Raw genomic sequence first — 72,089 nt, 5'->3', positions numbered from 1 at the left:
CTGGCGGCTGCAGACACCAGGCCCCGAGCAGCAGTTGGCTCCTAATATTGCATTCTTACAGATACAATTCTTAATTTTCAACTTTTCATGTTTTACCATTTTGTTAAAGATTTCATTGCACTTTAAAATATATTGGTGAAAATTTTAACCAAAAGAGAAAAGAAAAAAATGCCTAAAATGCATGCTCTGGTATCATGTAGAATTGAAAGCATCTCTTTATACACGGAAGGAGAAATAGGCAAGTAAGTAACATGAGATTATACATTTCACAGTGATTGCTTTGTGGGTAAAGACATTCACTTACTGTGTAGTTCAAATGTAATTGGACCCCACAATTTCATAGAGAATGCCACTCCTAGGAGGTGTGTCTTTTTTGGAGTGGGTCTGGCCTTGAAGGAGGAAGAATGTCACTGTAGAGGCAGGCTTTGAGGTTTCCTATGCTCAGGATACCACCTAGAGTCTCAGTCAACTTCCTGCTGCCTGCAAGATGTAGGACTCTCAGCTAATACTCCAGCACTACATCTGCCTGCACGCCACTATGCTCCCCATCATGATGATAATGGACTGAACTTCTGAAGCTGTAAGCAAGCCAATGCCAATTAACTTTTCTTTATAACAGTTGCCATAGTCATGGTGTCTCTTCAGAGTAATAGAAATCCTAAGACACTATGCAAGCCCAGAGACCTCATTTTGATCCCCAGAACCTATGTGAAAGTGTAAAAAGAGAACAGATTCCATAAAGCTGTCCTCTGCCTTCCATATTTGTGCCGTAGCAAACCCATCTGAACAACCACACATCATCTACACATGTACACATCAGCAACATCAATGCATAATAAAAATTCTGAAAGAAAATGTCTTCCAACAAAAAGCCCAAAGCAAGCAACTGTCACATGAGCATCAGCTTCATGAGGTGTCTTTTTTCTCTCTTATGCTTCCTTCTTTGAACTTGCCTTTGCCTAGGGATCATCTCATTTCCTCAGGGAGTCCTCGTTTTAGAGAGTGTCCACACTCAGGACACATGCATCCTTTTTATCACCAACACACAAAGGCCGTGTCTCATTAAAACCTGAGCACATGGTGACAGTACATAAAAGCCAATTATGGAAAGCCACAAATGAGGCACATCTTTTTATTCCCTACAAATGCTTTTCAAGTATTTCCAGATTAGCAGAAGTGACTTTCTCTCCAGGCACAAACATGGCACACTGAGCAGTTCCTTTTCCTTGTGAGGGGAGGTTCCTAGACTCTCCTGATGTCAGCTATTTCCACCTCGGTTGAGAAGGTCAGTGATGTCATGAACTCTTTGCGATTTCCTCTAAAGACTCTTACTGACTAAGTCAACCATCCAACCTTGGGTTCTCCACAAAGTTCTTCCAAGTCTGGTGACCAGAGGTGGGTGAATTTGTCATTTACATAACAACCTTTACAAGGGTTGGAAAGTCCTCTTGGGCAGCACACTTACCTCAAATTACATAGTATACACATACTTGAAACAAATCTTTGTAGTCACATAAATCTTTGAAAAGTGAACTCATCAAACTTCCCATCACGTCCTGAGGTGGGTGATAAAGAGCACTGTTTCTGGGTTGGTGACAAAGAAGCTGAGATCTGGTGACATTACTAAATCTATAACAGGGTGGTTCTAAGGCTATGAGACATGAAGAAGACTTTTCCAAATTCTTTTGGTTTTTCCTTCAAGACTTACTTACCCTCACAATCTAATCTGCATTCTAAACAAGGGGCGCCTTCCATGTGTCTGTCCTTTTGAGATGTTAAAGTGTATCTTTAAAGGGCATTTTTGTGTCTGCATTGTCTCTGTTTTAGAGCAAAAGAATCCCTCTGTGTGCCTCCCTTGCCCTGCTTTCCTGACAAATAAGCTTCTGTTTTATTTGGATTCTATAAATAATACAATAGCGCCTTCTGAAATAAAGAGGATGACTTGATTTTTCCATACAAGGAAAAATCCCCAGCAAGGTCAACATCCACGTCATATTGAAATGCTCCCTTCAACCAGTCTTGAGAGAGCCCAGGAAGGGCAGACTGTATCAGGAACTCCTAGGACACATTCCCTCCTTCACAGGTAGGACAGCAGACTCCTAGAGGTTGGGACGCCTGCACTCACACAGCCAAACTGAGGAACACTAGGTTGAAAGAGGCTTGCCCTACTTTTCATGGCCACCCTATTTCCCCTTTTCACCAAGAAAGAACACTTTTTTTCTAAAATGCTTATGATGTCTGTATCCTAACCCTTTATCTTCTCCTCTGCTTCAACCCTGGAGAGCCTCAGGAAGCCACCCATTCCTTAGTCTGAAAGACTAAGGCCTGCTTGAGATTACGCCAGCACAGGAGTGAACTGTGGGATTCTGTCACCCTAGGTATTTCTACATCAAAAGTTAGTCGGTGTCAGATTAAATCCTGGTCTTAGACGAGGCGAAACTCCAGGGCAGGGCTGCACGAAAAAACTGCTTCAGAAAATGAGACATGAGGGACACAGAAGACCCCGACACAGAGCCAGGGGTGCTCATGAGTTTCAATGACCAACAATAGGACATGGTGTTGCCTCACTTCTCTGAGCCATGGCTTCCAAATCTGGAAAATGGAGATACTACAAACTTCTGAACAGCATGACAATCATGATGGAAAGAACAGTAGAAGAACCTGTGTCTCTAAACAGGACTCAGAATAACAAAGTGTGAGGTATCACACAGTAGGACATTATTCAGATATCAACAGGGATGAGTGACCGATTCGTGCAGTCAGGGAGACAAATCTAACTATCTTACGCTAAGAAAACAGAACAGATGCAGAAGACTATAAGGTTCCGTTTATATGACTCTCTACAGCATAAAACACAAACTATTAGTAATGGGAATCAGGAATGCAGAGAAGGGGGTAAGAAATTAATGAAGGGCCATGGGGACAACTTTTTGGAGTGCCAAAATTAATTTACATCCTGGAGCTGGGGAGAGCGCTCGAGCGACAAAGTGGAGGAACTGAGTTCAATCCCCAGAGCTCCTGCAATGTGTGCTGGCTTGTAATTCCAGTGCTGGGAGTCAGTATGAGGCAGATCCCTGGGGCTTGCTGGCCCGCCAGCCTAGCCTGCTCAGGCAACTGCAGGACAATGGCAGACTCTGTTGTTCGTTGTTGTTGCTGCTGTCTTAAGAAGTGTACCACCCTTGTGCAATGACACCTAGAGTTGACCTTTAGCCTTCACAAACATATGCACCCCCATGAATGTAAACTCCCCTCCCCAAAGAAACACTATAACTTAATCAAAGTATGTGCTTGTCAGCCCTGTAGAAAACACATTGAAATCTGCACAGTTTACTGTATGTAGAATGTACCTCAGTAAAAATTGACGACATTTGAAACATTTTGTAAATACTAAATTTTACGCAAGCATAAAATGCCGCTGTTAAGCCCAGGGTGGTAGTGACGCCTTCAATCCCAGCACCCAGAAGGCAGGAGCAGGCAGATCTCAGTGAGTTTGACCGATGTGGTCTACATAGTGAGTTCCAGGATAGCCAGAGCTACATAGTAAGACCCCGTCTCAAAACAAACAGAAAAAAAAAACACAGTTGCTCACTGAAATATTAGATGTCTGTGCATCGTGGCTTGCTCGGATTACCTCACACGAGTGACTTGTAGCAGCTCAAAAAAAATGTACGTTAGGGGGCTAGAGAGGTGACTCCATGGTCAAGAGCATTTGTTACTCTTGCAGAAGACCCAGGTCTAGTTACCAGCACCCACATGCTAGCCCTCAACCATCTGTAACTCCAGTTCCCGGGGATCCAGCACCCTCCTCTGAATCAGGCACACATGTGGGGCACGCACAGAAGGGGGCAGGCAGAACACTCAAATACAAATTTAAGTGTATTTTATCAAAGCGGTTTCCTTTCATTATCTAGTTTGCGGTGGGATGTGAATACAGGGACTTCTGAGAAAAACTAAAGAGCACACCAAGAAAGCAACACTAAGTTTAGAAATAATGAGTCATTCTAATACCAAAGTGGCATATGGGCTGTTCCACAGCATATATACACATCCTCTAAATCAGACTCCCTAGATTTCCATAGGAAAAGGAAGTTACTATTTAAAATTTAGCCCAAGAAAAACAAGCAGTGATAAAAAGAAAAATAGCTGTTTTAGTTAAGTATGCCAGCACCTTCCAAAGGGTCTTTTCCTCGTCACAACAACACTGTAAAGCAGCATTGTTTTCATTCCAAGGACAAGAAAATCAAGACTCAAGGACAGCCAAGGCACTTGCATTAAATACCAGAAACTCAATCATGTGTGTGACTGACTCAATAGTGTCCAGATATAATTGCCCATGTATTGTTCTAATTCGTTGTCTTTACACTATTAGGTGATTTAATCCCGTTGTACAAGATTCAGTAACAGTGCTTCCTAACATTTATGGAGCCTTTAACCAGGGTCACTTTTTCCCTCAAATACCGTGGATCAACCCAAGGACTTCCCACATACTGGACAAATGTTCCAGCACTGAGCTCCAGGCCATATCAAGGCTTAGACACTTAACACACCAACGCACAGAACAAGCCCAAATCGTTAGTATGATGGCTATTCTTGGTTGTCAAGTTGACTAAAACTTAACTAAGTGGAACTAAAACCCCAATATGGAGGGCACACCTGTGAGGGATTTTTTTTTTCTTCTTAATTTGAAGTAGGATCTTTGAATTGGGATGACACACCTTTAATCCAGATCTTGAGGTGGGAAGACACACCTCTAATCTTGGCCACACCTTCTCCTGGCAGCCTAATATAAAGACACGGAAGAAGGAAGCTTTCGGTCTCTGCCTACTTGCCCTCACCTTACTAGAGCATCCATTCCTTCACTGGCAGTAGAGTATATATTTTCGGCCAGCAAGTTCACATGTGTAGTAAGCAAAGCCAGGGTTTGTGCCTCTACAGCCTGGGTTCGTGGACCATGTGATCATGACACCTGTCTTAGGTAGGGTTTCTATTGATGCAATGAAACACCATGGCCATAAAGCAAGGCAAGTTGGGAAGGAAAGGGTTTATTCAGTTTACACTTCCACATTGCTGTTCACCACTGAAGGAAGTCAGGACAGGAACCCAAACAAGGCAGGATCCTGGAGGCAGGAGCTGATGCAGAGGCCATGGAGGGGTGCTGCTTACTGGCTTGACATGCCTTTAATCCTAGCATTCCAGAGGCAGAAATCCATGTGTTCAAGGATACAGCCAAGCATGGTGACTCAAGTCTTTAATCCCAGAAAGTGAGCCTTTAATCCTAGGGAGTGATGGTAGAAAGCAGAAAGGTATATAAGGCATGAGGACCAGAAACTAGAGGCATTTGCCTGGTTAAGCTTTCAGGCTTTCAAGCAGCAGTTCAGCTGAGATCCATTTGGATGAGGACTCAGAGGCTTCCAGTCTGAGGAAACAGGATCAGCTGAGGAATTGGAGAGGTGGTGAGGAAGCTGTGGCTTGTTCTGCTTCTCTGATCTTCCAGTGTTCACTCCAATAACTGACCTCAGGTTTGATTTTATTAATAAGAACTTTTGAGATTCCTGATACAGCTTATTTTCCCTGGCTTGCTCAATTTGCTTTCGTATAGAACTCAGGACCAGCAGCCAAGGGATGGCACCACCCACCACGGGCTGGGCCCTCTCTCATTGATCGCTGATTGAGAAAATGTCCGACAGCTGGATCTCATGGAGGCAGTTCCTCAACTGAGGCTCCTCCCTCTCTAATGACTCTAACTGTGTCAAGTTGACACACAAAGCCAGCCAGTACATCACCTTGACATCGAGGCCAAGGAAAGGATGGGATGCTACTGAGAAACCTAAAATATAAAATACGTAGTGTATGCAACAGGATGAGAAATATTTTCTTTTTCCCGAACAGAATCAAAACATTTCCAAATGTCCTGGGTAAGTTCTGCAAGTGACCCTGGATTCTGGCATAGTTAGGTCTTCCCTTCCTTCTCCTGACTCAAAAGAGCGGTTAGGATGAGTAGGATAAACAGAAAGACATCAGACAGATGCAATTTCGGATTAGGAAGTTTAGTTAAAAGGTCACAGGGTCGGGACATGACACCATGATGGATCTGACTTTCTTCATTTATTCTAGTGGTCTAGCTGGAGGCTTCCAGAGGCCAGGTCAGGCCCCCAGGCCCCTGCCTCGAAGCACAAAAAAAATGAGAGCAGAGGAGTGGGGCATCAGCAAGGAAGGAAAGACTGGGAGCTGCTCAAAGCAGCCCTGGCATTTCCCACGGTCCGCCTGCTTCCTCCTCCTACAGAATTACTGCTCCAAAGCTCACATTTCCATCACAGGTTCTCACACTTCAGCAGGAGTCAGAGTTACCTGGAGCAGGGGCATTTCCATCCAGTTCCCAGCTGAAAATAACACTGCTGGCCTAGAGCCCAGATGTTGAGAAGCACGACTCTGTGTCTCTAACCCCTTCTCGATCTGCTAAAAATCCCTCCAACCACAAGGAGTACGTCCAGTTGTTTAGACCGCCCACTGCACAAGGCAGGAAGTCACTATTTCATTTATCAAGGATGAACGTTTAAGTAAGAATGCTTTCTATTAATAGGGTAGAAAGACAGTTACTCATGAAATAAAACCAACAAAAGTAGGCATACTGCACTAAAAAGTTGAAAGGCAGACTCTTAGTCATTTTTATTAATGGATTCCAGAGAAGCTCGTTCCAAACTGTCCGTGGACAGTGTTTACATGTTTTTCTCAGAAGAAACCCTCGCAGACCCAGAAGCAAGGTACAGTCTCTGCATGATGCCGACAGCCTCAATCTCTCCTGAGCTCATTTACCTTCACATAGCTTAACCCAGATCAGTGAGAGCGCTGTAATACTTTGTTAGTCTCTAGCCTTTCTCTGAAGAGATGATTAAGGCCGGGGAAGGTGGTCCTAAGCTAGACTTGTCTGCTCACTGCCACTCACTGTAGTCCCAGCTCCAGGTAGCACCTCTCAGGTGGTTCCTCTGCTTTATACTCCCTGCTCACCCTGCTTTGCTAAAGACTACCAAATCCTTGATGTGAAAGAGGCCTTAAAAATTCCGTAGTTGAACTTGCGGTCAGCCTATGTGGCTAGCATCCTCATTCTTACAGTGTTCTTGGGGAGAGCAAGTAGGACCATCAGCAAGCTGAGATGAAGACAGGGATGCTCAGGGCTTTGCAGGAGATCCCTGGTCCCCTGGACTGTTCCTCATGGGGCCTGACTGTGGTCCCAGATAAACCCTTTAAAACCTTGGTATTGAGATCATGAAATGGCTCCGTGGATAGAGGCACTTACTGTCAGGTCTGACATCCAGAGTTAATCCCAAGACCTGCGTGGTGGGAACAGAGAACCAGCTCCTTGAAGTGGTCCTCTGACTCTACACGTGCACCATGACGCTAGTGTACCGCCCACCTCCCACACACACATACACACACACACACACACACACACACACACACACACACACACTAAATACATGTAACAACTAATGAAAACTATGATGCCGAGGGGCTGGGGAGATGACTCAATCAGTACATGCTTGCCTTGCAAGCAGGAGGACCTGAGTTCGATCCCAAGAACCTTAAGAATATAAAATGTACAGTGAGGAGAAAAGACAACACCAAGATGTGTAATATAGCTAAGTCCAGTGCTCAAAAGGATAAAAAGTTTAAAGAAAAGCCTGATGTTAAGTGGAGTAAAGGGACTGGTAACCTCAGGGCAAGACTTCACCCAGCGAAGCTTCCAACTTGTGGAAAGGAACTAAAGAAACACTTAAGTAGTGAAGAAAACCGTCAACAACACAAAGCTAGTGCAAATATAATTGAAGGAGAGGGCCAAGATCCAGCCCCAGCAAGCAGCAGAACTTGGCAGCTTCAGCCACATGGTTCTGGCTTTAGAGTCAAGGATACAAGAAAGGGCATGGCTAAGGAAAGCTGCTGACGACAGGCATGTGTCAGAGATGTCCCTGCATGGAGGCCCAGTGAGGCCATTTCATGACGCTGTGAAAACAAAACTTGGATTAAGACTTGGAGATGCCAGAGCCATGGGATACCTGCCAAGGAGAGCTGCTAACAGGGAGTGGAACCAGCCCAAGAGAAAGAGGTGTGTTGCAGTCAACAAAGTTGAGAGGATTTGGAGATCTGAAGAGGATTTCGACATCAGACATGGAGATGCAGAATGTGAAGTTTACCCAGCTGGTTTTCAGTCTTTCTTTGGTCCAGTATTTCCTCACTGTGCTCCCTTCCCTGCCTTTTGGAATGGTAATGTCTCTTCTGTGCCATGGTATGTTGGAAGTATCTGATCTGCCTTTTGATTTTGATTTTACCAGGGATTATAGTTAAGAGATTGCTGTGAGTCTCAGAAGAGACTTTGAACTTTGGACTTTTAAACTAGGTTGAGACTGAAAGACTATGGCAACTTTTGAAGTTGGACTAAATGCATTTTGCATTATGATATGGCTACTAGTCTATGGATGCCAGGGAGGGGAATGTGGTGGTTTGAATGAGAATGGCTCTCTTTGGTTCACAGATTTGAATGCTTGGTCACCAGAGAGTGCGCTATTTCAAAGGATTAGAAGATATGGCCTTGTTGGAGGAAGTGTGTCACTGGGGGTGGACTTTGAGGTTTCAAAAGCCCATGCCAAGGCCAGAGTCTCTCTCTTCCCACTGCCTGTGGATCTGGGTGTAGAACCCTCAGTTATTTATCCAGCACCATGTCTGCCTGCATGCTGCCATGCTTCCCAACAGGACAATAATGGAGTAAACCTCTGAAGCTGTAAGCAAGCCCCAATTAAATGATTTCTTTTATAAGACTTGCCATGGTCATGGTGTCTCCTTATAGCAATAGAACACTGTCTAAGACACCAACCAAGTAACTTTTCTGTTAAATTGAAATTAGATGAAACAATAGTTAGAAAGCTGAGAAGTAAGTGCCAGAGTCCTAAGACAAGCTTTCATCCTGTGTTGAGTGACAAGAACTGGAGGAAACAGACATTGACTGTAGCAGGTAAGAGTAAGAAACACAGGACAGGACAGTCAGGACTGCTGCATACAGACCGTTGGGAGTCGACAGATGTCGATCACTTCCTCACAGACAAGTGTCAACAACAAAGACGGCAAATGACTTTTACAAGGCTACAAAGAAGATAAGAGTGACCACCCCATTCTTCACAGAGATCTGAAAATCCCCCAAACTGCAGGAAAATTCAACTAAAAAGGCCACATTTGCCGCAGTGTGTAAGTAGCCAAGCTACCCCAGCATGCCTGCCCTAACTTCTCCCTTCAGTCTCTCACTTTCTACCCAGTCTGTCTCCCACAAACCCCAGCTTCCCTGGTGACTACAACCGAGGAGAAAAAGAAGTCCTCAACTTTACAGTCCTTGACCAAAAACTCACGTAAGTCTTTTAAACCTGTTGCCTTTTTATGTGTTTAAGTCTGGTTTAAAAGTTCAAGGTGAGGTAGGGATTTAGCTCAAGCTTAGAATGTTCACATGCAAAGCACAAAGCCCTGGTGTCTACTGCCAGAACTGCACAATCCAGGTGTGCTGTGGGAGGTGCTGGCAGGAGAAACAGAAGTTCAAGGTCATGCTCAGCTGCCTAGCGTGTTCAAGGCCACCTAAGGATATATGAGACCCAGTCTCGTGAGTCAATTATTTAATTAACTAATTTAATTAAAACTTCAAGGTTTTACAATTAAATAGTCTTGAAATGTGTTTGTTTCAACACATTAAAAAGCTAACCCCATAAAAGCTAATTTGGGATGGACTTGTGGAAAGTGCAATTTCTGCAACCTGAGAGAAAAAGAGGGTATGTAAGGATGCTCCATCACCTACCAAGCCAACTGCTGAATCGGGAGTAAGAAATAATAATAAATCAGAAATCTCAGACCGGGAAGTGTAGAGAGTAAACAGAAAAGTGCTGCCATGGAGAAACAACAGCTTGTTCCCAAGACCATCCCATTGTTTCAATACAGGAAGAAACCTGAAGCTTGTCGGGGGACATTTTTAAAGGCAAAACTTCTATTAATATAGGATATTTTTCAAAGGCAAACAAAAATTCCATCCTAGGTGTTCAGTTATTGATCTTTCTCTTAACTAACCCTTCCTTTGCTGTTACTGATTTCAGAATCAGAAGGAGGGCTTACCATTTCTCTACTTTATTTGGTCCTCAAATGCCTACAGGGACTTGAAGCTGACATGGAGTAGGTCTTCCTGCCTCTGAAGCTTCTAAATTTAGATCTAGCCTCTGAATTAATGCCTCAAAAGGGGAGGCTGAGAACACGGACAGGCTGCTGACCAAACGGACAGGTTGCTGACCAAACAGACTTGCCCTGCTTACATAGCCAAGAACAGCACTCGGGCCCCAGCATATCCTTCACAGCTTCAGAACCATCCTGAGGTTCTTTCGTGGGTCTGAATTCACAACTTTGTATTTGGTCCCCCAAATTACTTTCTTTATCACAAGCCCTAAGGAGGCTCACTCTCTCTGGCTCTGCTCACCTGAACCCTAACACACTGTCAATCCTCAGAAGGACTTGAATTTGAGTTTTCATTTTCAGGCTCCAAAGTCCTCTCGAAGAGAGTCCTAAGGGTGCTCTCCACAAAATGAGTTGCACCCAAATAGAAACAGCAGAAAAATAGCTTTAACTCTTGAAAACTGAAAACCATAACCATGAATAGAACCCATATTATTCACCAACCCCTTGTGGCAAATGTCTTGGTAACCTACTACTCAAAAGCATATCTCAGCTTTCCTTAGGAAATCAATAATCTGATTAATTTTCCATTCTGAAAGTCCACGAGTCCACTTGAAACTACATTTTAAAAAATCAGCTCTTCTCATTCTTGCCTCCTTTTGTCCTGAATTATATCTGACTATCTATTGTGGAAATGCAGCCTCACCACAAGCCTTCCTCCACCCCTCTCCCCACACCACTTCTAAAAACTTCTAAGTATAAACTGAGACTGGTTCTTCTTCACGTTAATGGGAAACATGATAAAGTTGGGATAAAACACAGTGAACCCCAGTATTTCCTGTAGATACTCTGGTACCTCATAGTTTTTATCAGAGCTGTTGGGAACTGAAGACAAAAGCAATCAGTAACAATACAGGGGGAAAGGGGTTCTCACGGCGAGGTGACACCCTCACTGAACAACTTGCTTATTCTGACCTCCAACTCAAGCTCCTAGCTCAGCAACGTTACAAACTTTATGGACCTCCTTGAATGTAGTAGATAGGTGGCCATTATATCCATTTCACAGCCTTCATAATTTAATGATGGAGTCCATCGTTTCAACTCTCAAGCAATAAACGTATAGCGCTCACACCTTCATCTGTACATTCTCTTGCTTTAGTACTGTTTCAGAAGTTCTCTGGCCCTCTCTCTATGTTTCCTACAGAGGAAAACTGTCTAAAGTTTTAACACGGCATCCTTGGTCAATAGTTCCTGGAGTATAGGGTTTTTTTTTAGTCATTTATAATTGAAAGTTTCCACCTCGTAGGCCCAGGAAACCATAACTTTTCACTCGGTTTAAACCTGAAAAGTCTAAGTCAGCCACAACAGTTCTTTCTAGACCACAGTGTGTGATACCCTTGACAACCAGCATTTCTCTTACTACACTTCCTGTTATGGCTGCTGAGAAATTGCCAGTAGGTTTCTGTGTTTCTTGTTAATGAGAGTAGTGTGATGGTCTACCCAGATGCCACACCTTAGCAATGACTGCCTGCCTAGCAAACGTTCTCAGGACAATTGGACACTCACACCTTCCTCTGTGTTAGTCATAGAAATCTACACCTGTTTCATTCCACTCTGAGATTCCCATCAAATGTTCAACCAGAGTCAACCAGGGCAGTGAGCTCTTACCTAGAACAGAGATGCCATTCTTGGAGGGTGATGAGCTACATCAGGGGTTCTCAGCCTTCCTTATGCTGCAACACTTCAATACAGTCATGTTGTGTGGTGACCCCCAATGATAAAATTATTTCATTGCTGCTTCGTAACCCTAATTTTGCTACTGTTATGAATCATAATGAAATATCTGTTATTCGACCCCCCACAAGGGGGTCTCACCCCATAACTTGAGAACCACTGAGTTATGCTGAAGACATTCCCTGCCCTGAACATGTGAGCAGAAAATAAAGTCCAGAAGTACCTTCTCTAACTTCCTCTCTGGGAATCAGACTTCAGCTTTCATGGTGAGCTTCCAATGTGTTCACTTCAATGTCAGTGGTGAGTGGCATGAAAATCGCTCTTGCGTTTCCTTTCTAAATGCTTTACTAATTTAGAAATTCTAGAAAGATGGACATCTCTTGAGTGAAACCCTTCTTTTAGCCATAAAGGACCTGGATGATATGACAATATGCATTTTTATTGTAATTCAATAAAAATCACTTAGTGTTACCCCATCTTTCCCCTCGACCTTCTCCATGTCCTTTCAGCTGAAAAGAAATTGAAATTGACGCAATACCAGGGGGAAATGTTGAATTGCACTGTTGTTGTTTTTTAGTTTGACATTGATTCAATGCCTTTTGACCATAAAAATTAACCTTTTTGGCTTCATCAGTAACATTTCTTATCAAATGGGGTTAACGCTCTTTCTGTTTTCTTAATGGTGTGCAAGAGTCAAAAAGAAATGTCTTTTTTTTCCTATGAAGATGATTTTTTTTTTCAACTCACTTCATCAAGCATACAGATTTCCAACCACAATTTAAGACCAAAGCCTGATGCTAAACTAGGGAGAAAAATGCAGGGTTAACCACAACATTGGTTCCTGGGATTAGCTACAGTTCGTTCAGATTTGGAGTTTCAAATAGTAGTTTACCAGAAGTGCAAGCACTTGAAACTAAAAGCTGCAAAAGCTCTGCTTATAACAGAAAGGTCTAGAGCTGCGGAGATGGCTCCCTTGGTAAAAGTGCTCGCTGCACAAGCCTCTGATAAGGCGAGTTGGAGGCCTGGAACCTGTGTGAGCGAGCTGGACTCAGTGGGCACGGTCCCAGGACTCCTCGGGAGACACGGAGGACAGGAGAACTGCCCAGGAGCCTGCCGGCCTGCCCGCCTAGAAAGCGAACCAGAAAAAAGAAAGATCTCGTCTTACCAAGACAGAAAGACAGGCTGACTCCTCCTGCCAGTTGCTCTCTGATCTCCACAAGCATGCTGCTCCACACTCGTGCACCCACTCATCCACACCCACCCACACCCACATCCAAACACAAACACACACACATACGTGCATGCACACACCCCACAATAATAATAAATTATTTTAAATAATTTTTAAAATTTATTTTAGGAACTCTTAAAGAAAAAAAATATATATATATAAAGACTGCCCATGTTAATGGATTAGAATGCTTAATATTGTTAAGATGGTATGTTCTCCCAAATTAATCTACTGATGCAGTCTATAAGTTGTCTATAGACATCTGTTGCATTTTTTTAATTTAAAAAATGGACAAGTTAATTATTATAAAACTACATGAAAACACAAGGGATCAAGAATAACAAAAGTTAATCTTAACTGGAACACCCACTGTTTCCAAATTTCAGTTTCAGTTATGGCTCTAAGTCTAGGTTTATAGCTCAGTGAAATAGAACTGAGTGTCCAGAAATATTATCTTACTCTAATGCTCAGTTACTTATATAACGACTAGATAACTGAATGGAGAATGGTTTTGTTTTTCAAATTTTTTCAAAAAAACTTTACTGGGAAATTTTTCAAAAACATGAACTTGGAATCTACCCTATACCATTTATAAAAATTAACTCAAATGGAATATGTGTGTGTGTGTGTGTGTGTGTGTGTGTGTGTGTGTGTGTGCTAAAACTAAAAGAAAATTAGAATTTTTGCAACCTTGTGTTTGGCAGTGGTTCATTAGATATAACATCAAATAAATAAGATACCTAAGTGGGGGTATACATTGGGCTTCATCAAAATTAACAACTCATAGCAGGGTGGTGGTGGTGCAAGCCTTTAATCCCAGCACTTGGGAGGCAGAGGCAAGTGGATCTCTGTGAGTTTGAAGCCAGCCTGGTCTACAGAGCAAGTTCCAGGATAGCCAGGGCTGTTACACAGAGAAACCCTGTCTTGAAAAAAAAATTAACAACTTGTGTGTTTCAAAGACTGTGAAGAGTACAAGTAACAGATAGCTCAGAAGATGGGAGTGTGTCTTTGCAAGTCAGATATCTAAGGAGTGATTTGTATTCAGACTATTTAAAGAATTCTTGCAGACCATCAATAGAAAAGATTAAGAGGCCACATTTTCAAACATTTAAATAAATGTTTCTCTAACAGAGTAAAAAATAAAACAAATAAACATATAGAAAGATGTTCAGTATCCCTATTCAGAGAGGAAATACAAATTTAAACCACACTAGCTACCACTTCCTACTCCCCAGAATGACTAAGACATAAAGACGGACAACATCCATGTCAGTGTCTTTGTCTGTGTTATATTTCTGTGAAGAGACACCATGACCGCAATAACTCTTTTTTTTTAATTAATTTTTTTCATTTTACATACCAACCACTGTCCCCCTTCTTCTGCTTTCCCCTCCTCCCCTCCATTCCACCCCCATCGCCTCCTCATAGGGGGTAAGGTCACCCTTGGATATTCAACACAGGTTGGCATATCAAATTGGGGCAGAACCAAGCCTATCTCCCCTGCATCAAGGCTGAGTAAGGCATCCACCATAGTGAATGGGCTCTAAAAAGCCAGTTCATGTACCTGGGATGTGTTCTGGTCACAGTGCTAGGGGACCCACAAACAGATCAAGCCACACAACTGTCACCCTCATTCAGAGGGCCTAGTGGATGGCAACAACTCTTGTAAGAGAAAGATTTAATTGGGACTGACTTATAGTTTCAGAAGCTTAGTCCATTGTCATCATAGTGGGAGTATGGTGGCTGACATGGCAGACATGGTACTGGAATGTAGTTGAGAGCTACATCCTGATCCAAAGGCAGAGAGAGTCTCTGGGCTCCACATGGGCTTTTGAAATTTCAAAGCCCACCCCTAGTGACACACTTCCTCCAACAAGGCCACACGGGCTAATCCTTCTAATCCTTTCAAATAATACCAGTTCCTGTGACTAAACATTCAAATCTATGAGCCTATGGGTGCTGAAGCACCACAGTTAACCATGAGGTGGAATAACCAAAACTTCACAGCATGTAGCAATACAGATATAGTATCATCATCTTAGAAAAGTCACTTGGCAAGATGTCAAAAAGTTAAACAACTTTATCATATGACTTAGAACATCGAAGACAAGTCAAAACACATGTCCACACGAAAGCATATATGTAAATGTTCAGGTCATGTTATTCTTAAGCCTGAAAGTGGCAACTGCAAACACCTGTCAACAATGAAATTGATAAGAAAAATATAGTTCTGGTGCATGAATGAACTATTATGCAACCTGGGAAGGGATGAAGTACCAATGCACAATACCACATTAATGAACCTTGAAAATATGACACTAAGCTGAAGAATTCATCCACCAAAGACCATTTATGCAAAATTTCTAGAATATGCAAATCCATACAGACAAAAAGTAGATTGATGGTTGGGGGTCTGGGTGGGGGAATGAGATATGACAGCTAATGAGCATGGAGTTCCTTTTGGGCATCACAAGAATATTCCAAAGTGATGGCGGCCAACTCGGCGCTGGATCCTAAGGCTAAATTCTCTTGATGCCTTGTGTTTTAGTTCTTACTTTTGTTCTGTGTTTTGCTCTTTTCATCCCAAATAGTAACACTGACCTGAAAGTTTAATTTGACAGGAATTAAAATAATAACTTTCCACCAAGTGCCAAATTCTTCGCAGAGGCATGTCAGGACAACAAAGTGGCTGTGAATTTTTATGGTGCCGAAGAGTTAGAGAAGCTGATTCATAGAACACAAGCCATAGCTCACTAGGTAGAACTGTCACATCACAGGACTGCATTCTTCCCTGTCTCACACAGACACTAATTACAACAGGAGCTTCACTCCACCCCATCGAAGCCAGGACACCGATCAGAGGTGCTGCCCCTAAATCCAAGTCTTCATAGAGGCAGTTGCCCTGTTCTCAAAGCACAGGCCAAATGTGTTTGTTTGGGAAGGGACCTGTTCACACACCTAAAGCAGAGCGGTTGAATTTTTTTGCCCAATTTCAGAATTTGAGAGTTTTGTTTTCCCCTGCCAGCCCCACAACCCCACTTTTCTCTCTCATATTAGGAATCCTGAGCCAGGGAATGGCTAAGTGGGTAACGGTACCCGCTGCCAAACCTGACAATCTCCTGGTCCCACACAGTGGAAGAGGAGAAATCAGTCCCACTGTGCATCACACACACACACACGCACGCACGCACGCACGCACGCACACGCACATGCACACACACACACACAAGTCAATAAAATGCAATGAAGCTTTTAAACAGGAATTCTACTTTATTTATACTAATTTCAAAGTCTGAAGATTTTTTTTTTTTTTTATCAACTGCTGTCTTAAAAAGTCTTTGGGCCGAGTGGTAGTGGCACTCTCCTTTAATCCCAGCACACGGGAGGCAGAGCCAGGCAGATCTCTGTGAGTTCGAGGCCAGCCTGGGCTACAGAGTGAGTTCCAGGAAAGGAGCAAAGCTACACAGAGAAACCCTGTCTCAAAAACACAAAACAAAAAAACAAACAAAAAGTCTTTGGGAGAGGTGAGAATGTTGTGTTTCCTCTGATGCATAGCACGGAGGATAGATGCTTCCCTAACTGCCTTATACATGTCACCGCTAGCTCTCAAAAGAGTCATGGGCACTTACCAGAGGGGTGCCAATGCCAGGCTCTTTTAGGAGCTTCATGTGTGTCCATGCTAAGAAGTTAGTGAATTTCGTATATATCTCTATGGGCAGCCAGGCTTAGTGACGCCTTAGGGAGATTTACATTTTCTTTGTTTTCAGAGTTTGTTTTCAGGGATGTTTGGCTGCAACACCTATTGTCTTAGTAACCACAACACAGCCACTCTTTCCGAGAGAGAAATATCAAGAAACTGATGAATGAAATGGAAGCACCGTTAGAAGGATTCAACAGAACACCAAAAAGAAGGGCTTCGGAGTCCAGCTCTCTGGTTCTTTGGCTATTGCCCGTGAAAATGAGATTAAAACCAACTTCCCTGAAAACCCATGAGGTTTGTAAAACTCTTGGTGGTTAAATCACTGTTAGTTGTTATCATCATCATCCAATCGACATCATCACCATCATCATCTGCATCATTCTTTCCGTTGAGGCTGCCCAAAAGGTCGAAGGCATAAACCACTACAAGTTTCCTCTTTGGGTTTTCTTAATCCAACAGAATTTTGTAATACGTGACATCAAAATTCCATGCTGATAGTAACTAGAACAAAATAATTAGCACTAATAGAGTTATCCGATGCATCTTTGTAACAAGATGGCTATGAAAGGAAAGGTTTACATCTCACAGAGAAACAAAATTACCCACTTACACTGAGAAAGCAAAACAGATACGGGATCCCAGTAAGACTTTTCTCATAGGAGCCAAAAGGAAATTAAGATAAAGTCATTTATTCCAGTAACTTGCTCAAGATCTTGGATCAGCCATGATATGATTCAGTTTTAAACTACCTGGAACCTCCTCTAACTGTGGTAACGGATCCACTGACCGGTACATCAATGGGCATAAATGTGCATCTTGGTGTCTACTAGGAGACGAGTGAATAAGCACCATGGAGTGTGCACAGACAGCAGAATATTATACAACTTTTCATCCTTGCAGATATTTTAATGTGTCTGAAAGTTGGGGGCATTTTGTGTGGTGAAATAATCCAGCCCCTTCAAAACACAATGTTGCCGGGTGGTGGCGCACACCTTTAATCCCAGCACTCGGGAGGCAGAGCCAGGCGGATCGCTGTGAGTTCGAGGCCAACCTGGGCTACCAAGTGAGTTCCAGGAAAGGCGCAAAGCTACACAGAGAAACCCTGTCTCGAAAAAAACCAAAAAAAAAAAAAAAAAAAAAAAATGTTGTGTGATTACACTTCCATGAAGCAGTTGGAGTCTCAAAGTCATACCAACAGAAAATAGAATGGGAGTTGCACAGTGCTAGAGGAAAGAACAGGAAGCTGTCATTTAATGGGTATGAAATTTCACTTTTATTAGATAAAAAGAGATAGATTGTGACAACAGTCGCACAACATGAAAAACAGATAAAATACGACTGAATTACATTTTTTAAATAGATGGTGTGGTGGTTTGAATAGGAATGACCCCCATAGACTCATGTGTTTGAATGCTTGGTCCATAGGGAGTGGCACTATTAGGAGGTGTGGCCTTGTTTGAGGAAGCATGTCACTGCGGAGGCAGCTTTGAGATCTTATATGCTCAAGATGCACTTAGTGTGGCAGTCTCCTTCCTGTGGCCTGCAGATCAAGATGTAGTATGGCGATATTTTATTTGTACTGAAATGTAATTTTATTTGTATGTTAATAAATAAAAGTGCCTGGGGGTCAGAGCTAATAGCAAGCCCTAGCAGAAGTCTGGCAGTGGTAGCACACGCCCTTAATCCCGATCACATGACAGGCAGATCTCTGTGTGTTCAAGGGCATAGTCAGCATGGAGATAAATGCCTTTAATCTCAATAGCAACCATAGAAGACCTGGAGGTCTGTATAGACAGGCAGTGACAAGGAGGTTTTGTGGTTGGGTTTACAACCAATGAGAAGGCAGAACAGAGCATGAGATTGCTGTTTTCCTATCCAGATGAAAGTATTTGGTTAAATTAATGAAAATGTCCAGGGTAGGGTAACATGATTGTAGAGTGGAAAAATATGTATTTTTGTGTTTTAGCATGGACTTTTAATTTGTATTCAGAATATATTTTTCTTTGTGTCTGGATTTAAGCTATAGCTTTAATTTTTATTTTATGCCATACATTCCTTAATGCTTGGGCAACTTGATTTGTGGTTGAAGTTTTGAAGCTTGGAAATACAACGGGAACATTTTGTCACTAATTTGAAATTTCTTTTCAAGAATTGATACATTGAACAAAAGACCTTCAGCCAGGGCAGTAGTGGCACATGCCTTTAATCCCAGCCCTGGGATTAAAAAAAAAAAAAAAAAAAAAAAAGTAGGTCTCTTTCGGAGGGGAAGGACAGCAGCAGCAGAAAGGGGTAAGAAAGGGTTTTAGTCTCAGCTCTCAGCTACTGCTCTGATGTCTTGGGCTTTTAACTCTGCATTTGGCTCTGTGTTTCTTATTTAATAAGACCGTTACATCTACAATGTAGGATTCTCAGCTACCCCTCCAGCACCATGTCTGCCTGCATGCCACCTGCCATGATGATAATGAACTAAACCTCTGAACTGTAAGCCAACCCCAATTAAATGTTTACCTTTATAAGAGTTGCAGTGGTCATGGTGTCTCTTTACAGCAGTAGAAACCTAAGGCAGATGTGATGATAAATTTTGAGGCATGTGCTTGTACAGCAATAAAAGGTACGATATCACACAAAAAGGGCAATATGAGTGCCGATAATCTGGCATAAGAGCTAGAGAGGTGGCTCAGCGGTTAAGAACACTGGCTGCCCTTCCAAAGGATCCAGGCTTGATTCCCAGCACCCAACTGGTGATTCACGACCTCAGTAACTCCAGTCCCAGGGGCTGTGACACCCTCTTCTGGCCTCCATAAACACCAGGCGTACAAGTGGCACACAGACATACATGAAGGCGACACATCCACACATATAAAATGATAAATAAATAAGAATGTTATATTTGCATTATTCACAATAGAGACAAACAGCTTTAAGGTAAATTTCTTTTCAAGAATTGATACATTGGAATAGATAATGCCATCATTTTATTGCTAATGGGAGTGAAAGGAATAACATCTTTGATTAGGAAAGTAGCACACACATATGAAAACAATAGAAATGTTTTTAAAATGTAAATAACAATCACTTAACACTCTACCATCCAGAGAAACAGCCAGTTAATGATCAAATACATGGCCATTGTATATACAGAGTTCAATTTCTCTGAATGGTATTATCTATTCCAACAAAGAAAAAAATGTCATGAAGGACAAAAATATGGTTCTAACACTTTTTTGTTGTCAAGATCAGTATTTTAAGGTCTTTTTTTTGGGGGGGGGGTGAGACAGGGTGCTGAGATTAAAGGCATGTGCCACCACTGCCCTGGCTGAAGGTCTTTTGTTCAATGTATCAATTCTTGAAAAGAAATTTCAAATTAGTGGCAAATGTTCCAGTTGTATTTCCACAAGCTTCAAAACTTCAACCATAAATCCTCTCAAGTTGCCCAAGCATTAAGGAATGTGTGGCATAAAATAAAAATTAAAGCTATAGCTTAAATCCAGACACAAAGAATAATATATTCTGAATACAAATTAAAAGTCCATGCTAAAACACAAAAATGCATGTTTTTCCACTCTACAATCATGTTACCCTACCCTGGACATTTTTATTGATTTAACCAAATACTTTCATCTGGATAGGGAAGCAGCAATCTCATGCTCATGCATGTTTTCATATTCTAATTTTTGTCATGAAAATTATGGTAGTTATACTCTATCAAAGAATTTAGAACTACACCTGTACATAAAAGGTGTACAGATAAACTGTCTACAATAAATGAATAGTGATGGGCCTGGAGGTATAGCCCTGTAATCCCAGCATTCATTCAGTAAATGCAGGAAAATCAAAAGTTCAAGAGCAGCCTTGGCTACTTAAAGCAATGTCTTAAGAGAGAGTGAAAGGGAAAAAGAGGTGAGAAAGACTAATAATAGAATAAATGAGGGACTATTCCATAGACTGACATGGAGTGGAACTATTGGGAGGTGTAGTCTTGTCGGAGTAGGTGTGGCCTTGTTGAAGGAAGTGCATCCCTGGGGTGGGCTTTGGAGTTTCAAAAGCCAGGCCCAGTGTCTCTCTCTTCCTGCTGCCTGCTGATCCAGATGTAGACCTCTCAGCTACCTCTCCAGCACCGTGTCTGCCTGCATGCCACCCATGCTTCCTGTCATGGTGACAATGGACTAAACCTCTGAACTCTAAACCAGCCCCAGTTAAATTCTTTCCTTTATAGGAGTTGTTGTGGTCATGGTGTGTCTTCACAGTAATAGTAATAGAAACCCTAAGTGAGACAGAAGCTGATAGCAGGGTTTTGCTATGATAGGCCGGAGCATGCTTTTGTTTAGAGGAATATATAACACTTTGGGACTTTGGACTGAAAAAGTGATTGGACATTTTAAACGGGACTTAATGGACCATCCTAGTAGGAACACGGATGACAGTGGTGCTGAGGGGGATTTGAACTATGGCGAACTGGCTCAAAAGGCTTCAGGGTAATATTAGTATATGGCCTAGAGACAAACCTTGTGATACTTTGGTCAATAATGTGTCTGCTTTCTGCTCTTATCCAAAAAAAATCTCTGCCTGAGGTTAAATTGAAGTTTGGATTAATTGTGTTTGCAGAGGAGATTTCAAAACAGTCGAGTGTTGGTTGACTGTGTTGTGGAGTTATTAGTGGCCAGTCTTACTCAGATCTATAATGAAAAGGAGAAAGCTGAGCAAGGAAAAACACAAAATGTACAGGTAGAAGAGAAAAGGAGCACCAGGAAGTGTGAACAGATTAAAGGAAACCCTGACACTACGTGGAATAAAGGGAGTGGTGACCTCAGAGCAAGACTCCACCCAGCTAAGCTTCCAACTTGTGAAAAGGAATTAAAGAAAAACACAGGGACAGGTATGGTAGTGCACACCTTTAATCTCAACACTCAGAAGGTAGAGGCTGGTGGATCAAGTTCCAGGACAGCCAAGCTTAGGCAGTTGAAGGAAACCATCCAAAGCAGAAAGCTGATGAAAATGTATTTAAATGAGGGGGCCTTGTTACAGCCCCAGCAGACAGCAGAACTTGGCAGCTTCGGCCATAGGGCTCTGACTTTAAAGTCAAGAAAGGCGTTATAGAATCTCCCTCTGTAACTAGGGAAGCAAGCGAGGCTTGTGTCAGGGCTGTCCCTGCATGGAGGTCCACAGAGGCCACTGTGGGAAGCTGTGAAAGTGAAGCCTGGATTGCCTTGGAGACCCCAAGACGTTGGAAATGCCAGAGTCATGGGATAATTGCGGAGGAAAGATGCTCACAGGGAGTGGAACCAGCCTAAAAGAAAGAAGTGTATCTCAGTCAACAAAGTTGAAAGGAGTTGGAGATCTGCAGAGCACTTTGACATCAGACATGCATATGCAGAGTTTGGAGTTTGCCCAGCTGGTTTTCGGTCTTGTTTCAGTCCAGTATTTTCTCACTATTCCTCCTTTTTTGAAACAGTAATGCATGTCCTGTGCCAATATATATTGGAAGTATGTGACCTGCTTTTTTTATTTTGATTTTATAGGGGTTACAGTTAAGAGATTGCCATGAGTCTCAGAAGAGATTTTGGACTTTGGACTTCTAAACAGAGTTGAAACTGATACACTATGGGGACTTTTGAAGTTGGACTGAATTCTTTTTTGCATTATGATATGGCTACAAGCCCAGAGGGGGCAGGGAGTAGAATGTGGTGGTTTGAATAAAAATGGCCCCTATAGGCTCACAGAGAGTGGCACTATTGGGAGTTTTGGCTTTGTTGGAGGGAGTGTGGCCTTGTTAGAGGAGGTGTGTTACTGAGGGTGGGCTTTGGAGTTTTGGAAGTCCAAGGTCGGCCCAGTGTCACTGTCTTTCTGATGCCTACTAATCCAGACCTAGAACTCTCAGCTACCTCTCCAGCACCGAGTCTGCCTGTGTATCACCATCCTTCCTTCTACGATAACAGTAGACTAAACCTCTGAACTGAAAGCCAGCCCCAGTTAAATTCTTTCCTTTATAAGAATTGCTGTGATCATGGTGTCTCTTCACAGCAATAGAAACCATCACTAAGACAGATGATGAATCTCTTAGATTTGCTAATGGTTGATAAGGATACCCTCATTGGCCTATTGATGGAATTCTTCTTTTCCAATTTTTGGAACAAACTTCTGCCTCTTATTATCAGTGTGATCCTTATTCTAAAAGTTTTGAGGGTCAAGATTTGTCCATGATAAAAGGCCTCTCAGCCTAAGCATATGAATATCTGAGGAACTGGAATCAATGTGGGGACGTAATATCAGTTATGTACAGCCTTTGTAAACAGCATTTTATTTTATATTCAAATGAACCCTATGAACTCAGCATCACTCTTATTTCATAATTGAGAAGACAAGGACAGAGATATTGAGATGACTTGTTTTAGATCGCAGCTCTAGTTATTATGAAAGATGGGGATTTGAACCAATATCTGGCTTGCTCCAAGTCCGTGACTGTTTCACCATGCCACCATTGTCAGGTCTGGAAGCTTCAGAAAACACACATTTTGTGCCTGAACTTTGCTGCCTAGAAGCATGACCATGTATAGAAAGAAGCCTGTAGAGTTGGTGCCTATGATGGTTAGTTTTAAATATCAACTTGCCACAGCTTAGAATAATCTGCGAAGAGAGCCTAACTGAGGAACTGAATAGATCATGTTAACCTGTAGGCATGTTCATGGAGAATGGTCTTGATAATTAATGCAGGGAATCTAGCCCATTCATTATGAGCAACACCATCCCCTAAGCAGGGCCTATTTAACAATGTAGGATATGAGGAATCAAGAGAAGCAGCTTCTGAGTGCTCATTTCTCTCTATTCTTGACTGTAGATGTTGATGGCTGCTGAAGTTCCTGCCTCTACTTCCCCTCAACAATGAATTGTCACCTGGAATTGTAAGACAAATAAATCTCACCCATCCACCCACCCAGTCACTTTGGGTTGAGTATTTTAGCACAGAAACATACATGAAAACAGGGCAGAAATCAACACCGGGAATGGAGTCGTTTCAAATGACCTCTCACATAGCCCGCCTCCTTCCTTCCTGGAACCTTAACTCCAATGGCATTCCAAACAACATAAACCAGAGCTTTAAAAAGTGATCGACATCTGGCTTCCAATCTTACGGCTTGCCTGAGGAGTATCATCCCAGTGATTTTTTTTAAAATAATTTTTAAGGTTCTCCATTCCAGTGGTGCATATTCTCTAGTTATTATGTGACAGCTACTTTATAAGATGATGAAAAGGCTGTCACAAAATGGTCAGTTATAGTCCAGCAAGAGATGGCCAAGTGTGTAAAGTCCTTGATGCCAAGCCTGATAACCATCTCCATATACATGTACAGTGTGCCCATATGTACAGTCCCAACTCCCTCCCATGTAAGTAAATAAACATAATTTAAAAAAAAACCAAAGCCCGGGTGTAGTGGTACACACCTTTAACCCCAGCACTCAGGATGCAGAGGCAGACAGGCAGATCTCTGTGAGTTCAAGGCCAGCCTAGTCTACACAGAGAGCTTCAGGCCAGCCAGAGCTACAGAGGGAGAGTCTGTCAAAAAAAAAAAATTAAGGTTCAGTTGATATAACTAATTTCTTTATATTCTTATTAGTAAATATTTTATTTTTATAATTTTAATTTATAATTATATTTTATAATACCAGTTCCATGGGGGGCGAGGAGCAGAATAGCATGAGAAGGTGTATAGTTTTAAACTGTTGTGTTCTAGACAGTTTTTTCTGGTTCCTCACATTTCCCGTTCTGATGCATAAGCTATGGTGTGAGCCATTGGTGAACTCACAAGTTCCAGGAACTAGCACCAGGATCAAAGCTTTTCACCAGGATCAAAGCTTTTCACCAGGATCAAAGCTTTTCACCAGGATCAAAGTTTTTCATGGGCAGTAAAATACCAGCTGAAGGTGGGTTGTTTAATGGCCTCCACTGAGGTTATGTGTTGTCTTTACTTACTAATGTCACACACACACACACACACACACACACACACACACACACACGTGTGTGTGTTTAGTGTGTATGTGTGTGGGTACATGTGTACACATACATGCATGGGGAGTCAGAGTCTGAGTTCTAGTGTTTTCTTCTACTGATTTCCACATCCTTTTTTGAGACAGAGTCCCTCACAGGACCTGGAACTCATCAATTCGACTTAACTAGCTGGCTAGCAAGTGCCCTGTCCCCCACCCTCCAGCATCTGTCTCCCAGGGTTACAGGTGTACTGCAAGGTCCAACTTCTTTTTTTACGTGGGCGATGGAGATATGAACTCAGGTCCTCCTGTCTCCATAGCAAGTACTTTACAGACTGAATCATCTCTCCAGTCCTAAGACTTACTATTTCTGATCACACTGTGCCCCATAAATATTTATGGTTATTGCATATTAATAAAAGATTTTTATTTTAAGTTCCAGAGGTGGAAATGTTAACTGTCCTGATTTGATCTTTACAAACTGCACGTATGTATCAAATATTCCCACATTGTGCCTTTTCAATTTGAATGGCTAAAACAATAAACTTAGAGCTTGTAATTTCTCCATTTGTGTTTGATCTAGGTCTACTGCTTTATTATTATTATTTGTTTGATTAGGGGTTTTTTTGAAACTGTGTCTCATTTAGGCCAGGCTGGCCTAGATCTTGTTGTGTACTAAAGAGGAACTTGAACTCCTAACTGCCCTGCTTCTACCTCCCAGTGCTGGAATTAGAGGTTTGTACCACCACTCCAGACAGTTTAATCCAGATTTCCAACTGTGTACCCATTAGGGGAATTTTATTTTGCTAATTTTATCCTTATTGTATTTTGAAGAGTGATGCAGTTTCAATTATTTCTGTCTTTCAAGTTGTGATGATCTTTGTCTGGTGACTCAGTGCTATCTATGTTCATGTGGCACACATAGACAACATTTCCTCTTCTTGGGAGGTGTCCAGATATACATGAAGTTGTGCCTCTGTACCTTTTGTAAAACAGTGTGTTTAGTGGTCTGGACACATTTGCCAGCAGTTTCCTCCAACGTCTATGTAATCTAGTAGCAAATGGTACCCATTTCACGAGCTTTTGGCAGGAAGATCTATGTCTCCTGTTCCACAGATGCACCGTGACGTGGAGGTGGTGTCGCAGTCTAGGGCAGTGGTTCTCAACCTTCCTAATGCTATGACTCCTTATCAGAGTTCCTCATGTTGTCGTGAGCCCCAACCATAAAATTATTACGGTTGTTACTTCATAACTGTAATTTTGCTGCTGTTATGAATTTTAATGCGAGTGTGTCTGTGTTTTCCGATGGTCTTCGGTGACCCCCTGAAAGGGCCATTCAACCAAAGGGGGTCGCGACCCACAGAATGAGAATTGCTGGTCTAGTGAGAGGACTAGGAAATACATTTTTTTCTTTTTTTAAATTTTATAATTTAATTTAATTTTACATATCAGCCACGGATTCCCCTGTCCTCCCCACTTCCGCCCCCCCACCTTCCCTCCAGCCCACCCTCCATTCCCAACTCCTCCAGGGCAAAGACTCCCCTGGGGGTTCAGCTCAACCTGGTAGATTCAGTCCAGGCAGGTCCAGTCCCCTCCTCCCTTCACCCAAGCTGAGTGAAGTGTCCCTGCATAGGCCCCAGGTTCCAAACAGCCAGCTCATGCACTAAGGACAGGTCCCGGTCCCACTGCCTGGATGCCTCCCAAACAGATCAAGCCAATCAACTGTCTCACTTGTCCAGAGGGCCTGATCCAGTTGGGGGCTCCTCAGCTACTGGTTCATAGTTCATGAGTTTCCACTAATTTGGATATTTGTCCCTGTGCTTTTTCCAATCTTGGTCTCATCAGTTCTCGCTCATACAATACCTCCTCTTTCTCACCAATTGGACTTCTGGAGCTCCACCTGGGGCCTGGCCATGGATCTCTGCATCCGGCTCCTTCAGTCATTGGGTGAGATTTCTAGCATGACAATTAGGGTGTTTGGCCATCCGGATCACCAGAGTAGGTCAGTTCGGGCTGTCTCTCGACCATTGCCAGCAGTCTGTTGTGTGGGTATCTTTGTGGATTTCTGTGGGCCTCTCTAACACTTTGCTTCTTCCTATTCTCATGTGGTCTTCATTTACCATGGTCTCCTATTCCTTGTTCTCCCTCTCTGTTGTTGATCCAGCTGGGATCTCCTGCTCCCCTAAGCTCTCTTTCCCTTGACCCTCGCCCTTCATTACCCCCACTCACGTCCAGGTTGCTCATGTAAATCTCATCCATTTCTCTGTTATTGGACGAACCCTGTGTCTTTCTTAGGGTCCTATTTTCTAGGTAGCCTCCGTGAAGTTGTGAGTAGCAGTCTAGTCATCTTTGTTTTACATCTAGTATCCTCCTATGAGTGAGTGCATACCATGTTTGTCTTTCTGAGTCTGGGTTAACTCACTCAGGATGATTTTTTTCTAGATCCATCCATTTGCCTGCAAACCTCATGATGTCATTGTTTTTCTCTGCTGAGTAGTATTCCATTGTGTATATGTACCACATTTTATTTATCCATTCTTCAGTTGAAGGGCATCTAGGTTGTTTCCAGGTTCTGGCTATTACAAACAATGCTGCTGTGAACATAGCTGAACACGTGCTCTTGTGGTATGATTGAGCATTCCTTGGGTATATGCCCAAGAGTGGTATAGCTGGGTCTTAGGGGAGATTGATTCCCAATTTTCTAAGAAAGCACCATATTGATTTCCAAAGTGGTTGTACAAGCTTGCATTCCCACCAGCAGTGGAGGAGAGTACCCCTAGCTCCACATCCTCTCCAGCATAAGCTGGAGGACTAGGAAATATATTGAGATCCAGAAACCGTAAGAACATTGGTCATCCTGCAAATAGTCATTTCTCGAAACTTCTCTTTCCCCCCTCTATAGCCGTAAGTTATGTCTGCCCTGCAAACACTGCGAGGTGTGTCAGGAGAGGCCAAGAGATAAGAAATGTGGCCAACATAAAGTGATTAAGAAATAAAAGTACTATTCACAAGAGCTGAAAGGAATGATAGCTGTAAGAAACAGCAAGCACGGGCATGTGTTTTACTGGCTCCTTTCCCAGGCCCCAACCACCTTCAGCTTTGGGGGACACCCTGCTTCCTGCATTGGAGACACCGCCGCGCAATAGCGCAGGGCTCCCTCTGCGCAGCTTTGGCGTTCCCATCCTGCTGAAAGTGTGTTGTGAGAAAGAGCAGAAAGCTGCCAGGAGCTCTAATTTGCGCTTCAGCACCATCAGCCCAGTGGAGCCTAGGATGCCTCCCCCTCCTGGAGTGGAAGCTGAATGGCAGATGCAGCCCAAACATTCTTTAATCGAGAGGCTTCCGTCCCCGGACGCCCCTGGATCTTGGACAGAAAAAAAAAATCTCGGTCGGATATGTAGGATGAGGATATCCAGGCCCTCTGAGCCCTTAGCGAGCAGTCACGGAGTCAGATGCAAGAATTGCCTAGGATGGAGAAGAAAGAGATCGATCACGGTCTTACTGCGGGTTTCCAGTGGAGATGCTGCGCGAAGGGCACGTCTGCCCCGGAGCCGCTCTGTGCGTCTCTGCGGCACCCCGTCGCCTGCCGGCCCCTTTTCCCAATTTGCCCTCCGGCCGCAGTCGTCTGCAAATGAATAATCCCCTGCACTTGTGAGTGAACCCACACAAGTTCCCCAGGCACGGTCCTCCTACCTCTTTCGCCCCCGGGGAAGGGTGGGAGCAGTTTTTCAACCATAACCTTCCAGTCACCTGGGGGAAGGTGACCGTATTGGGGGAGGAGGAGGGATTGTTTTACTGATTCCAAGGCTTCAGAATTAGCTGCCGGTGCTAAAGTGGTTCGTTTAATTCCTTTGCTCTCTGACAAACGGTGGGCGGACCGCTGCCGGGGCGCGACCCCGGGGCTCACTTCGCAGCCGGACGCTGAGTTTCAGACTGCAGCCTTGCTCCGCATACACCCGGGCCCCTTTGCCATTCATCCGAGTCTGCAGATGGATGAATGTTGACAGGCATCCTCTGAGCATTGGTTAAAGCCCCAGAGTGCTCACCTTTGCACCTACTGTTTTTTTTTTCTGCCATCGCCGCTGCCTTCTCCTCCTCCTTCTCCCCCTCTCCTCCCACCCTCCTTCTCCTCCCCATCCCCACCCTCTCATCAGCACCACTACCAAAAGACGTGCCCCTTTGGTAGAGTCGAAACTCCCCGCCGAAACGAGGGGGAGGGAGGGAGACACCTCTGTCCCCCTCCCCCCATCTCTGCCTAAGCTCCGGGTTTTACTGCAGCAATCGGAGGTGACAGCGCCACCTCGGTCTCCTCTGTAGCTCTCCGAGCCCCGGCTCCCCCCAGCAACGCGGGGGGGAAAGCGCCCCCTCCTGAGAGGCTAATCTCCGGAGAAGTGCGAAGGTGATACAGAAAAGCGAAATTTAAAAATGTAGAAGTCACTGGGCTGCATTCCTCGGAGGACAGCCCAATCCCCCAGGACTGAGTGTCAGCGCATAGGAAGTTGGGACCTTAGAGCGAAGGGGGAGGGGAATGGTGCAACCCCGCATTCTCTTCTGGAAGGAGTCGCTGCAAGCCCTGCGGTTGGACACAAGTTTGCGTAAGAGTGTTTTCCTTTTGTCAATTATTAATCACCGGAATCAGTTTGGCAGAACTGGAGTTTTAGCAGTAGTGCAGAGGGCGGGGCCCGAACACCTAACTCTGGGAGCCTCCCCTGCTCCCGGAGCAGTGGCAAGCTAACAGCAGCTGGGAAGAAGCCAGAGCATCCAACCTTACCCAAAGGCAGGAGGTAAGCATCTTCCAAAATACTTAACGTCCAATCCAAAGCAGCTTTCATAACAGAATTTCTGTCTTCGCGGGGGGGAAATAGAACTGAGCTTTAATGCAATTTCTCTGCTTATTATTTAACCACATTACTACCGAAAGAACTGAGTGGGTCCTCTTGGCATTTACTATGTTGGAAAAACTAAGACGTTTCACTCTACAGAAGCCAAACTTTATTATTGGAACTTTTCCAGCCAGAAGAAAAGTATTTTACATTGTTTTCATTATTCATCTTTGTGTGGTTTATTAATATCCAGGGAAATGTCTTAGGATGTGTTTGGCTTCCTTAGTGGTAATATTTGTCTAGTTCTCTGCTCTTCCACTTTTTTTGCCAATAAGTTACTTCAGGCAAGGGCACACCAGTCAGCTGCCAGCAGATCAGGCATATCTAGCAAAGAATGTGTTTTAGTATTTTCTCTTGATTATTAAGCACAGTGTATTTTCTCAGGGATGCTTACATGATTGTCACAAGCAATCAAAATCTTCAACCCCTGGAGTAACGTGTGCCATAGCATCCATGGGGAGCAGGGGAGAACAGGTGGAGAGGGTTTTAGATATGTGTCAGTCCAGACTTGTTTCAGTTGGAAAGACATTCAACTGGTTGTCAGTCTACAGATTACCCCAGCCCGTGCTCCAATACAGAAGCTGAGGAATCGTTAAATCTTAATATTAGCTCCTAAAGTCCAAATAAATGTATCAGGGAAATTGGGATGTTTGCTTTGCAAAGGATTTTATAGCAGCAGTAGTTATTTTGAATCAAAAGATATTAAGAAATACACAGTCATTTTTGCTAAAGAACTTTTAAAATGATGTGTGCAGAAAACCGGTAAAAGCTTAACCACTTGATTTTCACATCTGGTTCATTCCTGCGCTTCTTTCTTAATGTAGCTGTCATTTTCATGATTTAAAAAAAAAATTTTGGGTTTTTCAAGACAGAGTTTCTCTGTGTAGCTTTGACTGTCCTGGAACTCTCTCTGTAGACCAGGCAGGCCTCATAGAAATCAGCCTGCCTCTGTCTTCGGAGTGCTGGGATTAAAGGTGTGCGCCGCCGCCGCCGCCGCCGCCGCCGCCGCCGCCGCCGCCGCCGCCACCCAGCCATTTTCGTGATTTTTTAATAGCTATGATGACTTTGTATATGGATCACTTAGACTAACAAACTTTTGTATGAGATATGCAACCTCATTTTTCAAATCTCTCTAAGCAATTTAACTGCAATAAATTAAAAATGGTTAGTTAAGGCAAATGCACAGACATTTAGAATTTTACTGTGTATCAAGTAGAAATTCAACCAGTCTTCAACTCCCATTGGTTTTCTTAACCTACTGTTTATGTTTGCTAATTGTAAAATAAAAATTATCCTTTATAAGTTATGGCCAATTTTACCCAACAAAGTCAGTGTAATTTTGCTGCCAAATCTACAGAGTCTTCATTTCAAATTATCCAAATAGGGGTTGGGGCTGAAAAGATGGCTGAAAGAGTTTAGTACATTCGAGCATGAGGACCCAAGTTCAGATCTTTGGCACCTATGTAAAAAGGCACAGCAGAATGTGCCTGTAATCCCAGAGCTGGGAGGCAGCGACAGGGAAATCCTGGAGTCTTTTCCATCCAGCCATTCCAGCCAATGGGCAAGCTCCTGGTTCAATGAGAGACCCTGTCTCAAAAATGTGGAGCCATAGAAGGAGGCACTAAACATTGTCTTCTGACTTCCACACACATGCACAAGTATGGACACACACCCATCCATGTGCACATATACCACACAGGCATGAGCAAATCATCCAGATAAGACTCAACTTCTAGAATTACGCCTGTGAACACACCACTTACAAAACAATAGCCGGTGAAAATTATCTCTGGATATTATCTTGAGGGAACACAGCAAATGAAGAAGTGTTTATGCAAAATAACCTGTAACACTGCAGTAAGAATGACAAGGTATATGAGCACAGTTCACCTCCCCAGCCTCCTCCAGCTAGGTACGGTGGTGATCCACTCTGGCTGGATGGTGCTATGCTCTGGGTAAAACACAGAGTTCCCTCTCAACCTAGAATCCAGCCCACAGGTTCAGTCTGTTCGAAGTAGAAACAGGCCACCACCCTTCTCATCTCTCTCAACTTTGCGTTATGGAAGCTTTATTTCAGGGAGGACCAACTGAGAAGTCAGTCTTTCTTCCTATAACCAACACACACACACACACACACACACACACACACACACACACACACACACACACACTGGGCCAAAGATGAAGAATTCAATAACAAAAAGACAAATAGCCCATTTTAAAGTGGGCAAAGGTTTGAATAGACGTTTTTCCAAAACAGATGTGCATAAGGAAGGTGCTTATATTTACTTGTTGGAAAACAAACATCAAAACCATAATGAGATATCACTTCACACCAACCACAATAGTTATAAATGAAATGATCCATGTTGACAAATCAGCCCAGTCCATGTTAAAACAAAGAATTTGGGGATGGAGGAGACAATGTAGAATAGTTGGGGCTGGGAACACAACTCAGTGGTAAGGTACTTGTGTGGTTTGCATGAGATCCTGGGTTTGATTCCTAGCACCACAAGGAGCATGAGAAGGAAGGGGAGGAGGGGGAGGAGGAGGAGGAGGAGGAGGAGGAGGAGGAGGAGGAGGAGGAGGAAGAAGAGTTAGAACTGTCATGTATTGCCAATGGGATGTAAAATGATGTAGTGGAAAACTGTTAATTCCTCAAAAAGTTACACCTAAAGTTACCAAATAATACAATTCCACTCTTAGACATATATTGTGGATAACTGAAAGTTTACATCCACTAAAGAACCAGCACCCAAATCCTCATCCCAGTAGTATACATAACAGGCAAAAACAAAAAAACCTGGAAACAACTCTAGCATCCATTGAGAGGCTAGTAGGTAAGTAAAATGTATGGAACAGAACAGTGGGTATTATTCAGCATGCTTCAGCACAGTGAAACCTTGAACAAATTCCATACGCTAAGTTAAAGAAGAGCACACATTGTGATGTTCCCTTTACATAACATATCACAAACCAGAGACTCTATAGATACAGAAATCAGATCAGTTGTTGCTGAGGGCCGGTGTGGAAGATAAGTTGGGGAGAAATGGGAAATGACTGCTAAAGGGTACAGGGTGTCATTGGGAGATGACAAATTTTAGACCATGGGAATGGTTTCTGGCGATAGATATTGGACTGTATACTTAAACTAGGTTAATTGTGTGATAAATGAATTACATCTCAGTAAGGCATATTATTAAAAACCCATCCAATACAGGCAGGTGTGGTGGCAATTACTTATAACCCCAGAACATGGGATGGTGTTGAAAACTCAAATTGCAAGTTTGAGATTGGCCAAAAAAAAAAAAAAAATTTAGCAAGACTCTATCTCCAAACACAAAGGGCAAGCTGGGTGGTGGTAGCACACACTTTTGATCCCAGCACTTGGGAGACAGAGGCAGGTGGAGCTATGATTCCAGGACAGTCAGGGATATCCAGAGAAACCCTGGCTCAAGGGGGGAAAAGTTATAAAGGACAGAGGCTGAAAAAGATGACTCAGCTCTCAAGAGGCCTGGTGGCTCTTCCAGAGGACCCAGGTTTGGGTCCCAGCACCTGTTCAGGGGATCATAACTGTCTGTGACTCCATTTCCAAGGAGTCAGATGCTCTCTTTTGGCCTCTGTAGGCACCAGACATGCATGGGATGCACATGCATACATACATGCAGGTGAAACACTTATACGCATCAGATAAAAATAAATAAATCTTTAAAAAAAAGATAAAAAGGACTAAAGGTGTGGCTCAATCTTAGCGCTTTTGCCCAGTGTTTACACAACTCTGGTTCAGTCTCCAGGACCAGAAAAAAAAAAAAATATGTGAAGAATTGAAGGAACAAATGCATTTAGAACTGGTATGAACCTTTTTTGCCCGATGACCATTTAGAAATATATGAAATAATTAAGGGCGGCGCAGGAATTACACAGCTGTATGGTTTGCATAAGTTTGCATACCTGCCCTAGCTTGTCTTCTCTTCCGAAATAAATCAGATGCCATTAACTTCTTGTCACTGGGGATTTACTTGTAATGTAGCATCTGTTTGGACTCACCCATCCATCGTATTAACCCCGGACCTGTTGAGGCTAGTTATTCTTCTTGCTTTTAGGTAAATCTAGTCTTTAACAGCCCTTGAGGATGATTGTTAAATTTGCTATGTCCCACACTGGGTTAGAGAGGAAGGTACCTTACCCTCTGTACAATGCGAATTTCTACTCAGAGGAAACCACTTTTCATTTACCCTAGATTGGCCCTGAAAACCAGAGTCCTGGAAGAGCTGGAGGAGCAGCCAGTGTCGTCCCCAAAGCACGCTGATATGTCCTTGCTGGAAAGCATCGACTGTAATTATGACAAACCCCAGTGCAGAGGCTCCTAAATAATTAATTCATGCCTCTATTTGTCTCTTGTGTTTTGAGTTCCCACAGCTTCCTGAGCCTGTAATAAGAATCATGGAATGGGATTGCAATTCTTTGTCCAGAACAAGTATCAAGTCAGTGTGTCTTGGAATCCTGTAGGGTAGAAAGCAGCAGAATGTGTTGTGAGGACAGTTATGAGCACATGTAATCAAACTGTACCCGAAGTCATATGGATTAAAGGCTTCCTGCTTCAGAAAACCTCAGCAACTTTCCTTCTCACCTACACAGGCTTGTCCTTGCATGTGCATGTGTTTCAGAGTGTGCCAAGCTAATGGAAATAGATTCCATCCAGTTGTTAACTACCGTGTTTAGTGTCATATTTTGTCCAATTAGAAAACTCCCATTGAAGACAGAAGATATGTCTGTACATCTCTACATGTCTACGTGTACAGCCCCCACCCACCCACACACACACACACACACACAGGTCAGGAGACAACTTTGGATGTCATCCCTCAGCTGGAGTCCGTCTTTTTATTTTTCCCCCCAGCATCTTTCACTTACTTGGAACTTGTCAAGTAGTTTACGCTGGCTGACCAGTGCGAGGATTGCTAGCCAGCAAACACCAGGGAATCTACGTTTCCATTCTTCCAGCACTGGGATGACAAGCAGGCACCATCATGCCTTTTTTGGTTCTTTTGATAAGGATTCTGGGGGTCTAACTCAGGTTCTCAGGATTGCTCTTTTACAAACTGAGCAATCTCCCCAGCTGTGATAAGGAATGATTTTAATGTCTAATCATTTGTCTATAAATTAAGCACATGCAGGAGAAGTTGATCATGACTTTTCTTTTCCTTTCGGTGGAAGGGTGTGGGAGAAAGAGAAGGCAGCACATATTTTTATATAGCTCAGGCTAGTCGTGAACTCATAACACTCCTGCTAAGACTGCCAAGTGCTAAGGATGCTCGTAGTGTTCTCAGGGGTTGCGTATAAGTAGTGCAGATTGTGTTCCCCAGAGGTAGCACATTTTGGAGAGCAGAAGAGAGTTTGAGGAGAAGGAAACGTTGAGAGCCATCCTGGAGAGGAAATGGAAGAACTACAGAAAGTGAGTAGGACATGGAATCCCACAGGTCAGCTGTGGAGAGCAAGAGGGAAAAGCCACCACCCCACTGTTCCAGAATTTCTACACAGCTACCTGATTTCAAAAGTACCCCAGGAAGCCTTGTTCTAAGAATATACAGTAGGTGTAGCAATGTTTCTGAAATAGAGCATTTTTAGGTCTGGCTTAAGAGGAGCAGGGATAGGATTTTGTAAGTCAAGGGGGACATTTATTTCAATCTCAAATGAAAAGTGTGTAAGAATGTTAAGTAGAACTAGAAGCAGTTTTTTTTATAGAAAATCTATTATAATGGGACATTAGAATTCTCATTCATTTATTTAACATGTTTTAATTAAATAGCTACTGTATGCCAACTATGGAGGAAAAGACTAAGAAGACCTTTTTCAAATCTCTTGTTTTCTAGACTTCTGTGTGTGTGTGTGTGTGTGTGTGTGTGTGTGTGTGTGTGTGTGTGTGTGTGGTACTAGGAGCTGAACAGGACTTCATTCATGCTAAGCAAGCACCCTGCCAACTGAACTATATCCCCAATCCAATACATCACTTGCTACAAAATAGATGAAGAACACAGGATCAGACTTTCAAGAATGTGCTGCCCTACCAACTTGGCCCTGTGAGCCTTTCTTCACCCCATTCTATGCTCCGGTTTACCCACCACTTCCCTGTCAGAACATTTACCACACTGTGGGGAGCTACTTGGCTGCTTGTCCCTCCTCTCATGAAAGTGGTCTGGAGACAGTAACCATGTCAGTCTTAATGTACTTTATACCTTCTTATGTCCTTGCTACCTTGTTGATTGAAATAGCTAGGATGGATGGATGGATGGATGGATGGATGGATGGATGGGCCAACAAATGGATGATTTGCTAGGCTCTGGTCAAAGTTCTTTGCATAGCAAGTCATTGTGTCAGAGTAGTTCAGAATATGTGCTCTGCAATTTTGTCTCTGTTTTGGGGGGAGTTGATTGTTTGTTTGTTTGTTTGTTTTATAAAACTTTGGGTCAATTTTTAAATTTTCTAATATCGCCATTTCCATATTTATAAAGTGAGTGCAGAAATACTACTACCCTTACGGCATTGTTAAATGAAACCTATAAGGTCCTACCTATATAGTACTTAGCAAAATTCTGGGCTATAAATCGCTCAATAAATATCTACTGCTATTATCAAAATAGAACAGCTTTCAGGCTGACAGTTTGCTATTCCAGTATTACAGCCCTGCTCTTTCAGCTCCATTATAAGATCAAACGCTGTCAGTAATGCCGAGCTGGAGCTATCGTGCTGATGTCAAGGTCAGAGAAAAGATTAAAAAGGAAATTTGGAAAGAAATGTAAGTAGCATATGGAACAAGAAAATGAAAATGACCAGAAAAAGAAAAGGAGAAGGCTCCAGAGGACATACACAGAGCAGTTTTTCCGGGACTGTAACCCCTCTGTTGCTGTCCGCCTCACAGATCAGTAGAGCACCAGTCCTGATCCATACTCAGTGTGCCTTGAAGAACATCATGTCCAGTGTCAGTGACGTAAAAATGAAGGAAACTCATGAAACAAATCCTACTTGAAATTGAGCCTTACCTATACCTTAGGGCATTAAATTGTCTTTTTGGCATCTTTTGCAAATCTAATTATCTTTTGGGAGTATGTCAGACCAGTAGTCAAAATCATCACAGTGCCACAAGCTATCTGTACCATTCTAAATGAACTGAAGAGAGAACCAACTGGACCAATCAATGAAAATCTAGAAACTTCAGTAATTACCTTTAATAAGACTTTAATAACTACAAGGAATAGAATACCCTTGGGCTTTCCTCCAACTGGAGAAACCACAGAGAATCCTAAACCTTACAAAGAAATGTCTTAATTACTGAACTAGAGCCTCCGTGGCCCTGGGATCTCAGAATTGACAGGCATCCCCTGTGGCAGAAAGCATGCATGGGCCAGCAAGATAGTTCAGCAAGTAAAGGCACTTGCCACCAAGACTGATGACCTGAACACAATCCCTGGGCCTTGGATGTGGGGGATGAAGTGAACTGATTCCGGCACATTGTCTCCTGACCTCCACCTGTGAGCTGTCACACAAACACAATGAATGAAAAATAATGTAAGCATGATAACATGCACGATTGTGCCTGGCACACACGTCCAGGCCACATTAAAAGGAAGGAAGCTATTCTATTCAACAGAACCTTGTTTGTCTCAATTTTCTGTTGTCATGAAGACATGACTGCTACATACTTCTTTGGAGAGTGAAATTTTTTAAAGCTTTTTATGTGTAATAGATTTAAACCTGACACAACATTTATCCAGACATTATATATATATATATATATATATATATATATATATATATATTTCCCTATATTTATATATAGTCCCTGCCTTGGCCGATTATCAACAACCTAATGAGCAACTGAAGTACCTGACACTAGGAGCAATAATAACACAATAATGGAAAGAGTAGCTCAGAGGTAGAATGGCACACACAGAGCCCTAGGTTCAAGCCCTGGCACCACAAAAGAAGTTAATGCCCAAATTAAATATTACAGATTTCTTTCACAAATCATGTATGTACCCTCTGCCACCTTCCTATAGAGTGCATAGCACCCAAACCAGTGCTAGGTTCATGCAAATCACTCAATAAATATTTGTGATATGACTTGAACATATTTGTGTTAACATAAAATTTAGTTCATTGTAATTAGTAAAGAAGTAATTTTCAAATCTATGTAGTAACAAATGAAAAAAATCCTTTGGGTAATATGAATTGAAAAACTCAGGATTCAAAATTAAGTACATCGTGTGCCTTAGCTAAAGTCTCTCTTTTTGTGATAAAATGCCATGACCAAAAGCAAGTGGGGGAGGAAAGGGTTTGTTGGGCTTACATATCCTGGGTCACAGTCCAGTGAAGGAAGCCAAGGCGGGAACCTAGAGGCAAGAACTCAGACAGAGGCCACGGAGGGGGAGGGGTGCTGGTTATTACTGGCTGCTCCTCACGGCTTGCTCAGCCTGCTTTCTTATATCATCTGCCCAGGGAAAGCACAGCCAGCATCGAGGTGGCCTCTCCCACATTAATCACCAATCAAGAAAACACCCCCACAAACTTGCCTACAGGCCAATCTGATAGAGGCATTTTCTCAGTTAAAACTCCTTTTTCCCAGATACGTCCAGGTTTGTGTCAAGTTGACAAAAACCAAGCAGAACGCACCATTAACAATCACAAGTGGGCTTAAAGGAAAAAAGTACATAGAAAAAATATCAAAGAGTGGGCAATATATGTTTAATACGGTAATTGAATATGCCCCATTTCTTGGCTACTCTGACATTTCTCACTGTTACATTTCAGCGTTTAATTTTTTTTTCCCCACAGCTAGTACAGGTTTAACAGCCATCAAAATTATTAACAAAGAAATCTTTCTGTAGCCCACATCTGTGATTACAGCTCAAAGGCTGACACAGGATGGGGAGTTTGAGACTAGCCTGCTCTACATAGCCAAGACTGTATCACCAAAAAGAAAACGAAGTTTAAGAAGCAAGGACTATTAGCAGAGCCACAATGCAGCAACGTTTCCCTTAAAGAGACAAACTCCCTTAACTAGACAGTTTACTTTCTCTAAAGCTGAACTAGTATATACAAATAGACAGAATTTATGGCATTGAGATAGTGAGGACCGTCTGGTTATCCGAGCTATTTGAAATAACATAACATATTTGAAATGACTGAGGGAGAAGCTGTCACCCCACAGAGATTTGCACGTCTTTAGCTCAGTTAAGTGATAAAACGACGTTTTCCTGAAATGTTTACACGTGCTCTCTGTGGCATTTGTTCCATCTAAAAACTTTCACATTAAACTTGTTGTCTGCAAGCATAATGAGCATGAAATTTAGAAATAAAAAGTATTCTTAGTACTTAGGAATGATAAGTATGAAGAAACACACATATCTAATCCCCTTCTTAAAACTTAATAAAATATTGGGACTGGAGAGATGGCTCATCGGTTAAGAGCACTGACTGCTCTTCCAGAGGCCCCAGGTTCAATTCCCAGCATCCACATGGCAGCTCACAACTGTCTGTAACTCCAGTTCCTGAGGATCTGACACCCTCACACAGACACACATGCAGGGAAAACATCAATGTATATAAAATAAAATAAAAACTTATAAAATAAATTAATTCTGTTACTTTTAGATTGACTCCTAGTATATCCTAAGTTTAGTCCATAAGTGTGTGTGTGTGTGTGTGTGTGTGTGTGTGTGTGTGTGTGTGTGTAAGTAAATAACAAAGATGTATGTGGAGATACATGTGGTATCTACTAGTATTATAATACGTACAAAATTCACCTTCTTACAAACATGCCTCTAAACTTAATAATCACTAAAAGTCATTAAACTAAATGCTACAGAAAGTGATTATTCAGTTGGCATAGACCTTGCAAATACCACATGTTAAACTGCAGGTTTCTCTTACAAAGCTCTATGTGGTTTATCTTACAAACAGGTCATGCAACCTGCTTGAACATGACAAGTTACTCATAAGTGTGACACCTCTGTAAGCGATAAGGGTTATCGCTATGTTGATCCTAATTCTAACACATCAGTTTTGATCAGCTGGAGTCTAACTGTTTTCTGTTACGTAACTGCATTCTACTGTGAGTGAGTTCCTGGAAAGAGCCTTCACTCTGAGCAGCGAAGGCTGTAGAAGGCAGATTTGGTTTTGAGGGGGAAAGCAGGAAGTAGTAATAGAAGAAGCAGGAGTATACAACCGATGTGAGGCCAGCACGGGTCAGGGGTCCAGTGCAGCTTCTTTTCCCAGAGGCGGAGGATGGATACTCACTTTCTTTGTCAGGATGCCTGAAAGAAGGGGATTCTCTGAGTTTATTCTGTTAAGAGTAGCAAACTACTGCTCCCGTTTTTTACTCAACCATTGAAAAATAAGTTTGTTGCTTTGCGGGAAGCTCTGTTGCTAGGCACAGTAGGCAGCGATGGAAGAGAAAGCCATCAAGAGCGCATGTCCCCACCGTGGAGACACTGAGCCTTCACATACTTTTATTTTATTTAATTAAAAAAAAAAAAAAAAAAAAAAACTTGAGACAGGCTCTCACCATGTAACTCTGCCTGGCCTAAAACTCACACATAGACCAGGCTAGCCTCTTACTCACAGAGATCCACCTGCCAGGAGAGTGCTAGGATTACAGGCGTGTCAAGGCTAGTGCCACCACACCCAGCTAGCCTTCCTTGTAATAAGTTGTTTCATTGTCTAAAAGTCTAAACAAGGAGAGAGAGGGGAAAAAAACAGTCAGGTTGACCTCATTCTGGATTTGGCTGACAGGAAAATCGGATTATAATGTAGGACAAAAGGAAAGCAGAAAGTAAAGCTGCATCCCGGTTTCCTCCACTGAGAAGAAAACAGATGAGGGTCATACAGAACGCGGCACCGCCGCACCTACTCTTCTTGCTGGTGAATCCTCAGTTCCCGGAACCGTCCTTACCCACCCACCTGGCCCACGGTCCCCTTACCCACCCACCTGGCCCACCGTCCCCTTACCCACCCACCTGGCTCACCGCCCCCTTACCCACCCACCTGGCTCACCGCCCCCTTACCCACCCACCTGGCTCACCGCCCCCTTACCCACCCACCTGGCTCACCGCCCCCTTACCCACCCACCTGGCCCACGGTCCCCTTACCCACCCACCTGGCCCACAGGTCCCCTTACCCACCCACCTGGCTCACCGCCCCCTTACCCACCCACCTGGCTCACCGCCCCCTTACCCACCCACCTGGCCCACGGTCCCCTTACCCACCCACCTGGCCCACCGTCCCCTTACCCACCCACCTGGCCCACCGCCCCCTTACCCACCCACCTGGCCCACCGCCCCCTTACCCACCCACCTGGCTCACCGCCCCCTTACCCACCCACCTGGCTCACCGCCCCCTTACCCACCCACCTGGCCCACCGCCCCCTTACCCACCCACCTGGCCCACCGCCCCCTTACCCACCCACCTGGCTCACCGCCCCCTTACCCACCCACCTGGCCCACTGCCCCCTTACCCACCCACCTGGCCCACCGCCCCCTTACCCACCTATCTAGTTTGAGTCTGAAGTGTTCAAAAGAATAAGCAGAAATCTCTCAGATAAGAGGGAGAATTGCATAGAAAGTGTGAGAAACAAATAGTAACTGAGATAAATTTGTCCTTACATGAGCTATAATGAAAAACGCTTTACTGTGTTGTGAGGATTAATCTCTACAACCTGCAAAGATCACAAATCACACGTATTATTCATGTAACCCATACTCAGAGAGGGTTAACAACCTCTAGAACGTCATAAAAAAGTAAGTTCAGGATGCACAAAGTAAAATATTAACAAATTAACACATTCTCCTATGTCATTTTTTTTTTTCTGCTGTAGAGACTGGATCATAGAATTGGTGAAATTTTAGTAACTCTGTCTCTATTTTTCCCCCATGGTTCTTTGAGAAAGCTGACCTCAAGTGCACTCTTCAGCCTTGAATTTCTCCTACCTCCGCCCCCCAGATGCCAAGATTACAGGCATGTACTACCATGCCCACTACTGTCATCTCATCTTAAATCCTGCCTCCCGGTTCATGGCAGTCTGGGGAAGGCATATTAAGCAGTCCCTGAACCATTTTCCTACTGGCATCCTCAGTATCTCACCAAGACACCCATTCCCCTTTATTTTTTATTTATTTATGCTTACTTCGCATGCTAGGCAAGTTCTCTGTCATCAGCCATCTCTCCAACCCCGCCCTCCTGCTTTACATAGCTCTTACTGTCAATCGTTTCTCTGAGATTCACCTCTGAAAACAATGAAGTGGTTCTAAACCTTCTCTGTGACCGCTTACAGTCAGTGAGAACATCAGTCCTTCTAAGATTGCTAACTCCTTCCTCTCTGGAGATTTTCCAAACTGTGAGGATGTGCTCAGCTGACTGACTGGCATGGTCTTTTCTAAGGGCTAGAAGAAGAGTACAGTGGTTTGAAAGAAAATGGCCCCCAAAGGGAGTGGCACTATTAGGAGGCGTGGCCTTGTTGGAGGGAGTGTGTCACTGGAGGAGGGGTCTTTTTCTCAAGCTTCAGTAAATGTGACAGTCAGTCAGCTTCCCAATGCCTCTGAGTCAAGATGTAGGAGTCTCAGCTATTCCAGTACCATATCTGCCTGCACGCCGCCATGCTCCCCACCATGATGATAATGGATTGAACCTCTGAAACCATAAATGAGCCATCCGAATTAAATGTTTTCTTTATAAGAGTTGTGGTCATGGTGTCTCTTTGCAGCAATAAAAACTCTACCCACGATAAAGAGCTACAGCCCCTTGTACTCAACTGTGGCATTATACTTTGCAGATATATAAGAATATTGAATTACTTATCACACACAGTCTACCATCATGCCTAAGGTCAAATTTTTAAACTCAAAGATTATACTAATTTCTTTTTCCTCTCCCCACTCCCCATATGATATTAACATACTATTTGAAAACAAGAAACATCCCCTCTTTGAAAAAAAAATTGCCCAGAAATCTAATCCCAGAAACAGCGTAAGAGCTGGCTGCTGCAGTGAAAATTGAGGGAAGGATGCTACATCCTCAACTAGCTCTCAGGACACATTAATTGCAAAGTCATCAGCCAGCATCATACTCTTAAACTCTGATTTTCCCCCAAAATAAATTTTAAAATAATGTTAGCACATTCCTTGCTTCTTCACAATATATCCTAGACTCTGTGGAAGAGAGTCTGGAGGGTTAAGTGACATTTCACAGGGGATAGGATTCTTGTAAAGTTTGATGGCATCTTTGGCTTAATTTCACTGAAATCTTTATTCACAGATGAAGAAATAGAGCCCCCGAGAAGAGAGGTTATCTACACCAGATCATTCAGAAGAGAAGCACACCTGTGCATCAGCCTGGACCTTCCTGTTCAGGTGAGGTCCTCTGCTCATATCTTGGACTTCTAGAAATCTTTTAGAAATGTGACCCTTCTCATGGTAACATTATGTCTTTACTAAAATGAAATTCTAGTTCTCTGTCAAGCAACCAGCAAGCATTTACAACATATGGAATATTGTGCTGACACTGGAGATGAGGCAAAGGAGGAAACTGACAATTAGCTTTATTTCATCTCAAAACAGTGATTCTTGGCTTAAAGACTTAGAGGAACCTTTGAGGTGTCTACAGAAAAATGTTCCATCTGTGCAAATTTGCATAAATTGCAAGGATTACATAACTGCCATCTTCCCCAACCTTTGACTGTAGGCTACAATCCCCTGGCCTAGAAAAAGCCAGTAGCAGGATAAATGCCAAAAGCACAGTAGCAGAGCACCAGCTCCTGCCTTATTTATGGGTCTCTGGTTGGAGACTGCTTCTGTTTCAGTATCCTTCATCTTTAATTTATATGATGCAGCAGTGTATCCTGGAAGGCCTTTGGTATGAGAGGAATGTTTTTTTAATAAATATTTAGTTAACCAGGTGGGCTAAATTAATATAACAAACAGGGAAAATGAAGACATTGCCTTCCAAGATAAAAATAGTCACAGTGAAAGTGAGAATGGTCAGTGTTCACAGAAGGGCACTCATCTTATTTTGTTTTAAAATTATTATTACTATTTACTAAGAAAAAGGAACAGACTGAAAGGAAACCTAGCCTGCCTGCTCCTATTCAAATTATTATAAAAGCACTCATTAGCTCACAGGAAAGATTATGGATGAGAGGTATCTATCCCTGTGTCCTGCAGACATCTGGAAGCCTCATGTCATTTCCAGTCTGCAGCAGTGTTTTGAGGATTTATAGTTTGAGAGTGGGGGCAGTAGATTATTTCCATATACTTTAAGAAACTTTACAATTACTTCAAATTTATCGATAATGAGTCTTGGTCTCTCTGGTTGAGAGCATCCTTTTGGGACATTCAGATAGCATCAGTTACTGTAGGAGGCAGCGTGCTGTGACAGGAGCTCTCACACTTCTGGGTCACAGCATCCCAGGTGGAATCCCATGCTCAGTGCCAGCTTGACTCCCAAATAAGCAAGACACAGACTCCGGAGCCTTGGTTTCTTCATCTCACAAAGTGAACTGATGCATGTGAAGGATTTCACACGGTGCTCTGCATGTGCAATGACGCGCTCACAGAGGGCAGTTAGTCTTGAGCTTGCTGGGGCTTTTTATCTCTATTGTGGTAGCCACACGGGAACCAAATAAAAATTCTGAACAACAATCTTCCTAAAAGTAATTTCTAGGTTAGGAACTGGGAAAAGTCACCTGCTCAGCCTAAAAGGTAGTGCCAATTTCTTTCATTTCTTATCTAGTCTTTAGAACCCAGTATATTATAAAGTATACTCTATATACTAGTATATAGAGTAGTTATTACATTAGCTAATACAACTTAACCTTTCCCAAGTATTGCTGTAAGCACTCATTCTTTCTAATCTTCTCAGCAGATGTGGGCATGGAGTTCTGTCTCCATTCCTGTTCCCCAGCTGAGAAAACTGGGGGAAGGAGCGTTTAAGTTACTCAGAGTGACTCACTCAGGGCTGCAGTTCAACCCCAGACAGGGCCCAGAACTCACCCATGCAATCACCCCAGCATTCAGCCTCTCCCAACTCCACTCGCAGTCACCATGAGTTGTTAGGCCTCAATTTATTCATCTTTGTAAGGATAACTGAAGCCCCAAATCCAGCCATAGCCCACCACACTGACACTTAGAGATGCTGCCTCTGCTTGGAGAAGGGAATTGCGTATTCCGCTGTCCTCAAGGACATCTGTATTTGTTTCTGGGAGTGCTCTAACAAGAAATCACCATAGGTGTGGTGGCTTCTGGCAAAAGAAATGTATCTACTGATAGTGCTGGAGGTAAAAGTCTGCAATGAAGGTGTTGGCAGGGACATGCCACCTGCCACCTGCCTTCCCTAGCCACACACACACACACACACACACACACACACACACACACAGGGGGGGGGGGAGGGGCTTGGGGGGGGAGGGGTAACATGTTTGATAACAGGCATCTGGGTGGCTTCCACTTGACTATCACAAATAATGCTGTCACACACACATGTACACATGTACTTTTAATTATTTTTTGGAGAAACTTCTAATAACTTTAAAGATACTTGGTTTTGTAGTTATGTTCATGTTTTACTTCTAAAATCAACTCGGCAGCCTTTGGCAGTCATCGCACAGAGTTGGAAGCTACATACTCTCCTTTCTGTCACTATCGAGTAACAGGGATGTATTTTCAATGAAACAATAATAAAGAGTATATACCCCCAAGAAACACATAGCGAAGCCTGGGCCCATCTCTCCATTGCAGGACTTCCCAACATGCGCAGAGACGCTGACCTGTTTCTAGATTAGTAAATGAGGAGACACCAGAAGGGAAACAGCATGTCATCCCCATTCCATTATAAAGCCTCTTTCTATCCATTTCCACATTAATATACTTTCCCTGTTTCATGATTTTGAAGTAAATAACTTCTTTTTATAGTCACACAACATTGAATTTAAAGAATCTCTGAATTTTATATGCCCTAAATTGCAATGAATACTTTCACTAGAGCTGAATTCCAATTTTTTTTTTCTCTCAGTCACGAATCCTTCACTCATAAACTCATCTGCAGTCTGAGGTGAGTTCCCTCAAAAACAAAACAAAACAAAGAACTACTTCAAAATTAGTTCTTCAGCATACACCATATTGCCCAATGGTGTCAGTTGATAATTGGGCTGGTCGAGCATGTTTTGAAGTATCCCATTTTTGTTCAGATTAATATAAATTAGACACACGGGAGTTGGCGAAGCCACAGAACACTCTCTACCAACCACTTGACTGCATTGGGCTGGTGGAGCATGTTTTGAGGCATTCCACTTTTGTCCGGATTACTCCAAATTAGACACACTGGAGTTGGTGGAGCCACAACATACTCTGTACCAACTACTGCATTGTTGCTGACTGCCAGTAACTCATCACTAAGGTTACACAACGTAATTAGCGTAACTCAGTTGCCTAAAAGCGATGACTGTGCTCACTTATCATGCTTGCTTCTTCCTCTCCCATCATGAATGCATAAAGAGAATCCATTAATTGCTCTGTGGTCGTTACTTCTCTCCCTTGCCTTTCATGCACCACGAACTCCAAGGTTCCTTCTTAGCCTCCACTAAGTACGCGCGCGGGTTTATAGTCTGACTTTCAATACTCACTCAGCTGTCAGCTTGGGAGACTAGCTGCTGATGGAGACTTGGCAAGCAGTCTAGTATGGAAAGGAAGTTCCCAGGGAGATATTAGGAAAGATTGAAACTTTCTGTAGTGCACAGAAGGCAACAGAAACCAATAAACTAGCCAAGCTTCATTTCCACACAGATACGGTATGAGGTTGTGCCATTAATTATAAAGACTTAAACTGTATCCGTGTCTCTGGTGATATAAGAAATGACATGCTGCAGAGCTGAGGAGATGGCTGCGTGGGTAAAGTGCTTGCTGGGAAAGAATGAGGGACTAAGTGCTAGCATTCAGACCTGCCCCTTGGGGACCTGGCCAATACACAAAGTCCTGACAACGTCATGCGCTCATTGCTGTGATTCCTCTGCACATGTTCAAAGTCCCCTCATAGAAGGTGGGGCTCACCCTCCTTCTCTCTCTTCTTCTTTTCTCAGCCCCTGCCCACCCTTTCCCCCTCCCTCCCTCTCTCTCTCTCTCTCTCTCTCTCTCTCTCCTCTCTCTCTCTCCCTCTCTCTCTCTCTCTCTCTCTCTCTCTCTCTCTCTCTCTCTCTCTCTCTCCCCACAAGGCTGCTCTGCACCTCCTTTCCCTTTCCCCTCTCCCCCCACTAATAAAACTCTCCACATGAGTGCTGTCTGCTGTGGGGCCCCTTGACTCCAACCCAACAAGGCCCCTCTCCCGCCATTTTTAAAGTACAGCACTAAGTTCCAATCCCTAGAATCCACAGAAAAGTCTAGGTACTGTAGCACATGTTTAAGGGGAGGTGGGGCAGAGACAGGTGGATCCCAATAGCTTGTTGACTGACTGGCCAATCTAATCAAAATGGTGAACCCCAGGTTCAGTAAGAGAACTTGTCTAAAAGCAATAGAACAAGATACCTAACACTGACCTGGCCTCAAAACACATAGACACACACCAAAAAAAAAAAAAAGAAAAGAAAAGAAAAAAGAAATTACATTCAGCATCTCTGTGAATTGAACTGTGCTCAGGGGAAGAAGCAGCTTGTGTTTTGGCCCCTGTTATGCTTTGCTCAGCAGACACAAGAAAACGAGGTGGCCCTGAAAAGGGCACGTCTGAATGTTGTTCAGAAATTGTAATGCCTTCCAAGGGGAAGTTTGGCACAATGGCCACATAGATACATTGGTTGATTGGTTTTGACTGCACGAGGCAATTCAATTATCATGCAAGAATAAGACCTGGAGTTTCCTCCTATAAAATAGACAAACCACTCCACTATGAAGCAAGCAGAATACTCCAAGGCTTTCTGAGTCTATAATTTAGCAAAATCACGCAAACAGTTTAAGGTTATGTGACTACAAGTAACAGCACACACTGCTTTATTATTATTACTGACACTCATCACTAAGTTAAGTTTAGAAGAAACTATCAATTATCACCTTTTTCTACATAAACAACCTGTGACACCAGGAGCTTTGGGGCCATTCCCAAGGATATGAAATAAAACAGACAAATAGACAGAAGGACAGGAAAGAAAGGGACCTAAAAAGGAAAATGGAAAGAAAAAGGAAGCAAAGGAAAAGAATGGGAAAGTGAAGGAGAAGAGGAAGGAGGAGGAGGAGGGGTAGAGGCCTGACATAAAATCTGGCTCTCCAGGTGTTCCCAGCCTGGAGTATTTTCCTCATCAAAACCACTTTTCTATTAATCTCAAATTTTTAGTCACCTAGAACAAGCACTTGTAAAAGATATTTTTGTGAAATTTAAATCCACTTCACAGGTTTTCCTTACTGCTTTACAGAGCCTGTAAACTTTTAACATTATGAGAAACTACAAATGCATTTGTGCTTTTTATTTGTGTGTGTGTGTGTGTGTGTGTGTGTGTGTGTGTGTAAATAGCTCTCTCCTTCCTATTCTTCAAAAGGACAGATGGCACTAAATTTGCAGAGAACTGTTTGTCTAAAGTCATTGCCTCAAGCAGATCATGGGAATTCCTCAGCACCTGTTTTGGGCGCCACATCTTCCTGGGGAAATAACAATACTTAGACTTACTTGGGAAGCACATCCAAGAATGAATGTCTTCTGCTCTCAATCACCATACAGTTCGTCAGTCATCCAGCCAATCATCTTCCCAGCCAGGTCCTGGGGACGATGAGGTGAATGCCACATACCCCTTGTATTTTAAAGGAAAAAAAAAAAACCAACCTACCGAGAAAACGGATTACATGTGACTAATTATAGTGAGCGAGTGCTAAACATACAGAAGAAAGCACTGTGTGTTCCTTGAAAGAGGAGGTTCTTAGGAGACTGTTCAACACAAAGAAGGCTAAAGGAACTAGGTCATGAAAGTAAATTGGATTTTGTCTGGCATAGACGAGGCATCGGAGAATAGGAAACAAAAGAAGACAGCTTGAAATATTAATACTTTGAAGTCAATGTCTCTTAGCAGGAGAATTCAGAGATGACTCCAGAGAAGTGGAGCAATCAAACCATGCAGGGGTGTGAATGAGTCTTTCATTTCTCAGGAAAGGAAGAGCCACTCACTGGAGGGTTTCAAGCAGAGAGTCTGTAAGTTTTCCAAGTTAATATTAGAAACAGAATGAAAAATATAAAGCAGAAAAAAGGACACATTGGTAAGCTGTCGGACTCATCTAAGGAAAGTATCTGGAGCTTCCACAGCACGGATTGTGAGACTCTCAAGCAGTGACAGAATGGTCCACACCCTTGCTGGTCAATATTCCCTACATCCACGCTGTTCAACACGGCAGCCACCTGCTGTACGTGACGACTGGGAACCAAGAGTTCAAATGTCCACATATGACTAGTGGCTGGCCTGCTGACAGCATAGGAACATCTTAAATGGAAAAATAGGTGGAGGGGCACTGTTGGTAGAGTGCCCTGGCATCTATTCTCAGTACAATGTAAATTGAACGTGATCGTATACACCTGTAATCTCACTTGGGGAAACAGCGGTAAGAGATCAAGAGTTCAAGGTCATCTTTGGCTACATAAATTAGTTTAAGGCCAGCCTGTGTTACGTGAAACCTAGTCACAAGTAAAATTTTAAAAGTTAATAATTAAAAAGAAACAACTTAAGTTAGCACAGGAGTTAAGTAGGGTTTGTTGTTATTGTTGTTTGTTTTTCTTGTTTCGTTAAGAAACCTATTCAGGGGAACTGAAGGTATGACTCACTTGTTCAGCATTCATGGAGCCAAGAGGTTGGTCCCTAGTTTATCTTGGGATGGCTTATTCTTTCATATGTGTTTCTGACTACCCTGGACCACAATGTAAACTGTTCAATTTCTCTATTGTTCTTAGTAATGCCAGCACTTCATTGAACAATATTGTTTTCATATCCTCATTTTCAGTTACTCCACTTTTTAGAGTAATAGTTTTTGTCTATGATGCAAGAATTACTTTGAACAGTTTTCCAGAAAGGAAGAACAATATAAGCAAAGTCACCCAGAAGTTACGCAATTGTCTAGGCATGGTATCACTCACCTGTAACCCGGAACTCAGACATGAGCATCACAGGTTTGAGGACAGCCTGGTTGGCATAGCAAGAGTGTCTCAAAAAGGAACCCATAGCAACAAGAAGGTAAACTTGTGGCTGGAGAGATGACTCAGTGGTCTAGAACACTTGCTGCTCTTCCAGAGGACCTGGGTTCAATTCCCAGCACCGACATAAAACTCACAACTGTCTGCACCTCCAGTCTCAGGGGATTTGATGGCCTCTTCTGACTTCCTTGGGCACAGCACACATATGGAACATAGACAGGCACGCAGACAAAACATTCCTAAACATAGAATAAATATACAACTTTTTTAAAAAGTCAGCTAGATTTTCGAGCAGTTCACTGATCATTATTTTTCCTTAGAAATTTTTAAACGGACTTTATATTTTTTTGTAACAAGTTTTTTGATTTGCATAGAAATCAAGAAGGCAGCCAGGCGGTGGTGGCGCACGACTTTAATCCCAGCACTTGGGAGGCAGAGGCAAGCAGATCTTTGTGAGTTCGAGGCCAGCCTGGTCTACAGAGCGAGATCCAGGAAAGGCGCAAAGCTACACAGAGAAACCCTGTCTTGAAAAACCAAAAAAGGAAAGAAAAAAAAAAGAAATCAAGAAGGCAGTACAGAGGTCCCATGAACCTTTTGTCTTATTTACCTTACTAAAATCTTACATAGGTATGACATATTCATTGTAGTTAATGAAACAATATTGGTATACCATTGAGAAAAATCCTTACTTTATTCATATTTCCTTCATTCTTATACCTACCATTCTTTTTCTGACCCAGGAGTCTCTCTGGGGTGTCACATCACAATTAGTCATCACGTCTCTGTAAACTCTTGGCTGTGACTACTTTGTACACTTTGCTTGCTTTTTTGGGGGGGAGGGTGGCAATTTTAAGAGGTTTGAGGAAAACAAGTTGTGTCTCTTGTAGTGTGCCCCATGTAGTAGAGTTTGTCTAATGTTCTGTTTAATTGTTTGACTTATGAGTCATTGAGAAGATGACTGTAGAGATAGAGTAACATTGTCTCGGCATTGCATCACAGACACCCATTGTCACCATTAGCTACTGTTGGTGTTGACCAGTAATCTTACCCACTGTGAATGCATTCTCTCCCCCACCTCTTCTTTCTGTAGTGTGCCATTTGGAAGGAAATCATTGCACTCCTAATTCATTTAGTAAATGAATCACTTAAAGGAAGGCTTATGTTTGAGTAAGTCACATTGGGCCCTTTTAAAGGAAGCTACTGAACACAGGTACAGTTGGCTTAAATACAGCATCTTTTTCTCTGCCACAGGCAAGATGCTTTTATCACTCCTCAGATCTCAGGTTCTGAATATGAAGCATGTGTGTACTCAAACACACTTGAGCATACAGACACACATGAGCACACACACACACACACACACACACACACACACATACACACACACACACACACACACACACACACACACACACACACACACATACACACACACACACACACACACACACAGAACGACTGCTATAGATTTCCAAAATGAGTCAGGAAGGAGCTAGTCAGAATCAGTTGGGGCCCATTTGACCTTTCAGTCCTTGATTCTGAGGTTCAACGAGGAAATGGAGTTCAAAACATATTAGCTCTTAACCAAGAGAGCAGCTAAGTTTTAGAAAAGGAAATTCCTTATTAAGAGGGGCCTTTCGCTGTTCATTTCGATGTTCTGTTTAGCAAATGTCACAGTCCCAAATCACCTGGGAATTATCTTCGGTTGCCATTGCCTAACTCCCTACCACTCCTATAGAATTAAAAACAACACCACGAATTTCCTCAGCAATCCCAGCCACTCCTCACAGCATCCTCTTCCTGACTCAAATGCACAGGCTCACGTTAGGACATGCATTTTTATAATTGCCACACGTATTCACTTACTCACTTGGTTATCGACTTAAGCCACAATGAAGTCCCATCCTTGACTGATGTGGGTCACAAGTGTCAATCTTCTCCCTTAGTCTGGGAGAAGAAACTTGTATTCCTTTCCCACTGCCCATAAATCTAGTGTGCAATCTTCACCTGTTGGCTGAAAAGCCATGGCGTTGAGAAATAGAAAATGACAACTCATTCTGCATTCAGTTATGCAATAGCCTCCTGGAGACATCTAAGCCACTGATACTTTTCCACTGTCCTGGTGACCCTTTTCATTCACTGGATTCAGGTTAGGATGTATTGTTTCCCCCTGGTTCCCAAACCTCACATAAACCTCCTTAACCTGGCAAAGCACCGTGCTGGGGGTTTCAACCATTCCAAGGGGCACATAAAAATAAGAACCTTAGATTTTACCAATTCCCAGCAAGACTTGTAAGAAAAGTACATTGAAACCTACAGTTGAGCTAGGCAAGAATCTGAACTACAGACTGCCAGGGAAATTTCTTATGTAAGGGGTGAATGGAGTCGGGGGAAATGGAGTGGTGCTGAGCCCAGGTAACCTCACAGGACCCCCCTGTCCTTTCAGGACAGTAGGCATGTTAGTATACGCTGCTACAGTGGCTCAGAGAATGCTTTTCCTGTGAACTTCCATTCCTTCAGGTAGCAATCCTGACCTTCATCCCAAGCTCCCTTCTTACAGGGAACCTCGGCTGGCTTATGTTTCACCAAGGCCTCTTGAGAAGCAGAAACATAGACATACAGGGTTTTAAAGAAGCTCTGTCCTTCCCTTCACTTGAGAGCATGTCTTGGCTCAGGCTACTCTAATACTACTGTGGACTGGGGTTTTCCTTCCTCTCAGGTCTCAAGGCCGGGTAGTCCAAGGCTGAGTCTCCATTAGACACGGAGTCGTGAGAGTCACATCCAGGTTCACAGTGGCTGTTGTCCTACTGTGTCTTCACATAGCAGAAGGGACAAGGACGTCTCTGAGATCTCTCTTATAAGGGCACCATTCCCTGGGCTCTGACCTCATGACCTACCTAGTCACCTCCCAGAGCTCTTAACCTCCTGACACTGTCCTGACATCCAGTTTGTGGCAGGCAGCATCGCACAGTGGTAGAGTGGTCTCTGGGTACCCTAGAAGACAGGCCACAGTCCGGCCATGCAGGTCTACTTGGCAATACACAGCTTATAGATATAAGTGGATTTTAAAAGTCAAGTTTAGGGGAAACATTCTTTAAAAATAAAAACAAAGAACTCTCCCTTTTCCCACTTATGAGCAATCATCATTTTAAAAGTATATAACTAGAAACAAGGAGACTCATAGCAGGCTTGAATAAAGTGAACATTCCAAGTCCTTTATTCATCATCTCTAGGATATGGCATTCGGTATTTAAAGAAGTGACTATATTAATTTTGTATTTTATTGTAAACATTTAAGGACTTAAGACATTTGCCAGAGGGACTTGGGAGATGGCATAGTCAGTCAAATATACACCACATGAGCATAAGGACTGGAGTTCAGATCCCTTGTCTCCACATGGAAGCTAGGCATGGAAACACACACCTACAACCCCCATGCTGAGCAAGTAGAGGCAAGCAGATCCCTGGAGCTCACTGGCCAGCCACCCTAGCCAAATCAATGAGCTCCAGGTTTGGTGAGAGATCCTGTCTCAAAAAATAACGTGGAGAGCAACTTGAAAAAGCTACCCAGCATCAGCCTCTAGCCATCACAGCACACACACACACACACACACACACACACACACACACACATACACACACCACACACACACACACACACACACACACACACACACACACACACACCACACACACACACACACACACACACACACACACACACACACACACACACAAACACACACACACACACCCCAGAGGGGGAGGCTATCATCTAGTTCTAGGTGACTACAGATAACTAATTTCACTGTATTTCTGTCATGGTTTTTCCAAAGTTCAGCATCTGTTCCAGCATCCTTTTTCCACATGGCTCCAGCCTCCATCTAGTGTTCATTCCCAGTCCCTCATGACCTGCATGACTGCTACATTGTCCAAAAGAGCTTCTCCTTCTGGCCTGCAATGCCTTTTGGGAGGGAGTGTCCTTCTGAGGCCATTGCTCTTCAGAAGCTACATAATTGTACTCACAATGAATTTGTTCAGTGAATTAATGAACTCTCCCACCCATATGGCTCATTACTTTGTCTACAGTGGTTTTTTTTCTAATTGTACATATTGTCTCATAGGAGATACAAAATGGACTCACAAGAAAGGAGAAATAAATTACCTAAGTAAATCTAGAACCTAAAAGTAGTGCATATTCTACAATAGATTGTAGCAGATGGCTTTCCAATAATAACTAGCTCTCCTCACCTTCTCATAACAGGAAACGGGGAACAAACAATCTCAAATTTTTCTTCTCATCAATAAATGAAAAGAAGAATCAAAGAGGGAAATCAATGCCTTCTGTGAGCTAGCTGTTAGACCTCATGAGATTAAAAAGACAGTTAATAAAAACACATTTGCCCGGGGCTGGAGAGATGACTCGGTGGTTAAGAGCAGTTGCTGCTCTTGAGGAGGACCCAGGTTCCATTCTCAACACCCATATCAAGCAACTCACAACTACCTATAACTCTAACTTCAGGGCGTTGGACACCTTCTTCTACCCTCATGCACATACACAAAAATAAGTAAATCTATAAAAGCACTTTTCACGGGTCCAAACTGGTGATTTAGACGGCTGAGAAATGAGATGTGGAAACAGTCGACATATCTTAACGTTTTTGTTCTTAGTATGCAAGTGTATTTAAAATGTCCACTTCCAAAGCATTGTGACATTTGTGGCCAAAGTGCCTGTCTTTGATGCAACATATGCTCCTAGGCTTTTTATCTGTTATTTCTTTGACTAGTGGGTGACTTTCAGCAGCTTTGAATAATGGATACCTATTCTTCCACAGTTTCCACAGCTTAGCTGGGTGCCTCTGGGTTTCTCAAAAGGCTACCATACTTGTCTGCTAGGACTGCCCAAGCAAGAAGTTAATTTTAAAGTAGAAAACATCAGCCAAGAGATTAATTAGTGCATTTAAAAAACCACAATAGTGAGAAGAAAAGTCAACGATATTCCTCAATGCAATATTATCTCATTAATAAAACTGAAAGGAGTATTGCGAATGTTTATAAATCTTCAATACATGGTTGATTCTGAACAAGCAATACCCATGAGAAGGGCAGAAGAACAGAGCTCCCAAAATGAGTGGTGTGCAAATCCATTTCACCCTATTACTGTACCCTGTGAGTTTAGTCCCTCCTCCCTAACACTGCAACCTCCCTCCAGTCAATAACCTCTCGGGCCCTCGGAATCATAGGTTAAAGAAAAATAATTAGTGCCGGGTGATGGTAGTGCATGTCTTGAATCCCAGCACTTGAGAGGTAGAGGCTACATAGAGAAACCTCATGTAAAAAAAAAAAAAGAAAGAAAGAAGAGAAAGAAAGAATGAATGAATTAACCTATTCAACTCTACTCTCGCACTCCTGGCCTCATGCTGGCATAAGGCATAGCTCTAGCTGCTTTGGTTTTACACCATTCTCTTTCCTGGACCCTTGACCTCCTCCCAAGCTCCCTCCCACCTCTCGCCTTTCCACTAGTCCTCTCCTGTACCTCCTCATTCTCCTTCTCCATTTCCCTTTCAATCTATTTGGGCTTTAATCATCCCTCTTATTTTATCTTTTCCTTAGACTGTGTTCAGACTGGATAAGGTTTACAAAAGCTCCTTGAACACTAAACTTTCCCTTAGGAGTACAGGGCATGTAACATCTCATTTCTCAGCCCTCTAAATCGCCAGTTTGGACCCGTGAAAAGTACTTTTATAGATTTACTTATTTTCATGTATGTGCATGAGGGTACCTGTGGAGGCTAGAAGAAGGTGTCCAATGCCCTGAAGTTAGAGCTATAGGTAGTTGTGAGTTGCTTGATATGGGTGCTGAGAATGGGAATGTAACATAGGCACGTAACATAGTTGATAATCATGTATTCATTTCTACTAACTGTTTAAGATCTGTCTTTCCAACTAGTCTACGCTCCTTAAGGAGAACAAATGTGTCCATCTTGGCCGTAAAGATGTCCCCTTCATCCAGTGCCACCTGGCACTAGATACCTAATAAATAGACCCCAGGCTCCTCCACAAGTTACCTGGCCCTATCTCACACTCTAAGTAATTACAGGGAAGCAACTGTAGATAGTTATGAATAAGATGTTTTAAAGTTAAGTTGTTTAGCAGGACGGCCAGACCTCAAGTACTGGTCCTCATCACTTTCACTGTTCCCATTCCTGGGAAATCTTGGTTTCTGGGATAATCTTGCCCAATGAAATTGTCACTGTGCTGTGGTTTGCAAGCTTCCATCCCTTCTAAACTCCATGTCAAACCTAATCTCCAGTGTAGCAGTACTAAAAAGTTCAGTTAGGGACAGGTGAGTGGATAAAAGGGCTTGCGCTACAAGCCCGAAGACCTAAGGTTGATCCCTGGAATCCACCTGTAGAGTCAGATGTGATTATGGCATCTGAAATCTCAACACTTCTATGGCAATATGGGGGATGCAGATAGGAGACTCCTGGAAGCTCACAAGCCAGCTAGCTCCACAGAAACAGCAGAGGCTGCCTTGAAAACAAGGTGAGTTGATTATGTAGGCTCCTCTCCTGAATAGAATTGAGCTTCTTTTTTTTCTTTAATATCTTATGAGTTCTTAAGGAATTACATTTTAACTTTATTTTCATGCTTTTAATGTCAGTACCATGCTGTTTTTATTACTGTAGCTCTGTAGTATAATTTGAAATCTAGGGTACTGGTGCCTCCAGCAATTTCGTTGTTACTGTGGAGGGTTGTTTTGTATATCCCAGGTCTTTCGTATTTCTGTATGAAATTTATGATTACTGTTTTCAATTTCTGCAGAGAACTGTGCTAGAGTTTTGATATTGAAAATATTGAATCTGTAAATTGCTTTTGGTAGGAAGGCAGATAACATTTCACAATGTTAGCCTTGCCAAACTATGAGCATGGGAAATCTTTGTATCTTCTTCAGTTTCTTTTATCATTGTCTCAAGATTCTCATTGCACAAGTTTTTCACATACATGTGAAATTTATTCTCTCTCACACACACACACACAGTGTGAATTGTAGGTTGTCATCGTTGTTGAGGTTACTGTGACTCATACTGTTTTCCTGAGTTCTTTCTTGGTGTATTGTCATTTGTGTGGAGCCTGCTGATCTTTGAGTTCATTTTCTCTCCTGCTACTTTGCTGAGTGTGTTTATCAGCAGTAGCCATTTTCTGGTAGGCATTGGGGTCTTTTATGCATACAATCATATCACCTGCAAACAAAGCTACTTTGATCTCTTCCTTTCCTATCTATATCTTCTTATTCTCCTTCACTTGTCTTATTGCTCTAGCTAAGAGTTTAAGTACTATGTTGAACAGGAAGGGAAAGAATGGACATTCTGTTTTGTTCTTGATTTTAGTGGGAATGCTTTGGAAATACAATATTTAGGGTGATGTTGACTACAGGCTACCTGTAGATTGCCCTTATTATGTTGAGATATATCCCATGTATCCCTTGTCTCACCAGGACTTTTATCATGAATGGACGTTGGATTTTGGCAGGAGTATTCCTTGGTTCATTTGGACTGTTATAACAAAGTACTGAAGACTAGCTAACATAAATAATAATTTTTTTCACAGTTCTGTTGTTGAGAAATCCAAGATGAAGGTGCTATAAGATTGGTAGCTTTTGAGGTTCTATCTCCACATCCAAAATGGCGCATGCCTTGAAGACCATTTCCTTACATGGTGGAAAGAACGGAAGGCTAAGAGACTGATCTGGGCCTCTCATTTGTCTTGGAGGTTCCCCCAAACTACCCACATCCCTAGTGATTCACTCGAAGGTCTCATGAGATTCAACATATATTTGTGATCAAAGTCTGGATATATTACATCAAAACTGTATAGAACAGGATTGGTAGGGAATGAAGATACAGAGACATCTAGATCAGTCCATTTGAGGGCTTCTGAGGCTCTCTACCCTACCATTAAAACATGCAGTAATGTATCTACAGTCACCAACTGACTGAAGTCCCAATGTGGTATTTCAGTGTTAACTGTGGTACACGACCAGTAAAAAACACCATACTTCCTATTTTGAATTTTGATCCTTTCCTGGCCTTTACTATATCAAGCAATAATCTGGTGATGCTGGGCAATAACATTGAGCCACAGCTTCCAATCAGCCTTGGGATCACAGAGGCAAATAAAAGGTACTCTACCATGTACTGCATAGCTAAGCCCTGATGTTCAATAGACTAAGTGTGGTTTGTTTTTGTTTTTGTTTTTGTTTTCTTTAGAATATTTGAACTTATACTGTGCTTTTGGGGATGTATCTCCATTATAAGCTGAAGAGGATCTATACATAAAATATTTTCAAAGCCCCAGGAAACCTATTACAGGACAACACCCAAGGTTTATATTAGGACTAGTGACATGGACACCCTTTGCCTGAAAATACCCAAAATTTCAGGTTATGGGAATATTAACAGTAGGCGTTTGCTGTATATTCCCAGAAGATTGTGTGCTCTGTTTCTTATTTTATTTTTCTTTGGTGATGTTATTTCCCTTAACAGGAAGATTGTCCACAGTTTGAGGAAGAACCATGGATTTCAAGAGTGTGAAGGAGTACTTTGCTTGGCTCTACTATCAGTATCAAATCATCAGCTGCTGTGCCGTCCTGGAGCCCTGGGAACAGTCTATGTTCAATACCATCTTACTGACCATTGTTGCTATGGTAGTGTACACTGCCTATGTCTTCATCCCCATCCACATCCGCCTGGCTTGGGAATTTTTCTCCAAAATATGTGGCTATCACAGTTCAGTTTCTAACTGACCTCATCGGAATTCTGTGAAATGGCATGATGTGTTGATGTTGCTAACAACTTGTTGACTTGGGGACCGCATCATCTTTCACCTCTGACCTGACCAGCACTCTTTCTATGCACTGGCATCCTGCCTGGAGTCTGAGCCAGGTGTCCTCCCAGCCGCTTTTGTCCAGGCAGCATTGTGTGTCTCTGACAACAGAAAATGCCGTGACTTTACCCTGTATCCCACATTCGCTCAACTCAACTCCATGGCTTTAGATTTCTTTTGAAATCAGGATGCTTTCAAATAAAATTTTTCTGGAAAATAGGCGTATAAGAAACCCAACAGTCATATTTAAAATACTCTCTTCATATTATTCTATATTAAAGGCTATGTTACAAAAAGTATTCTTCATAGGCTACTGTCAAAAGTACCCTGCTCTTGTTTACAACCTATTAAAAGATGTGAATAAAATAAACAAACCTTTAAAGTATTTTTTTTCTGGTGAATAACTAGTACCTAAAATTCTTTTCTTCTTTTTTAAATTTTCATTCTCTTTGTTTTACCTAAAATTCTTTTACTTCAAATGCAGAAGAATAGGTCAGAGACAATTATTTTCTTCTAGATATGGTTCAGGCATTGTTTCAAATGCCTCTGAAGTCTGTTTTTTATCATAGCTTTAAATGAATTATGGTCTTAAATAAACAAGTAAATATTGTACTAGAGAACAATTTAAGTTTCAAAAATAAATATAATCAAGGCAAATTCCAATCTTGTGACTTTTGACCATGCCCTGCCTCGAATGACGTAAGAGAAGAGAAACAGTTGTTTTCCTGTACCTTCACTAGGTGGAAGGAAAGCCGCATGTCCTGGGCTACAGGAAGAAGCTAATAAATAGACTGGAAGTAATAGTCTACCAGCAGGAAGTCGACAGCTCCAGTTAAACGCTTTGATATAGTGGCTCCTTTGCACAGCAGAAACAAGATTTATTAAATTTCTCTCAAAATGTTTATCTTCAAAGCAAATGTAAGATTTTAATTATAGTGCTGAGCCAAACATGAAAGCTGAAGACTGAGCCTTGCACCTTTTCTTTCCCCCCATAAATATTACCGTTAGTAATTCTGAAAGGTAAAAAATAAACAGGTTTTGGACAACACTGGCACCTTTGTTTTAGGGGGGAAATATTCCAAGGAAAGCTAAAAAGCAAGATATCTGGCATGCAAAATCAACTTGTACATCTGTTTAAAAATAAAACAAAGAATACATTTTGAAGAGAGACCAGATATGAATATATGCTTGTTGATTTTTGCAAAATAAAGTTAAGTTTACTTTGATTAAAAAAAACAAATGCCCAGTTTGAACTTGCCTTCCCTTTCTTCACGATACACTTATATTGCACTCCTCAGATGACCTCTACTAATCTGACATGAAACTGATCTCAAATGGTAGAATAAAGCTAACATTGCCAAGTTGCTGGTTCCTTTTCTTATTGCTGTGATTGAACACTTGAAGGAGCAGCTGCGGGAAGGAAGGGTCTCGCCGGGCTCACTGTTGGAGGTACAGCACTTGGTGGTGGAGAAGGCAGGAACCTGAGGCAGAACTGCTTGAACTGCAGCCACAGCCAAGAAGCAGAGAGCAATGAGTGCTGGTGCTCAGCCTGAGTGCTGGTGCTCAGTCTGTTTTCTACTTTTTATTCAGTCCAAGACCTTAGTCCAAGAAATCAAGGTGGGCCTTTCAACTTTGGTTAAACCTTTCTAGAAGCATCCTCATAGACAAACCCAGATATGTTTCCATTGTGATTCTAAATCAAATTAAGTTGACAATTGAAGATCAACCCTCATACTAAGGAACTTCTCAACGCCTGATATGCCTTTAACAGGTTACATGACTTCAGTTACATGCTGAATCCGTATCCAGGTCTTCTGGTCACAGGAAAGCAGCCTGGAGCTTAGGAAACACAAATTACTTGTTCAAGGTCAGTTAATGACCAGCAGCATCGCAGGGTGAGGACCACACGGACATCCATGGGAGAATGACGTGAGTGATGAGCATCACTGACACGTTAGAAAGCAATCGTCCACCATGTGAGAAAAGCGACAGCGTGAAGAGTTTGGAGTCCCAGCCGCCACCTTTGCTGCTGTGGTTGGGGGGCCCCGTTCACCCAGCTCCCTTGCCGTCTTGGAAAGATTGCTTTCACTTTTAGTTAACAGTTAAGGATGGATGGACTTGAATGCATTCCCAGTTCACAGTGATTCAGCACCCTTCTGTAGGTGGCTTCCTGCTCAGTACTTTTAGAATTCAGTCAAAAAGATACTGCTTTGACCTTCAAATCTACCTTCTAAAAATAAGAGTTAAAATAGATGCCAATAGACAGGGGAGAAGTTAATAAGGGATCATTACAAAACACCGTCCTGGGATGGCACATCCAAGGCAACCATTGAACAATTGAAGATAGCCAATACAGGGTCCAAAAAGTATACTCATACAGGTTTCTGGTTTTTTTCTTTGTTTCAAAGCTAGGGGTGTGTGGTGGGGGAGAAAGCCGCACCTGCCTGCTGCTGCTGCTCCAGACTTGGTGGAGCTGGTTTTTAGCTCTGACCACAGTCAGCCTGGACTGGGAACAGTCAGCCTGGACTGGGAACAGCGTGCTCTCCCTTTTCTTTTCTTCCACTCTATAGATGTTGCAATGGTAGGCTTACAGCTTAAAACAAGAAAACCCAAAGAGTCTAAGGTTCCAGAGGACTAGTATTTGTCACTCATGAAACTAGGACTCATAAGATGTTCTTTCCTCAGTATTGGCCAAGGCAATAAATAAATAAATACCCAAACCTGTTTTACCTACTTGTATAACAACAACACAAACCCGCAACACACAAAATGCCAAGAAACCAGACAGTTGCAATATAACATCATTGATTAGTCTACATTACATGTAAAACATAAATAAATGGCTAACACATTCTCTACATGTTCCTTTTCTGTTGCTAACTCATCTGGGTCCTGTAACTAGTGAACTCCTAGAGGACGATCACCTTGTTTCTGAACGCCAGGTGGTTGGTACAGGGATTAGCAGGTGCCCACCACAGAGAGCAGTAGTCAGCTCCCCAAACTCCATACAAGGAAGCTCATCCTGTGTATCAGGCACCTCCCCATGAACAGCTTCCGATTATGGACCTAAATAACCTCCATTCACACGACAGATTCATTAAAAGTTAACCAGGCATCGATGCACAGATAAAAGGAGTTGGGAGACACATAAATAGCCCGATGAAAAAAATGATAACAGACAAGGTGACACACACCCGGTGTTCATTGTGAAATCCTCTTATCTTCGAATATTTGAAAAAAGTTTAGCCTACTGTATGCCAGCTGTTGAATTTGATAAGAAAAAAAAAACCAATGAGACAAAAATTGAAATTGTCAGCAAACACACACACACACACACACGCACGCACGCACGCACGCACGCACGCACGCACGCACGCACAATGCCGCAGCTCTCAGCAGAAAGGGAATGAAAAATAGCTTATCCTGCAACCAAGTTTGGGTGACCATGGCCTGGAAAAGCACAGATTTAGGTCACCCCACTTCTGTGTCTTCCAAAGTGGAAGTGGTCTTATAATAGGAGAACAAAGGAAGTCATAAATCAAAGCGATGTGAAAACGCACTGAGGAGGAGGGCATGAGAAAAGCCGGGCAGATGAGCCGCAGACATTACCTGATAGTATTCTTAGCCCTTTACTTATTGGAGAATATGGTTTTAAGATAATACATTGTGAGGGTTTTATAATCTGTTTATCTGGATGTTAGGTCTGGCTTAGAGGTGGTGTTGCTAGAGTTTTCCTGCCTGGCCCACAGTCAGGACAAATCTCTCTCACCCGCCAGTCCCAAGCCGCTCAAACTCGATCAAGTAAACAGAGAGACTTATATTGGTTACAAACTGTATGGCTGTGGCAGGCTTCTTGCTAACTGTTCTTACAGCTTAAATTAATCCATTTCTATTAATCTATACCTTGCCACGTGGCTTGTGGCTTACCGGTACTTTACATCTTCCTTATCCTGATGGCGGCTGGCAGTGTCTCTCTCACTCAGCCTTCCACTTCCCCGCTCTATTCTCCTCCTTGTCCCGCCTATACTTCCTGCCTGGCCACTGCCAATCAGTGATTTATTCATTGACCAATCAGCAACACATTTGACATATAGACCATCCCACATCAGGTGGCCAAGGAATGGCTATTTGGTAGGCTGAATACCACTCAAGATAAACAGCAAGTGGGCTCTGAAATAACAGCATTCCAACCTCCCCACAGTCGTTAATGTTTTAGTGGGCCCATTCGCCTCTGTGCACACAGCTCCTTTTCAGGAATTTTGCTTTTCTCATAAAATAAAATTTAAAAAAATCTCTGAATTTATGCACAAATAAGTTTGATGGTTGGCAAGATACAAAACAAACAAAAATATTTAATAAATATCTAACAAATGTCACAAATTTTGATCAGAGCTCATGAAAAACCAGCAGGGTTCTGAGGAGGAAGCAGCAGGAAGTTGGAGATGGACAGAACACGGGGTGAAGGCAGCCAGCGCATCTCTTGTGACTCCATGAGACTCGGAACCAGGCACCAATGCCAGTGCGGGAGGACCGTGAGGACAGACTTAACAAAAGACAGCGGGAGCGGTGGGGGCTGATGGGTCGGAGCAGCACAACACACAACCCTTGAAGATGGGGGCTGGATGGAGGTGGTGGCCCGAGTCAGAACAGCAGGTGGTCTGAGACGTTGTACAAACGAAGCTACCAAGTTGAGGCAGCTCGCTGACCCAATGACTCCATTAAATATTACCTCCCCCCACCCCTGTAGTGGTTTGAAAAAAAACGGCCCCCAAAGGAAGTGGCACTCTTAGGAGGTGTGGCCTTGTTGGAGGAAGTATGTCACTGTGGGGGCGGGCTTTGAGATCTCTTTTTGCTCAAGTTTCCCTCGTTGTGACAGTTAGTTGACTCCCTGTTGCCCCAGTAAGATGGAGCACTCTCAGCTCCAGCAGCACATCTGCCTGCACACTGCCATTGTGATGATAATGGACTGAACCTCTGAAACTGTGAGCCACCCCAACTAATGTATGTATCATCAAGGCACAGTGTCACAGGCCTGTAATCCCAGTCCTTAGGAAATGGAAGCAGGGATTGCAGAGATAGCTCAGTGGTTATAGATGACAGACATGCATACAGGAAAAATACCAATACCCATAAAATAATTTTTAAAAGTTTTAAAGAGAAGGAAGCAGGAGGATTGAGGGCCTGAGGATGCAAAGCAAGATCCTTATTATTACAAAATAAAATTATAAATAAAAGACTGTAGTTTTGTCTTTAATTATAAGATATTCTAAAGCACAAACAAAAAGTAAAACTTCTAGCCCAACCGAAGGAAAATTCTTCTTCATTCTGGGAAGTTACTTCTAGAGCTGGCTGTGAAAAGAGAATAGGATCTTTTCTAAAGATGGAAGGTGGGGGGAGAGGGGAATGAGACTTTTCTTCCTACTTTTTTAGTTTTTAAAGCTTTGTCTGGTTAGAAGAAAAGATGCAGATTTTGCATCATGAAATGGAGTCATTGTCTAGGCGCTGTGCATTATCAAACTGACTAACAGATCAATAGCACTAGAGCCCCTAAGATAGCCTGACGACTTGAGGTCCATCCCTGCAGACCGCAGAGTAGAAGAAGACAACCAGCTCCCACAAACTGTCCCTGGCTGCTGCACAAGTGGGTGCATGTGCACACATGCAAGGGAGCGTGAAAAGAATCATGTTCGCACTCCACGGAGAATTGAACAGTCTGGAAGATCAGCTGTCAGGGCCTCCTTAGACCCCTCCCTGCTTCACTGGGCAGATGATACTGGAAGCATCCACTGGGAGACAGTTTTGTGGTGGGCCGGCAGGCAGGCATGGCCACCCACTCTCTAATTCCAATCATTGCTCAGAAATAACCAGAAAACAGGAAGCAGGCTCTCCCCTTACTGCAATGGCAAAGCTTATTTCCAGAGCTTTCTTGGGAGCCTTTGTATGCAATCCAGATGTATCCCATTGACAATAATCACATTTCTAGCCCCCTTTATGTGGATTCAGAATTCAGATTGCTTGTTTCAACATTACATTTCAGCATCTTGCTAATAGAAAGTGATAACTGGGCCGACACTTTGACCCAGGACTCTGAAGGAGCATTAACGTAGACTACAAAGTAGGACCAGACATGTTCCATCCCTCCACCGCCCCTCCCCATCGTCCCACACACACACACACTCAGTCTGGAATACCCAACCACACCTGAGGCAGGTAAATTTCCCAGATACCATGATCCTGAGGGTTAGGGAATGTAACTGCTGGAAAGAGCTACGTGTCACAGCGTGCTCACGTGTCCCATGCATGCATCCTTGTTCAAATGGCTTAGACTCTGAGTAAGGGGCCTTGGGGAGGAGAGAAGATGGGCAAGAGGTGAGAAAAGGGACAGGCAAGAGAAGGAGGTGAGAAATGGAATAAAGGAGGGTGAAAAGAAAGGGAAGGAACCCTTTCTTTTTAATTTCCACATTCAAAATGGGAAGGTCTTGTAAGTTTCAAAAGACACACATCATAGCACATTTAGCTGAGAATTCTAACTGGTATTTATTAGGGAATCCAGAACCGAACAGCATCTCACTCTATAACACTGATTTGGAAAGAGGGAGTTAGCAGAAAAGGACTGAAGAAAGAAAAAAAAAAGCATAACTAAGAACAAAAAGCAGCCTGGCTGTTTAAAGTAATTTCCCTTAAAGGACAACACAGAAGAGACGTCTCTGACCAGCAAGCTGGACCCCTTCCAATTGGTTCCTGTGAACTCTGGGTTTGGTTCTTCACTCTTACCCCCCCCCCCGAAATGGCCCATTTTAAAGTGCATTTTGGTTCATGGCACCTAGCAGAAATGATGCCATCCTGGTCGGCTCGGCCTGTAGATGTCTTCAGAGGGAGCTTGGCCCAAAACAGTAGCTTCCCATGGACGTATTTCACCCAAGCACACTGCACAGTTCTCTGACCTCATTCCCCCAAGAACTCCCCTGATCCCGGGTAGTTTCCCTAACTAAATGTTCACATTAATATTTCAATTCCTTTTGTTAAAATAATTCACATTCCCCCAAAATTCCAATAAATCAGAATAAGCAGAGAGCTGATACCTGTGCTCTCCATTGGCTTGTCTAGTAAGGTTCCCTCCACTTCACTCTATCTTCTTCTAGAGTCTCAACAACCTCATCTGGAAAAATGGTTCCGTTTGCGGAGTTAATTTCAGATGCTCTTCCAATGTAAAGAGTCGGTATTATTTGAAATTATATAAGTGATTCTTAACATTTAGCCTTCTGCAGCCAGCTGTCCTAGTTGTCGGCAGGACACTGGCCTTTTCCTGAAATGCTGGGGCGTCTCATGACCCTGGCACGACTATTGCATTGGAGAAGGGTATATAAAATGGTCATAGATGAGAAAAGATAAATACACAAAATTCCAGACTGGACAATCAGTTCTTCTGTAGCAGTAGGATGAGAAAAAGCACAAGGTTGATGGGAGCAATATCTGGAGTGAGCCACCTGCATTTCAGTGACACCTCTACTGTGTACCCTCCCCTGTCCTTTGAACCTCTGTCCTCTGGCATCACTTAGTCTGCTCCTACATGTACCCTCCAGGGTCATTTATTGTCTTTCTCTGGAGCCTTCGTTTCCACCAATCAATGAGCAGGGCCATGACAGACTAGGAGATAGGGAGGCGTCTCTGAGAAGATAGGGAACCTTGTTGCTCTTAGACTACATCTTTTTCTGCAATGAGCAACTTAGCACAGAGACTTGTAACTGGTCAAAGTGCTGAGAATAAGGAACTCCTGAGTGTTACACCCAAAGAAGACCTTTTTTTTTTTTTTTTTTTTTTTTTTTTTTTTTTTTTTAAATCAACCCCTTCCTGTAAGAGCTGGACAGTTGGACGGTGGGGAAGAGAGCTGTGAAATGTTGTCTTCAGGCTGACATGGCCACCACACTAGTGAGCTTACCATAGCTGTGGTTACCTGCACATAATCAAGACGACAAGATTAGCCAGTGTTCCAACAGGCCGCACCAACTGGAGAGAGAGAGAGAGAGAGAGAGAGAGAGAGAGAGAGAGAGAGAGAGAGAGAGAGAGAGAGAGAATATGAAGGTGAGGAAGAGGTGTGCTGGTAGATATTATATGGGCAGAGTGGAGGGGGTAGATAGGCTCAAGATATTTGTGTGTACGTGTGTGTTCATGTGTCTGTGTGTCTGTGTGTGTCTGTGTGTATAACACTGTCAAAGTTTTAAAAAGAAGGCTCTTGGCTATTAAGAGCATGGCGCACATTCATTCACTTGGGGTTTCTGTATCAATAGACTCTTTGGATTGAGTCCTAAAGCCCCAAGCATCAAGTGCCAAGAGACTGAGAAGAGAGAACCAGAGATTAAAACATTGCGAGTGCCAGGCTCCCTAAGTGGGGCTGCAAAGGGAAGTGATGCAAGGTCACCCAGAGAAGCCCACGCACTGTCTGAGAAGAAGGCACTACAAGACCATTCGAGGACCAGATGCCACCAGGGCTCTTTTCAGAGAAGTCAAATTGTTCTTTATTCATTTTAGGCTTCCATAAGAAGAAGCTGCCAAATGGCCTATAATATGTCCAAAGTATGACGACTATGTGCTGAATATGACTGAGCTGAGTATTGAGAACCTTGGGTCTCTAAAAGATAATAAGAATGGTAAAGGCCCTAGGGGAACAAAACTCTTCGTTAAGCACTTGTCAGTGGTGATTCTGATGTCACAGAAGAGCATAAAAAGACTACAAATTCTTCAGAGGCTGCACAGTAGCACAGGTCCAGCTGGCTGGATTAGGGTATATTCTCTCTTCCCTGCACTGATGTTTGCTTACTGTGTAAACTATGAGCTGCTGTTGAAGAGCTCTGGTTGGACAATGACACAACTGAATTGGGAGCAGTGGGACCTTGGTTGGAACTGGTTCTGAAGAGGACATACTGGAACTGGTTCTAGTATCGGATGAACTTTATAAATCATCTATGAAAATGCTCAGTGCTCTCAAGCTAGAGAAAGTGTGTTGGCGAGTTTTATGTCAACTTGACACAAGCTAGAGTCATTTGAGGAGAGAGCCTCAATTGAAAAAAAAAAGCCTCTATAAGACCAAGCTGTAGGCAAGCCTTTGGGGTATTTTCTTAATTAGTGATTGATGTGCGAGGGCCCAGCCCATTGTGAGTGGTGGCATCCCTGAGCTGGTGGTCCTGGGTGCTCTAAGAAAACAGGATGAACAAACCATGAGGAGCAAGCCCATAAGCAGCATCCCTCTGTGGTCTCTGCATCAGCTCTGGCCTCTAGGTCCCTGCCCTGCTTGAGTTCCGGCCCTGATACCCTTCGATGATGAACTATGATATGGAAGTGAGAGCAAAATCAACTCTTTCCTCCCTGAGTTGCTTTGATCATGGTGTTTCATTCGAGCAATAGAAACCCTAACTAAAACAGAGTGTAAGCTCTCTCTCAGGATACTTTGGGGTCAATGTTCAGAAGGATTTTATGCAGAAGCAAGACCTAAGCAACTACTCACCAGGACCGTGGAGGGGTTAAAGAATCTGCCAAGAACATAAGAGATGAGGAGGAAAATCAAAGCTAATGAAAAGCAATTAGACTAGCCAACAACTGCTGCTTTATTGTTGTACTCTGTTCGCTAAAGAGAATTGTCCCACTTCGATCTGTTCAGTTTTCTTATAAGGGTCTACTGTTTCTTTGTTTGTCTGTTTGTTTGGAGTTTTTTGAGGAGGGTGGATATGAGGCAGGCTCTCACACTGTAACCTTGCCTACAACAGCTACTCTGTAGCTGGGGCAGTCCTGCCTCAGCCTCGAAAGTTCTGGCATATACTCCCACACCCAGATAATTGTATATTTTTATAACATCTTTGCTGCTCTTCTACTGCTGTGATGAGATATCACAATCAAGGCAACTTATAAAGGAAAGTGTTTACTTGGGGCTTACGTTTTCGGAGGGTTAAAGTCCATAACCATCATGGCAGGGAGCATGGCAGCAGGCAGGCAGGCGTGGGGCTGGAGCAGGAGCTGAGAGCTCACATGTCTTGAGACACAGGCACAGGCAGAAAGAGCTAACTGGGAATGACTTGTGCTTCTGAAACCTCAAAGCCTACCCCCCAGTGACACACCTCCCACAAGCCCACACCTCCTAATCCTTCCCAAACATTCTACCAACTGGGAACCAACTATTCAAATATATTCAAATATGAGCCTAAAGAGATCGTTCTTATTCAAATCATCACATAACATATGACACCTTTTTTAAAATTTAAGACTATTAACAGGTGCCTACAGTTTGTTGACTGTTTTGAAAACATCAAGTTGTAAACTTTTATTTCAAATTAAAAATGAAGTTCTTAAAAAATCTCAATCTGACCAGATTGGACACAATTTAAAAACCTTTAAAGGTTTTTTTTTTTTAAGCAAATAATAAAAACCACATGCTGTATAAACAATGCAAATAGTTCTAGTGTATCTGGTCAAAGAGCAAAAGTTCTTCAGCTCCAATCTTTGTTCATTTGTTATTGCTGGAATTTCACATTTCTTTTGTTGGATGACCAAACCAGATGGTGGTAGAGATGGTAAGCCGGCATTGACTCAGCCCCGCCCTGCTCAGCCTCAGGAGCAGATGAATTCTCAGCTGGTGGATCAGCTGCTTTTGTCTCTTTGCCATCTTGTGGTTTAGGGTTCTCTGGGCGTCTGCACTGGTGATGAAGTTGGGATGATACTGATGTTATGTTAAGGAGGATGCTGATGTTGGGTCTCGTCTTCTTGATTTTCCTTATCCTCTTTCTTGCAGTCCTCTCTAGGAGGAGGGCCCCTGCTGAATCGTTGACTGTAACCTCATATGTATTCCGGCTCACTGGTCTGCCTTGCTCTCCTGCACTCTGGTGTCAGCACCTGCAGATGGAAGTTTCTGTCCCTCCTGGTCCCGCAGCCATTCAGTCCCAAATAAACACACAGAGGCTTATATTAATTACAAACTGTTTGCTCTATGGCTCAGGCTTATCATTAATTAGCTCTTACAACTTAATTTAACCCATTTCTATTAATCTATGTGTTGTCATGTGGCTTTGTGGTGTTACCTGTGTTCCATTACATCTTGCTTCCCTGGCAGCGCTCTGTGTCTCCTCTAACTCTGCCTTCTTCTCCTGTATCTTTTCCTGGCACTATTCTGCCTTGCCATAGGCCACAGCAGCTTCTTTACTAACCATTGGTAGCAACACATATTCACAGTGTACAGAAAGACCATCCCACAGCAAGCACCCTCCATCCCTTCTTGCACAGATGGTTGGAATACTATATAGTCAATGCCCATAGGGTTTCCACAGTAAGGTTCCCTTTGCCTGTGGTAGACAACAGCATTGGGCCTGGCCATCAGGAGCACTCGCTGACACCTCATTCTTTTCCCCACTCTCACTACTCTGGTAATTTGCCGATGACTGCTTGGAGAATCCCTACTGCTTGGATAGCGTCTATAATGGTTATGGTCTGCCACATATATACTGGCTTTTACTTGAACTCCACAGGGGCTTGTAACATCTGGTGCCTCCGCAACCTCTTCTCCTTCGACATCAAACCCAACAGTCTCTCCATCCCCTACACCATGAAGATACTTCCTGTTGTACAAATATGTCTTCCTTGCGGTTCCTGTCGATGAAACTGACTCTGTTTCATTCCCTACATTGAACCATTGGAATGCTCCCACCCCTTCTCTGCTATGACCTTCTTGTCCCTGCAGTGGGATGGAGCCCCGTGTCTGTGAGGCTGCCCAGGTAGCCAGTGGATTTGCTGCTGCCTGTGGAGCAGGAGCCGAGCTTGATGATACAGAAACTGAGGACAGCGTCAGCACAGGGGTGGCTTGAGGCTGCTGGATGGGGGCCTCACTACTCATGGTTGAGGTGGTGGTGACTGGGCCCAGTGGCGACTCAGGACTCTCTGGGGTTCCTGGGGTCTGCTCCCCCTACTGATTGAACTCACGTGTGACACTTTTTAAATTTAATATGTATAATGATTCGGGGGCATGTGAGTATTCAGAGTGCGTGGAGGTCGGAGGGCAACTCTGCAAGTGTGCATACATTTAGATAATTGAGATCATGCAGGAATGTAGAATTTTAATTGTAACTTTGGCAGTACTTGTATCCTTCCACCTTTACGTGGGTTCTTGGGATCAAACTCAGGTGGTCAGACTTTGTAATCAGTGCCTGTGCCCACTAAGCCATCTCGCCAGCCCAATTTATCACATATTCTTCGGAGCAGTAACTACTAACAGTTTTAAACAGGCTTCTTGTCTGTACTGGTGGATCCTGGTATACCCTTTTCTCACTGATAAGAGAGCCTCCGCTTCAAACTCTTCTCTTTACTCCAGGGATGAAAATGAAGAGACATCTCCTAAACCATGAATATTATTTTTTTAAAAAAAAATATTTAAGGTGGTGCTGAAAACACAGAAATTCTGATAAGGACATGAGAAGGGAGTCTGAACACCCAGGAGAGGTTTAATGGGGAGGAGCTTTTCCTGGGGGCGGGGCAGCACGGTTACTGCACTGATAGCTATTGGGCAGCTCCTGAACAAAAGGGAAGGAGAGGAGGTCATGACTCGGTGGTTAAAAGCACTTAACACTCCGGCAGGGGACCAAAGTTTGGTTCCCAGCACCCTGGCCAGGCTACTCACAGGGTCTCAAACACCCTCTTCTTGACTCTATCGGTACCTAGACAGATATGTGCACATCTCTCTCTCTCTCTCTCTCTCTCTCTATATATATATATATATATATATATATATATATATATTTCTATCTCTATGGACATGTAGATATAGAGATAGAGATAGATGATATAGATAGGTAGGTAGATAGATAGATAGATAGATAGATAGATAGATAGATAGATAGATAGATAGAGTTATTAAATGCATGTGGAAGAGGAAGCTGTACTGGAATTGCTGGGGTCCCACACTGTGATGGTCTGAAAGAAAATGACCCCCAAAGGAAGTGGCACTATTAGGAGGTGTGACATTGTTGGAGGAAGTGTGTCATTGTGGGGGCTGGCTTTGAGGTCTTTTTTTCTCAAGCTTCCCTCCATGTGACAGTCAGTCAACTTCTTGTTGCCTGCAAAATGTAACACCCTCAGCTCCAGCACAACATCTGCCTGTACACCACCATACTCCCTTTCATGATCATAATGGACTGAACCTCTGAAACTATAAGCGAGCCATCCCAACTAAATGTTTTCTTTATAAGAGTAGCCACAGTCATGGTGTCTCTTCAGAGCAGTAGTAAACCCCAATGAAGACCAACACAT

At 43.0% G+C, this 72,089-nt stretch overlaps 1 protein-coding gene across 1 annotated transcript; it reads left to right on the top strand.

Annotated features, from left to right (window-relative positions):
• The first annotated feature begins 26,403 nt into the window (after nucleotides 1–26,403).
• Sptssb (serine palmitoyltransferase small subunit B) lies at nucleotides 26,404–60,169 on the top strand. Its single transcript, XM_052729875.1, has 3 exons — nucleotides 26,404–29,622; nucleotides 43,030–43,124; nucleotides 58,466–60,169. The coding sequence occupies exon 3, from the start codon at nucleotides 58,495–58,497 to the stop codon at nucleotides 58,723–58,725; it is 231 nt and encodes a 76-aa protein (XP_052585835.1). The 5' UTR covers nucleotides 26,404–29,622; nucleotides 43,030–43,124; nucleotides 58,466–58,494; the 3' UTR covers nucleotides 58,726–60,169.
• Nucleotides 60,170–72,089: the final 11,920 nt, after the last annotated feature.

The sequence above is a fragment of the Peromyscus californicus genome, unplaced genomic scaffold (genome assembly GCF_007827085.1).
Source record: "Peromyscus californicus insignis strain IS unplaced genomic scaffold, ASM782708v3 Scaffold_9__1_contigs__length_137607984, whole genome shotgun sequence".
NCBI classification, from domain to species: domain Eukaryota; kingdom Metazoa; phylum Chordata; class Mammalia; order Rodentia; family Cricetidae; genus Peromyscus; species Peromyscus californicus.
The sequence above is the reverse complement of the archived record's forward strand: the minus strand, read 5'-3'. Positions and strand labels throughout refer to the sequence as shown.

Coding starts and splice junctions, on each gene's coding strand:
- Sptssb (XM_052729875.1), top strand. CDS start 58,495: ATGGATTTCAAGAGTGTGAAGGAGTACTTTGCTTGGCTCTACTATCAG.